This window comes from Helianthus annuus, chromosome 15, assembly GCF_002127325.2.
Source record: "Helianthus annuus cultivar XRQ/B chromosome 15, HanXRQr2.0-SUNRISE, whole genome shotgun sequence".
Lineage (NCBI taxonomy): Eukaryota > Viridiplantae > Streptophyta > Magnoliopsida > Asterales > Asteraceae > Helianthus > Helianthus annuus.
In genome coordinates this window covers 121,303,463-121,375,551 of record NC_035447.2, presented here as the reverse complement: position 1 = coordinate 121,375,551, position 72,089 = coordinate 121,303,463, and the positions used below count along the sequence as shown (strand labels likewise).

At 35.2% G+C, this 72,089-nt stretch overlaps 4 protein-coding genes, 1 long non-coding RNA gene and 1 pseudogene across 18 annotated transcripts; 4 read left to right on the top strand and 2 right to left on the bottom strand.

Moving 5' to 3' along the window:
- The first annotated feature begins 17,408 nt into the window (after positions 1-17,408).
- On the top strand, positions 17,409-19,524 carry LOC110910261 (zinc finger BED domain-containing protein RICESLEEPER 2-like). The gene is made up of 2 exons (XM_022154955.2): positions 17,409-19,076; positions 19,167-19,524. The coding sequence occupies exons 1-2, from the start codon at positions 17,439-17,441 to the stop codon at positions 19,515-19,517; spliced, it is 1,989 nt and encodes a 662-aa protein (XP_022010647.2). The 5' UTR covers positions 17,409-17,438; the 3' UTR covers positions 19,518-19,524.
- Positions 19,525-35,407: 15,883 nt separating this feature from the next.
- On the top strand, positions 35,408-37,933 carry LOC110910260 (UDP-glycosyltransferase 83A1-like). Its single transcript, XM_022154954.2, has 2 exons — positions 35,408-35,963; positions 36,901-37,933. The coding sequence occupies exons 1-2, from the start codon at positions 35,462-35,464 to the stop codon at positions 37,827-37,829; spliced, it is 1,431 nt and encodes a 476-aa protein (XP_022010646.2). The 5' UTR covers positions 35,408-35,461; the 3' UTR covers positions 37,830-37,933.
- Positions 37,934-38,096: 163 nt separating this feature from the next.
- Positions 38,097-40,946, bottom strand: LOC110912374 (40S ribosomal protein S19-3). The gene is made up of 4 exons (XM_022157076.2): positions 40,791-40,946; positions 39,316-39,406; positions 39,024-39,207; positions 38,097-38,348 (listed from the first exon to the last, which is right to left on the bottom strand). Exons 1-4 carry the CDS (start codon positions 40,872-40,874, stop codon positions 38,276-38,278), a joined length of 432 nt encoding a protein of 143 aa, XP_022012768.1. The 5' UTR covers positions 40,875-40,946; the 3' UTR covers positions 38,097-38,275.
- A 1,270-nt stretch (positions 40,947-42,216) lies between these two features.
- Positions 42,217-45,404, top strand: LOC110914134 (phospholipase D zeta 2-like). Of its 14 annotated transcripts, XR_004880959.1 has the most exons (11): positions 42,217-42,545; positions 42,693-42,770; positions 42,865-43,021; positions 43,354-43,551; positions 43,637-43,742; positions 43,857-43,986; positions 44,064-44,129; positions 44,223-44,419; positions 44,506-44,709; positions 45,139-45,225; positions 45,312-45,404. XR_004880959.1 is itself a non-coding variant. In XM_035983912.1 (9 exons), the coding sequence occupies exons 2-6, from the start codon at positions 42,971-42,973 to the stop codon at positions 44,075-44,077; spliced, it is 495 nt and encodes a 164-aa protein (XP_035839805.1). In that variant the 5' UTR covers positions 42,241-42,770; positions 42,865-42,970; the 3' UTR covers positions 44,078-44,129; positions 44,223-44,709; positions 45,139-45,225; positions 45,312-45,404. The 14 variants fall into 14 exon arrangements, 2 of the variants coding, with proteins under 2 accessions (XP_035839805.1, XP_035839804.1); XR_004880952.1 differs by having other exon boundaries at positions 44,223-44,709; XR_004880953.1 differs by having other exon boundaries at positions 42,240-42,545; positions 42,850-43,021; positions 44,223-44,709.
- Positions 45,405-51,942: 6,538 nt separating this feature from the next.
- Positions 51,943-52,976, bottom strand: LOC110914133 (annotated as a pseudogene).
- Positions 52,977-60,684: 7,708 nt separating this feature from the next.
- On the top strand, positions 60,685-61,804 carry LOC118487247. The gene is made up of 2 exons (XR_004880950.1): positions 60,685-61,019; positions 61,508-61,804. It is a non-coding gene; the product is annotated as an uncharacterized LOC118487247 (long non-coding RNA).
- Positions 61,805-72,089: the final 10,285 nt, after the last annotated feature.

The window sequence follows — 72,089 nt, the reverse complement described above, 5'->3', positions numbered from 1 at the left end:
TTTTGTAAGGTATCCCTCTTCATCATTGTATCAGCATCCCTCTTTCAATGAAGTCGATTTTTAATTCGTTTTTAGGAAAGGAAATTTTACCTTGCTGATCCTCGAGTTGAAAGACTTCCGAGATGGATTGTGGTGTGATTTTGATAGCTTTACCCTTTAGAGAAGAGGTAATGGCTATGACAGTCTCACCTTGTTTATCAAGGGTTGCGTTGTTCCAAAACTCTCTTTGGGTTGCCAAGTAAATTGGTGCATCTGTTGTTAACAAAGTTTTATACTTTGATGCAGATATGATATCGATGATGGAGTCGAAAGCATCAGTGGTGCCAGGTTTTGTGAGGAGACCCAGAAAATTGTGAGATGGTTTGTGTGGGATTTCTGTGGGTTTAGCCTTTTGAGAGGCTTCTTTTGAAGATGATTTAGTGGTGGACTTTGCGGTAGACTTCGATTTGGTCATTTTGGAGATGATTGATCGAAGAGGATTGTGAAGAAAGTTGATGAAATGTGATGGAAACTGCTTTGAGAAGAGAATTTTTAAGAATTCAATTCGATAGTGAAACCTTGTTTAGGGTTTTGAAAAGGGATTTTATGGAGAAAAAGTGAATGCTGACGTGGCAGCAGTTACAAAAGGTCTGACCACTATGTATTGTCCACGTGCCATCCCCTGGTGAAGCGAAGGACAGTACTTTTGTGAAAACTACTGGTGAAGACAGTGGTTGCAACTGTAATGAAGGCAGTGGATGATTTTTATTATCAGTGGATAGCATATCAGTGGATACAACACTGATTTTGAACAACAGTGCTTATCAAAGGAATATGGGGACAGGGGATGACTTTCAGCAGTGGACAGACTTTTGAAGTAGAACAGACTTTTGAACTCATCAGTGGTTATGGCAGACTTTTAAGGATTTAATGAAAAATTCATTTTTAGCTATTTTTAAGGATGGATTTTTGATTTGCTGAAAACATTTTAATGCTTTTATTCATAGAAAAACAGGATTTTGCCTGTTATTCCATGTTTAGCATGCCAATCCTAGAGATTAAGCTTTCAAAGGTGGATGTGTCTAATGATTTGGTTAGCACATCTGCCAGCTGATCCTTAGTTGGAACATGATGCAGAGAAATCAAACCTTTTTCATAGCAATCCCTCACAAAGTGATGTCTGATGTCGATGTGTTTGGTGGTTGAATGAGAAACTGGATTTTTGATGATATTTTCTACTGCCTGACTGTCCAACATGAGTGGTGTCTTCAAGGCAGTGATACCAAAATCCAACAACTGATTTTGAAGCCAGAGCAGTTGGGCTGTACAGCTTGCAGCAGCTATATATTCTGCCTCAGCAGTGGATGTGGAAACAGCTGCTTGCTTTTTGCTTTGCCAAGACACTAAGCAATTGCTTAGGAATTGGCACCCTCCTGAAGTGGACTTCCTTGTTTTGTCACATCCAGCAAAGTCACTATTTGAGAAACCTGAAAGCTCAATTTTACCATCAGTTGGATACCAGATACCAAGTGTGGGAGCACCTTTTAGGTATCTGAATATCCTTTTTACAGCAATAAGGTTTGACTTTCTAGGGGCTGATTGGGATCTTGCACAGACACATATTGCAAACATGATATCTGGCCTAGATGCAGTTAGGTACAACAAAGACCCAATCATGCTTCTATATAAGGTCTGATCAACCAAATCATCCTTTTCATCAGACATGACTAGTTTATTGGTTGCAATGGGTGTACTGCATGGCTTACAATCATCCATATCAAATTTCTTTAAAAGTTCTTTGGCATATTTGCCTTGATGGATGAAAGTACCATTTTGCAGCTGCCTTACTTGGAGACCAAGAAAGCACTGGAGTTCACCTATTGCACTCATTTCAAACTCAGCTGCCATGAGTTGCCTGAAATCTTCACACATTTTATTACATGTGCTTCCAAAAATGATGTCATCCACATAAATTTGGACAATCATCAAATCCTTTCCTTTCCATTTTAAAAACAATGTTTTATCTATTCTTCCTCTTGTGAACCCAATGGAAAGTAGAAAGGTGGACAGAGTTTCATACCAGGCTCTTGTGCTTGTTTCAGGCCATACAAAGCTTTATTTAGCTTGTAGACATGATCTGGATTAAATGGATCCTCAAAACCTGGAGGTTGACAAACATATACCTCTTCTTGAATCTTACCATATAGGAATGCACATTTAATATCCATTTGGTACACCTTGATGTTGTGGTTGATAGCAAAGGCCAGAAATAGTCTGATTGCTTCAAGTCTTGCAACAGGGGCAAAAGTTTCATCATAGTCAATGCCCTCTTCTTGTCTGAAACCTTGAACCACAAGCCTGGCTTTATTCTTGACAACAATACCCCTTTCATCAGTTTTATTTTTGAAGACCCATTTTGTGCCAATAGGACTTACACCCTTTGGTAATGGAACAAGCTCCCATACTTGTTGTCTTCTAAACTATTGGAGCTCCTCTTGCGTGGCTTCTACCCAGCTGTTGTCTTTCAGTGCCTCTTGGTACTTGTCTGGCTGATGGAGTGATAGAAAACCAGCAAAAAGACAAATGTTTTGGGATTGACGTCTTGTGAGCACCCCTTCATTGATGTTGCCAATAATTTGATCTGGTGGATGAGATTTCAAGAAGATGAGCTCTCCTTGGTATGGAACAATGGCATTGAGTGGTGAGGGCTGCAGATGTGTATCATCTGAGCTAACCACTGCTGGTGACTTTGATGACCCAGTAGTAGCTTCAAAAGGTGGTGGCATAGGGGGTAAAGGTGTGGACACATGCTGACTTTGATCCACTATTTGAGGACTTTTATCAATAGTGCTTGATGATGTGGAAGCAGTGGTTAATGGGCTACTTTGGTCAACAACTGTTGAGGTAGCAGTGGTTGAGCTTTGACAGCTGTTTTTGACATCTGTTGCTCTTCCCATTGTGGCAGACTTTTGTTGAGGAGTGATGATCTCATACCCATAGTCTGGTGATGAATTTCCTGATGGACTTGCACTGTTAGTCTTGAGAGAAGTATTTTCAAAAGTGAATTTTTCAAGATCAAACAACTCTGCAGGGTTTGCTGGAATTTTCATTGATGAAAGTTCATTGAACTTTACATTCAAATTATCTTCCACTGCCTTGGTCCGTGTGTTAAACGCTTTGTAGGCCTTAGCAGTGGTTGAGTATCCCAGGTGGTATTCCATATCAATTTTGGCTGCAAACTTTGAGATAGAATCTTTTAAGTTTAAAATGAAACATGGGCAACCAAAAACTTTGAAATATGAGATTAATGGCTTTATTTTATACAGCAGTTCATAAGCAGTCTTTTGATGCCTAGTGTTGATTAAAACTCTGTTTTGAACATAACAAGCAGTGTTTACTGCCTCTGACCAAAAAGTTAATGGCAAACCTGAATCTGCAAACATGGTTCTGGCAGCCTCAATCAAAGTTCTGTTCTTTCTTTCAACAACCCCATTTTGTTCTGGTGTCCTTGGAATGCTGTACTGCCTCACAATTCCTTTTGACACACAGAAATCATCCAACTCCTTGTTCCTGAACTCTGTGCCATTATCACTTCTGAATATTTTTACTGGAAGGTCAAACTGCTTTTCAACCTGTTTCACAAAGTCTTGCAGTATGCCTGTAATCTCATCTTTTGAGTGTAAAAAGTAAGTTCATGTAAACCTAGAGAAGTCATCAACAATAACCAAACAATATCTCTTTTTCTTGAGACTCATGACTTTCACTGGGCCAAACAAATCCATATGAAGCATTTGCAAACATTTGGTTGTTTTGGACTCATCAATGGATTTGTAGGAGCTTTTATGTTGTTATCCTTTTAGGCAGGAAACACAATGCTCAGGACAGGTGAACAGTTTTTGAGGTAAACCCCTTACGAGCCCCTATTTTGAAATGGTAGTGATTGTCTTAAGATTTGTGTGCCCCAATCTTCTGTGCCAAAGTTCTGTCTCTTTGTTTGATGCAGCTGAGAACAGGCAGGCATCAGTTCTGGGACACTCTTTTGACATATCAACAACATAAACATTACCACTTTTTTGAGCAACAAGTTTAGTTTTACCATTTTTGATTATTGCTTCAATCTTTTCAACCATTTCTGGTCCAACAATCCTACAACACTCCTTTGTGAAGAATGATCCATACCCCTTATCACTCATTTGAGAAACACTCAGGAGGTTGAATTTTAGATTGTCTATAAGATTGACATTTTGAAATTTTACATTACCAGATTTCACTGTACCAGACCCCAGAACTTTCCCTTTACTATTATTACCAAAGGATATATCACCCCCTCCATGAATTGTGAAGTCTTGAAGAAGGGCTTTACATCCTGTCATGTGCCTGGAGCCTCCACTATCTACATACCAAAGACTATCTAAGTATGCAGAAGCTCCCTGCACATGAAGTAAAAGGATTAGTTCATTAAGGTCTCCAAAGCCAATAAGGCTTTGGATGGGGTCTCAACAGTGTCTGGGATGGTGGCAGATGCATGGACAGAGGTTAGCTCAGGGGTTTGAACATTTTTGGGAATGTTTTTCTCAAACCACTGTTGTGGGTCTTGGCCAATCACCTGTTGATAACCAAAAGGATGCATGTTCACTCTTGGTTTAGAGGGCTTTTTGTAAGCCTCATAAACATGTGGGATCCTTTGGTATGATGGTTGTCCCTTACCTCTCTTGAACTGATTGGCAGGGGGTGCATCAGTCACTTGAACATCTCTTTGAACAGATGTTTGATTCAGCTTGTAGGATCGTGTGTCTGACCCGAATGAGTTGATCAGAGGAGTTTTACTTTGTTTCAGGTGCGGAAAACAAGAAACAAAGGTAGAAACAGCTAAATCTTCACTTTAAACACTGATTGTATTGATCTGACACTGATTACAATCAAATCTCACACCGGCAGCACTTCGGTATGGAATGTATGAACTGTTCTATTGATTTCGCTCAAGGTACTTATTTATAGCACTCGTGATTTCGCTCGAAAGACATCAGACCTGTTGGAGCGGAATTAGAACATAGTGATTCCGCTCGAAAGTCTCCGAAGCCATTTCAAGCGGAATTAACAGTTTGGAGCGAAATCAGCTTTTACACATATAAAACTTGACATTTTCTCGTATAACGTGCCCTGATCTATTCTATCTAGTCTAAGACTCGATCAAGACGAAGTCGACAGATGTATGCACTAACAGACTCCCCCTCAGATGTTGACGAGTCTTACGTGTCGAGTCTTCGCATCTTCAGTCTTGATCAATCTTCGGGCTTCACTCTCTCTTTCTTCTCTTGCAAATCTTCAGACTCCCCCTTGCGATATGCTGGCATTCCTTTAGTTCATCAGCATCATCAGCTTCAGGATCTTTGTCTGGCTTTCTCAGGTTCATGATCGATGCCTGGTTTTCTTTCATCAGAGTCCTCAGGTATCGTAACCTGGCTCTCTGAAAAATAAGCTTCTCAGGATCAATCAACCTAGCTATCTCTTTGATTCCAAGATCGTCACCTGGCTCTATCTTCAAACCTGCATGATCTTTACCTCAAAATAAAATTTCACACTTTTAACAATTCAAAATATGCACTAACACTAACTCACCCTCAGATAACCCTCTTTGATGAACCACTTGTTGATAAAAAAAAACATTTGATTTCAATTACACACTCCCCCTCACAATAATGTCATCATGCTTAGCACTTGGAACTTTGAAAATCAGCTTTCCAACATCAGTTGTCGAAAATCTTTTTGTATTTTTCAAAAGTTTATGCTAAAACACCCCGAAAATCTTTTTGGATTTTGAAATGTAAAGAAATTAAAGACATCAATTGTAGAAATAAAGAAATGCAGAAGTGAAATATTTACAAACAATATTTTTGCGAGTTTGTGTAAGAGGATCATATCAGATTATGAGACAAGTCACGAACACCGTTAAGCTTGATTTCATTTTAAGCTCTAAACAATTCACCTAGATTGTCAGTATATTGGTCCACTTAAATTTTCACACTAAATTAAATTGCTTCGAGATACGAGATTAATGTCTTAATGACTTAAACTTATCTGTGTGTCCCACTACTTGAATATACTCCCATATCTTGATCCCAATATTCAGTCTTACAGGTGAGTATACCACAGATGATATCTGTCAGGGGTTAGGTGCGAAACCATGAGAGCTCAGGTCAGAACTTCCGTTCAGCAGAGAGATAACGGCTCGACTTTAGGTGAGTCCCCTTTAAAGGATCTTTTTTACAACAGCAATGACTATCAATTTTATTGTTTCATCGATTTGCTGAGGGCCGCGCTTTTTCAAGCATTTGCGGAAAGTATTATACGGGAACTAGGTCAGTATTTCCATACAGCAAAAGTCCCGGGATAATACCCCAGATATCACTGAGCATAAAGACCTAGTATCTCAGAAAGAGGGACCTTTCAAACAAGATTTCAGGGGTTACCTATATATCCAAGAAGTTGTTACCCACAAATTAAGCAAGATTGAAATTTAGGTTTATATCTCGTCACAATCTACTAAATGTGCAAAAACCTACTAGCATATCCGCAGTGAGATTGTTTATCACATTTTAACTTTCCATTTCTTTAGCATGTTGTGACAGTCCACTGATGTACTATCATTTCCTCTTTTCTCAACAAAACTCATTTTTTATTTTATCATGTTTTTGGCTTTTTCAAATTTTCTAATGTTTTTGTATTTTCTGAAATTTTCTACTCCCCCTAAAATGCAAACACATTTAAAAGGAAATTTGAAAAATATACTAAACTCTTGACCCACTTAGACAGAATTTGAAAACAAACTGTACAAATAAAGTGACAACTGATATCGAATCACATCAAATCGCCATCCACTAGGCATAAACAATCAGAACTCCCCCTTTCAACAAACTATTTTCTCATTTAGATTTCAAAACACTTAAGTTTGTTTTAATCAAAATGATTTTTCCGGAAAATGAGTTTGCTTTTACCACTTGTAAGCTCATTTGTAAGTACGGGGTATGGTTCATCATTTTGTTCATCAATCACTTGTATGAAGATTGCATCAAGTTCAACTCAATGACCTTGACGAATCCTTTGTACCACTTGTAAGAATATCCACAACTTTTAACCATATGTAGGAATAAACCTCTACACAAATCGTTTTACCCATCAAAATGCCGATTCATGTTTCGCACTTACCAACCTGGAAGCTCCGGCGTAGTCCTTCAACCTGTAAAAATTTCAACAAATTTCAAATCTTTTACAAAAACAATCTTTAAGAATAATGCCGATTCCTGATCCACGATATAAACTTGGGATCTCCGGCATAGTCAGATGTTTCAAGGGAAAAGGATTTCCACCCAAGTCTGACCCACCTTGGGTGTTGTAAGCTCTTTCAGCTCTTGCTCAGTCGGGTTAAAAGTTGCCTTTTTCGTTGCATAAAAATCTTTAATCCCTTTAACCTTCTTGTCAAGCATTTTCCCAAAGATTTTCTTAACATTCCTATTGAATGTTTTCTCGACATCAAACTCATTTTTCTCGGAGTAAAACTGGTCCGAGATCTCAACTTTACCAACTTTCTGTTTAATCTCTTCAAACTTCAGTGATGGAAATTCATCATCACTTACTGAAAATACAGAATTTTCTTTTACCTCACCTTGTGGCTCCTCTGGCTTTGTGGAACCAGAATCATCGCCAACTTTCTCATCACACTTCTTAACAACCCACACTTGGTTGTTCTTTGCATTCTTTTTGTAAAGATTCTTGTTAGAACACTCACCAACCTCATAAGTAGAGTTTTCAAAAACTTTGAATTTTTCAGTTGGTGGTTCAACATCAACAACTACTTCTTTTAGTTTTTTAGAAACTCCTTGTTTTCTCTTAGTATTTTTCGGACAGTTCCATGCAATGTGACCAGCTTTATTGCATTTGAAATAGGTTCGAGTCTCTCTTGGATGAAACATTCCAGTTCCATTTCTTTTCTTCTCAGCAAGAAACTCCTGATTTGATTGTCTCCAGAACGGTTTCTTCTGTTCTTCCTCAGCACTCCCACCTGAAACAAATTTTGTTTTTTTTTAGAATTTTTCTCATTTTTATAATTTTCTGGTGGAATAAAACCTAAACCTTTCTTTTTGTAGCTGCCATTATGGTTTGATTAATTTTTAAAACCAGAACCAGAATTGTAACCCTTTTTCTTGTTTAAACGTTGTTGAACTCTTGAAGTGTATTTTTTAGGTTTTCCAGTAAGATTTAAATCTTTTATTTCAGAAATATTAATTTCTGTCATTTTGAAAACCATCTTGATCATTTCAAAACGAACACTTCTTATTGGAAACTCTTTGTCAAAGTATAATTTGTCCGAATCATTCAAATTATATGCTACTTCGAATGTTTCATCATTCAAATTTGCTTTTGATAACAAAAATTCTTTACTATAAGACCGTTTAACCGACGAATTTTGACTGTTGACTGACGAACTTTGACTTCCAGACTCCGATTTTGACTCAGACTCCTCATAAGTATCCAACACCTGATCGACCACCTTTTTTATTAACTCGGACTCATGATCACTGTCAGACGATGTAAACGTGACGTCAATGTTTTCTGGTAAGTCATCAGTTGTGTCGGTTTTTAACTTTATATTGACTGCTTTTTCAAGTTGCTCCTCATTTGGTTTTCTAGGAGAATACCCTTCCCAGATCGAAGGCGGACACTTGTTATAGCTAACAGTCGGTTTCTTACCAGTATCCTTCTTCTTTGTCTTTTCATCCTTGAATGCTTCAAAACCTGCAACAGTTGGATAAATTCTATCAATGAGATAATCAGAACTAGAATAACTCTACAATAATCGTCTAATTCTCTCATTCTCAATCTTCTCTGTCTCCAACTCTTGCTTCCACTTAGCACTCTCTTCGATGTAGAAGTTGATAGCTTTCTGCTTCGACATCATCACAGCATTCATCATTGTCAAAGCATTCTCTCTCTCGGAGTTTGTCTTTTGAAGACCAGTCACTGTTCTGTTCAAAACATCATAAGACTCTTTCACATAGTTGAGATTGAACAGCAACTGTTCCTTCTTCTTCTCATACTCAGCTATCATCTCATCTTTTGCTGCACATTCCTTGCATTGTTCTAAACACTTTGTGCAAGGCTTGACGGCTTCAACGATCTTCTCAACTTCGATTGTTTTCACTACTTCAACCACTTTCTCTGTTTCAGTCACCTGCTCAGCCTCGACAGTCTCCTCAGCAGCAACATTTACTTCTTCATTTTGAACAATCTCATCCTTTTCAGCAACACTATCAGTCTTCATTTTCTTTTGTTCTTTTGCAGCTTGTTTTTCTTTCAGCTTCTCCAAGCGATCTGCAAAATAAAAATGAAAACTTTCAGGAGAGAGATGAGATTTTGCAATATTAATATGTTTTTCTTCCTCATCGTCACTACTGTCATCAATTGGTGACTGATCAAACTCGATTGATTTTTCAGACATATCATCCAAAGAACCAGAAACAGGTGGTGTTTAATCAAAGACAACTTCTTTTTCTGAACTAGCATCACTTTGTGAACTTTCATCTGCATTCAGTGAGCTTTCATCCGATACAACAGATTCTTCCTTCACATTCTTCACAGTCTCACCAATGGATCTCATCCATGTGGCAAACATATCAGGTTCTTTAACTATCTTTGCAATGAACGCTTTAAATTCTCCTTTTTCGTCTACAAACATATCCCAGCTAAAGCCTTCAGGTAGTCTTTCATCATCCTGATTGACTAAACAGACTTTGCTTTCAGATGATATGTATTCGTACCAGTTAAAATCCACCAAACACGCTCTCTTTGAATCCTCGATTTTTCTACCATGAGCCACCTGCGGTTCTTGCAGTTGTTGTTGACCAACTTGTTGATAAATGGCTTTCCGGTAGTAGTCGTCTTTTCCGAACGGATTCTGAGCTCCACTAGCTTCCCTATTCTTGCACTCTCTCTTCAAATGACCTTTCTCCCTGCATCGAAAACAAGTAACTTTAGATTTATCAAAACCTAAAGTAGAAACATGTGCATCGAGAAAGTCATTTCTCCCAGTAATAAGCTTGAACTTTTCAGCTCGTCTAAGAACACTAGCAAGACACCATTTGATGTCCATAAGCTCCATTTCTTCGGCGTCTATCTGATCATAATCCTCCTTTGTGAGCATAGGATTTCCGATCCGCCCTGCAACCAATCCTTCATAAGAGAGTAACACAGAACCAAGCAATGCCATGTGATCTTTTGCGGTTTCTTCAGAAAAACTTTGACCCTCTGGAAGATTCAAAGCAATATTACACTGGATCACATAACCATTTCCCGTCTTTGTGCTTTGAGAATGGAAGCTTGATGTAGTATCTTTAGGATTGACACTCGGGTATGAAGAGAAACCACTGCTGCTCTTGGGACTTTGATCGGCTTTTTCCGAAGAATCTCCAGCACTAAACGCAGTTTGGATTTTCGGGCTTCTTTCAGTTTCCGGAATACTACCTTTGTAGTACATCTTTACATCCTGTTGACCACTTGGACTGTTCATCCTCGCGATCTTTTGTTGTTCCAGATCCTGACTCTCAATTTTCTCAATGAACTGAGAAATTGTCACCCCGGTATTTTTCATAATCATCAAATATGTACCCCACTCTTTCTGCGGTAACGCGTCTGCTAATTTGTCTACCCACTCTTCCCGATCTTTTGTAATACTTAGCATTGACATGGATCGCACCAAGTGGCAGTAACGTTCAATTAACTTCTTTGTGTCTTCACCTGGTAGACTGCTGAACAGATCAAACTCTTTCTTGAGCAGTGCTTTCTTACTCTTGATCATATTCTCACTACCCTCAAACTTGACACGAAGAGCATCCCAAATCGATTTCGATGTTTTGTCATGCTGAAGCAGTATGAAGATGTCTTCTTTGATGGTTTACTGTAATAGACTGATCATCATCTTCTCAGCTTTGTACATGTCTCGCTCTTTGTCAGAAAATTCTGATAGTTCTTTGATAACTTGCAAATCTGTTCTTGGTAGTACATATTTCTTCAAAATACATTCCCAAGACCTAAGATGATTTGCCTGGACCCAATTTTTGAATCAGTCTTTCCATCCGTAATATTCCTCGATACTCATCAGTTTCGGGGGCTTTTGTAATGTTCCGGTCTCGTTTTCCAAGTTCATATTCTGAGCAATGGAAGCCGGAGTAGTTGGTGATGAAGCGAACACGTTGTAGAACTCTTCACTCATGATTACGTATCACGTTTTTCAAAACAGTTACTTTTGAGCGAAATCACTAAACTGCAGCTTCAAGCGAAATAGCAAAACAACTCTCTGGAGCGGAATCACCAAAATAGAGTTTGAAGTGGAATCTGATAATTTGGTTTTCTGGAGCGAAATCAACAAGCAGTTTGGAGCGGAACCTCAGAATTGATTGTCCTGGAGCGGAATCAACAAGTTTGTTGAAGCGAAATTACCAGTTTAGCAGCCTGGAGCGAAATCAGCAAACTCCTGAAGCGGAATCAATACCAGATTTGAAGAGGAATCTCAGAAATTGTATCCTTGAGCGGAATCAGCAAGAACTTTGGAGCGAAATCACACTTTCTCAGGCGAAATCAGACAAGTTCCGTTCGAGAAGAATCAGTTCGGAGGTCAATTTTGTCCATTTTTAGTCTAAATTTTGGCCTCACACTTTCAAGGGTTTGTCTATGTTCAATTTTAAACAGTCTGTGAAAAATTGGTTCGATTTTGACCGTTAAATCTTCCTGAACTGATGAAAGAAGGTGTAGAAGTAAGAAATTTCAATGAAATAAAGCTGTCATATGCAGAACTCCTCCTCCTGAGCTCTGATACCAATTGTAGGATCGTGTGTCTGACCCGAATGAGTTGATCAAAGGAGTTTTACTTTGTTTCAGGTGCGGAAAACAAGAAACAAAGGTAGAAACAGCTAAATCTTCACTTTAAACACTGATTGTATTGATCTGACACTGTTTACAATCAAATCTCACACCGGCAGCACTTCGGTATGGAATGTATGAACTGTTCTACTGATTTCGCTCAAGGTACTTATTTATAGCACTCGTGATTTCGCTCGAAAGACATCAGACCTGTTGGAGCATAATTAGAACATAGTGATTCCGCTCGAAAGTCTCCGAAGCCATTTCAAGCGGAATTAACAGTTTGGAGCGAAATCAGCTTTTACACATATAAAACTTGACATTTTCTCGTATAACGTGCCCTGATCTATTCTATCTAGTCTAAGACTCGATACAAGACGAAGTCGACAGATGTATGCACTAACACAGTTGTTTTGTGACAGCTGTTTGGACTGGCACAAACAGTGGTTGCTTCTTTGTGAATTTGACAGATGATGTTGATGGACTCAAAGATGTTTTTGCAGTGTACTCATTCTTTTTTATATCAAAGTTCTTGAGATACACACACTTTTGAGTTTTGTGGTTATCTTTACCACAGATGGTGCAGCTTTCAGCAGGTACAATGACACTTGTTTTGTTTAGATCATATGCTTTTAGATGAAAACAGTCTTTTGTTAGATGATTCCTATTTTCACAAAAATCACAAAACAGGTTTTTAATCTTTTCTCTTTTCTTCCTTTTCTCAGATTCCTTAGCAACAGAGTTTTGAACCTCTGTTGGGATATCTTTGATAGGAATGACCTTTGCTTTTGGAGCTTTTACACCATCAGTGGTTGTGAAATCCATTGGTTTGAAATTTTCCAGGATGTCATACTCATCAGACCATGTGGGTTTAAACTGATATTTCTCCATCTCTTCAAAAGATGAGGATCCCACAGATCTTTCCAGAGTAATTTTGTTACCAAGTTTGTCAGTTATTTTAACCTCTTGGCTATTCTTGTTGGTTGGTATTATTTCAGTTGAACCAGCTTGTTTTTCAGCAGTGTTTACAAGATCATCATATTTTCTATGTCCTATACCAAACTTGACATTGCTTTCAAACTGTTTTGCAAGCATAACCTCATACCCTTTACAAGATTCCACCCATCTTTCACAGGTGATCTGGGTGGACTCCAACTCCTTTTTTCAAACTTGGTATTTTTCTACCATAGTTTGGAGTTGAGTTTTGGTTATGCTCTGCTCTTCTTTGAGACTGCTGATCTCTTTATCTTTTTTAGCCAATTTGTTTCTAAGTTCTTTTAATAACTTTTCAAATTTGACTTCATCAGACAAGACTTTATCCCTAAGGTTTTCATTTACCTCTTTAATGTTAGCAAATGCAATAATACATTTGTCTGAACACAGTTTTTCAAGAACTTGAGGTGATACCTTGGCAGCAACCATCATGGCACAATCACATTGATGATCACCTTCTCCATTAGCTCTAACTTCTTCCTCACCAGCTTTCTTCTTTTCCTCTTTCTCTTTGTCTTCTTTGGACCAGGGGTCAGACAGTGGTTCAATTAGGGTTTCTGAATTTTCTCCCAGCAGTAGTTCACCAGCAACTGCAGTAACCACTGCTTCAGCAAATTCATCCACTGTTTCAGCACTTAGTTGTTCACCTTCAGTTTCAACCCCTTCTGGTATTGACTTTAATGCCATCAAACAAACTTCATCATTAAAATTGTCATTAGAAGCATAGAGTGCAAAATTTTCATCACCAAGCTCATCAGGCAAGCTGCTCCAGTCAACAAAGCCTTGGGTAAAGAAACTTTGTTGGTCTGGTTGTACAACTGTTGGAGCAGCTTATTGAGGTGTAGCAGGTTGCACTTGTGCCTGAGGGACAGGGGCTTGAACATACTGAATTTGGGGAACAGTGGTTTGAACATAATGCGCAGGCACAGGGGTTGCAGTATAGTGAGCAGTGTTAACATGTGCTGCATGGGTATATTGGGTATATTGCACAGTGCTTTGATGTTGAGGTCTAGGGTTTGAGCTGGGATGAGTTATTATTGGACCAGTGGTTTGACTCCTGCATTCCCTAGCAAAATGACCTAGCCTATTGCACTTGTAACATTTTAGTTTTGATTTATCCAACCCCACCCTCAAATTCCCATGAAGTCCTGGGAATTTTCTCCCTGTTCTTTTGTAGAATTTGCTTGTTCTAACACTAAGCAAAGCCAATTGATGCAAGATGTCCATCTCTTCTAAGTCAGTGGGATCAAAGTGTTGCAAATCATTGAGTTCAAAGCACAAGTTATCTGACATCTGGTTTTCACAATTTGCAGTGAAAGCATAATTTGCAGAGTGAGAATCCGAGTTATTAAAATTTCCACCAGCAGTTATGTCAATAAAATGATCATAACTCTGATCCTTACCACTGCTACCAGATTCTCCCTGACCAAACAGAGCTGTGCTGCCAAATGAATAGTCATCAGCAACTTTACCAGACTCTTGCAACTTCCTTTTCTGGTTTAACTCCCTTTCATAGGTCAGGAGTCTACCATGGAGTTGGGTCAGGGTCAGATCTTTGAACTCAGCTGAATTTCTGGTGACAAAAGCAATTGTGTCCCACTTTTCGGGTAATGATCTAAGGAACCTGCTATTTTGAGTTGCATTTGGAAATGTAACTTTAACAAGCCTTAGTTCACTAATGAGACAGCTGAAACATTCAAATTGTTGGGTTAATGATTCACCCTTGATGTGACAAAATGTTTCATACTGCTGATTCAGAATTTCCCTGTTGTTTTCAATAACCTCTTCCGTTCCCCCAAATTGTTCCTTCAATGCATCCCATAATTCTTTGGCACTGTTACAATGTAACAGCCCTGCATAGATTTCATTTGGTAATGCAAATGCTATGAAGCTAAATGCTTTGGCATCGAGTTCGAACTTTTGAAAATCAGTTTAGTTTTCAGTTGGTTTAGGAACGAACTTCTTTGCATCCTCAGCACTTGGCACCATAGGAACATGAGGACCAAAAACAACAGACCTCCAACATCCACTATTCTGTTGAGCAAGGATGTGACCCATCCTTCTCTCCCAGATGTTGTATTCATTACATTTAAGCATGGGTGGTTTGAAAAGAGAGCCACTATTATTTTTATCATCTTGTGATTGTGACATCATCCTGGTTGTTTTACAGGCACTGATTAATCAACTTTAATGGTGATTAAACCTTGCTCTGTTTTTTCAACGAAACGAACAAACTATCAGTATCAACGATTACGAGCTGAACTATTTATGTCAAAATGATTGTTAAATCAAATTTGACTGTCCAAGCTCTGTAACCAATTGTTAGGATCTGAGATTGGTTTTGATTGTGTTTTACGTTTGAAAAAGATGAAGATGAATGATTTGTGCAGCGGAATTTAGATGGAAGCAAACTTTTCACAATCAAACAGGAGAAATGCTTTTAACATACAAGTTTAACATTGAACCGAATGATGAATTTATTTTCAACAACGATTACAATATGCAAGTATGCAACAAACTCCCCCTCAGCCCAAGCTCACAATATTTGTTCGTGCAGGAAGAAGATGGTGAAAGAGCTAATAGAATAGAACAGTACAGAGCACTGTTCTATTTATAGGCACGAGCAAACCACTGAAGCATCTAAGTTGACGTCACCTTGAAAGTGACATCTAACCTCCTAACAAACTCTAACCTCTGATCTATACAGCCTCTGCTATGCTAACTACTGATATTACAATACATTACATAAAGTAAACAAAACTACTGTTGCATCCTTCCACTGTTGTGAACCCAGCAGTACTTGTCATGATCAGTAGTGCTTGACTCAAGGCAGTAGATTGGGCAGCAGGGCTTTAGTTCTTCATCAGTCTTTGACTAGATCAGCAGTTGTAGGTTAGCAGTTCATATGATCAGTAGATATGAGGTCAGCAGATGTTGAAATCACTTTCAAGGGGAGAGACTTGTATGCATAACATCTGCTTATTCTGGATCCATTGACCTGATCCAGTTTTGGCTCTAATTATTTGTTCCTCTGATAGGGTTTAATTCCAACAGTTGTTTGCTATGTTTACACTAGGGATGAGTAAATCCCAATCCCGTCCCGATCCCGAAAATCCCAATCCCGAATTTCGCCAAAACTGGGTACCGATACCGATACCGAAATATGTCGGTACAGTGATGACTTGCCCTACCACCCTTAGCAACGATAGTACTATTGTTTGGACTCAGTACCTATTTATTCAGGGGTTGTTATGGATTACTTTCTTTACGTGCTCACTATGGTGAACAAGTATCGCGCATACTTGGTATGCGTTAGGTGTAGGGCTGGCAATTTATACACGAGACACGAATACACGACACGTACCTACACGACTTTAACAGGTAACAGGTAAGACCTTAACAGGTATCGTGTACTAAACAGGTAGACACGAAATAACCTGTTAATTTTCGTGTCTAAACAGGTTAGATACCTGTTTACCTGTTATGTACCCGTTAAGACATGTTAAGATTTTATTTTTAATTAAATAAAAAATATACCCTGTGAAATAGATGGAAATAATAGGTCACAGCGTGAATCATCTTTGACTTATCATATTCCTTCTTTAGTTCAAAAAAAAGCAAACCCTAATGACCTAATCTCTCTCAAGTCTCTCAAGTATCATCGCCGACATCGTTCAGATCCATCGCCGGTCACCATCGCCGGTCATCCACCATCGCCGGTCACCATCGCCGGTCACCATCTCAAGTCTTTCAAGTAAGTTCCCATGTTTTTTATTCTTCTTTGTGTTAATTTCCATCCAGTTTAGTATGTGTTTGATGAATCTTTATGATTTTAGTGTTTAAATGTTTAATATATGTTTCGTTTTTTGGTTTTTGACATCCACTTTGATGAATTTTATAACGTTCTTGATGAATTAGGCTTATGAATTTGTATTTCAGGCTTATATTTTAAGGTCAAATAGAAGTATATTAAAGGTCAAACATTGATCGCACCAGTGCAGAACACATACAATGGAAATTTCCAAACAATAAAATAAAAAATTAAAAAGAAATATTTACGTTTATGTTAAAAGAAATTTCCAAACACATACAATAAAATATAAGCCTGAAATAAAATAAACTATCAAATGTAACCAGAGATGTGCAATTAGTTTATGTTATGCTCGCATTGATATTTATGTTATGTTACTGTTATGTTTACAGTTTGTGTTGCTTTGATATTGTACACTATCAACTGATTAAGAGTTGCAGATTAACTGATAAAGATGGTTTAATCAACTGATTAAGATAGTTTATGTTTTGGAATTTGATGCAGCCCCTTGATTATTGTTTCTTGTATGCTTTCTAACAGATTAAGAAACTCAATATGAGTGAGTCTCAAAAGAAGGTGGGAAAGAAGAAGGATAAGAAGGATAAGAAGTCCAATGTATGTTTATCTAACTTTTATGGCTTTTAGTTCAAGTTTGGTATTATTTTTTGTGTAACTTTATTTGTTTTCTCTATTGTAGGTGGAGTCGGATTCTATCAAAGTTGATCTAGAAAATGACAGCTCAATGAATATGGATGTGGAAGATGATGAAGTTCACTCTGTGGAGGTAGATGATACAAACGATAGTGATGATAACAAATCAGGAGTAAAGAGACAACGAAAGGAAAGATCTATTGTGTGGCAATACTTCACTAAACTTAAAAAGAAAGCAGTCGGTGGAAAAGTTCCAAGCAAGTGCAACAAATGTAATCATATTATCATATATGATAGCAAGCAAGGTACGGGGAATCATTCGAAACACATAAAATCTTGCTATGGTTCTAGTTTTAAAGATGTTGGTCAAATGATTTTAAATAGTGACATGAAATTAAAGTCATCTACGTTTTCTCAAAGTACGTTCCGCGAGATGCTTGTAGCTGCTATCGTTATGCATGAGTTACCTTTGTCATTTGTTGATTATAAGGGGTTTAGAGATTTATTTAAGTATCTGCAACCTGATGTCAATATCATCTCTAGAAATACTGTAAAATTTGATTTACTGAAAATGTATAAGAGAGAAAAGGAAAAGGTCAAAGAAATGCTTATGGAATCACCTGGGAGGTTATGCCTAACTTCAGATTTGTGGACGTCTATTGCTACTGATGGGTATTTAGCAATTACAGTTCACTTTATGGATAAAGAATGGGTTTTGCAAAAAAGAGTTTTATCGTTTTCTTTCATGCCACCACCTCATACCGGTGTTGCTTTGTGTGAAAAAGTGTTTTCTATTTTAGTAGAGTGGGGCATAGAAAATAAAATATTTTCTATGACATTAGATAATGCTTCTTCTAATGACACTTTCATTGGGCTTTTAAGGGAACAACTAAATAAAAAATTACCACTTGTTTCTAGGGGTAATTTTTTTCACTTGAGATGTTGTGCACATATTTTGAATTTGATTGTGCAAGATGGGTTGAAGCAAATTGATGAGTGTATTTACAAAGTGAGAGAGAGTATCAAGTATGTTAAAGGGTCGCAACAAAGGAAGGAAAAGTTTATAGAGTGTGTTCAGTTGCTTTCTTTGAAAAGGAAAAAGGGGTTAAGGCAAGACGTTGTTACTAGGTGGAATTCTACCTTTTTAATGCTTGATAGTGCCCTTTTTTATCGACGCGCCTTTTGCCATTTAGAATTGAGTGATTCTAATTATAAGCATTGTCCGAATGCATTAGAGTGGGAAAAGATTGGAAAGATGTGTTCTTTTCTTGGAGTGTTTTATGGTATCACAAATGTTTTTTCGGGTACAAAATATCCAACTGCAAACTTGTATTACCCACATGTTTTTATGGCTTACTTGACTTTGAAAGAGGGTATGGGTTCAGAAGACGAGTATATGAGAAACATGGCTGACTTGATGATGACAAAGTTTCAGAAATATTGGTCTGATTTTAGTCTTACTTTAGCCATAGCTGTGGTGTTGGATCCTAGATACAAATTGCACTTTATCGAGTGGAGTTATTCACAAGTTTATGGGCGTGATAGCAAGGAATATGAATATGTTGATGAGGTTTTGCACTCTACTTTTCATGAATATGTCGAGTTAAATATGGATGGTAGTTCTTCTACAACTTCAAATGTCGCAAGTACTTCAGATGCTAGCAAAGGGGTTGACGAAACGGGAGATGATGATTCAACAAGTGTCTTTGGAGTTAGAGCTAGACTTAAGGTAATTTATTTGTTAATATGTATTATTTTAAATTGTTGTCTTTTAATCTTTTATGTATTCATTTACTAATTATTTATAATTCTTTTTTAGGATTTTGATCAGTTTCAAAGTAAAGATTTTCTAGCTAACAAAAAATCAGAATTGCAATTGTATTTGGATGAGTCAAGAGTTGATAGGAACTCGAACTTAGATGTTTTGACATTTTGGAAAGCCAATGAGTTTAGATATCCCACACTTGCAAGGATGGCAAGAGACTTTTTGACAATTCCGGTTTCTACCGTCGCATCGGAGTCCACATTTAGTGCAAGTGGAAGAGTTCTTAATGAGCATCGAAGCTCACTTGGTAAAGATACCGTTGAGGCTCTAATATGCACAAAGGATTGGTTATATGGAGATTATTGTAATGTCCCTTTTTCCTTGAGTTTTGTAAGGTTTTTATAACATAATATCACACTAATAGTATATGTTTGTTTGTATTTGTAGGTTCTAACGAAGTTAATTTAGATGAGCTGACTGAAGATATAATGTCACTTGATATTAGTGGAGAATCAAATGCTTCAAACTCGATGAACAATTCTAAGGTAACCACTCCAAATGCTTCGAGTAGTGTTGCTAAAAAACAATAAACAATCAAAGGTACTTACTCCAAATGTTTCAAGTAATGTTTGATAAATTAAAATTACTCAATTTATGTCCAATTATCAATGCTAAATATGAGTATAATTATGTGCAGGTTTGAATTGTTGGAATTAAAGATCTGAGAAGAGAACCATGGGAACTTTGAACTTGTTTTTAATGGATGTATTGAATTATTTAAGTCTTTTGTGATTTGCCGTTTATGGACTTTTGTTTTAAACTTGTTAAGTATTCGGTGTTTATGGATTATTTAAGCTGTTTGTGAACTTTTGACGAGTTTTGTTTCACTAAACAGGTTCTAAATATGTGATTATTTTAGTGTTCGTTAACAGGTATTAACAGGTAATTTTCGTGTATATCGTGTCGTGTTCGTGTCGTGTTCGTGTTTGAAAAAAAGGACACGAAATCTTATCGTGTCGTGTTCGTGTATGGCCTTTCGTGTATCGTGTCTTATCGTGTCGTGTCTTATCGGGTACGGGTATACACGATATGCCAGCCCTAGTTAGGTGTGTTATGATTTTATTGATATTTTTAGCCCATTTTACCTGCTATCCTTAGGTAATTTGCCCTGATGATTGAAATGAAATATAATTCAATTCATTTTACGCATTAGTCAAGTTTTAATAAAAACTAACGCTAAACACACACTTGGGCAAGTGCACCGCATAGTATAGCATTGGTAAGATACCGAGGTCGCCCAAAGACACAAGAGCTTTTAATACCGGTTTATCATCAACGTCTAATCAAGCTAAAATTTTTGGGAAAAGATTTTAAACATGAAAAAATAAAAACTAAAAATGCAGAAATAAAAATAAAATAAAAAACAGATAGACAAGATGAATCACTTGGATCTGACTCGCCTTTAATGTATCCTTTGATGATTTTCGCACTTTTGCACTTTTTAAGAGATTATCTTAGTTATAGTAGTAGGCCCCTCTTTTGAAGATGACGTTACCCTCAACCCAGTGGTTTGAGTCAGCAAGGATACAATCCTAAAGGGTCGGAATATTTAAAGATAATTAATTAAGTTATTAATGCGAAAAGTGGTAGGCCCCTCTTTTGAAGGTGACGTTACCCTCGGCTAAGTGGTTTGAGTCAGCAGGGATACAATCCTAAGTAGCCGGTTTAATGTATTAATAGTAGTTTACATATGAAGGGGTCAAGCCATTCGCACCCCCGCCATCCAATACCAGTGGGTATTGAAGGAGGTCCTAGTAAGCTTGACCCAGGTCCTTGCAGGATCTATACACTGAACAAGGCAAGAACCTTACTAAACCATTCCCTTAACCCCTGACCAGGTAGCTAACATATCTCTATATAGACCGTAGAGATATGAATGGTGTAAATATTTTACTTTACATAGACAGTAAAGTAATGCCAAGACACCACGGACAAATGATAAAGAAGTTTCACCTTCAACATAAGAAACTAGTTATTAAAGTCATTAATACAAACCCAAATAAAAAGTGCGAAAAGATTAAAAATCAAAAGTAATACATTAAAGACTTGTCTTCACCTAGTGATGTAAGAGACTTAGCCAAACATGGCCTTTGATTGACAAGAACTCTTACGATCAATCTTGGATCCCGAGACTACTACACACACTCTAAGGTGGATGATGGACGATGGTGGTGGATGTGGGTGTTGTAGTGGTGGTGGAGTGGTGGCAAAGTGGGAGAGTGATGGTTTGCCAAGGGATGCCTTTGAAGTGAGCCAAGCACCCCTATTTATAGCCTGAACAGAAGCCCGGCCACGGCCCCGTGTCCAGCGGACACGCCCCCGTGGCCATCTCTTTCTCTTCCTTCATTAATTGCTTTTGTCAGCATAGGGCTCCACATGGCCCGTGTTCGCTGGGCACGGCCCCGTGGGCAGAAGCGTATCTGTACTACCAAGATTATGCAAGATCCTGTGTATCTTAGCGTTGACCACACCCCGTACTGAGCTGGGCACGCCCCCGTGGTGGACGTAGAAGCTTCCATAGCTTTGTCTTTTCTGCAGACACCTGACCACGCCCCCGTGTCCAGCGGGCACGGCCTGTGGTCAGTCTTCCGTTTCTTGTTTTTGCTTTTGGGGATGCTATTGAGGGCCGGGCATGTCACGTTTATTCCTTTTCTTTGTATTTATGTTGGTTTTTGCTGCATATTTGTTCCTTTTGCTCGTTTAAGCTCATTTGGTCCTGTAAATTCAAAAGGAAGACAAAAACACACTTTTTCCAACATTAGTACTAAAAAAGGGTTAGTTTTATACCTCATTTGATGTAATTTATATGTTACATTTTGCACACATCAATACTCTACCTCGCAGTCATGTTGGTTAGCTTGTATCATTGTCGATAGCTTACTTGATTCGCCCCTTTACGTGTTACATGCCGGTTATTCGTAAACGCTTTACTACTATATTTATGCAAACTTGTGTACTCACCTTTACATTATTGTATTGACCTTTATTTTAACATATGTAACAGGTTGTTGGATTTACTGCTGGAAATGATCTAGGAGTCTAGAAACCCGCCTAAAATAAATTACAAGTTATGTCTTGTTTTGTTGCTTGAGAAACTACTGAATTTCGTAACGGTTTTATGAGGATATTTGTTTGATTGTATGGGAAATTGAACCTTATTAAATATTGTCATAATTAGTCGTTATGGATTCTCTTGAGCAATCTATTCGCATCATGCCACATCCCGATGATTCCGCCATCCATTTGGGGGTGTGACAGGTTGGTATCAGAGCCATAACTATAGGGAATTAGGTCGAATCATGCAAAACAGACCTAGTCTATAGTCTAAGTACCAAACAGTTGTAGCTTCGTACGAACATGCATGTTGTAGCTTCGTATGAACCCCCATGTTGTAGCTTCAATCTATGGGCTGTTGTGGGCACCCATAGATTGCCCAATTCAGTGGGCATGATGTGTACGGACCAAATTTAATCACGGTTATCGAGGAACGATCCTAACGGTCCTCAAAAACCTATAAATACCCCTTTGTTCTTAGCTTTCACTTGCACCTTCATTCATTTCTGTTTTGCTCTCTGGTTTCTAGAGGATCTTGAGCCTTTTTGAGAACCTCCTTTTGTCCATAGGACCTTTTGTAAGTCCCCTTTCGTGCTTAGTTTAATTGTTTAGCGGTTATAGCCGAAAGGTCAAACGTTTCGATAAACGCTTTGACTTTTAAATGGTTGAGCCATGGTTCGTAATGAACGTGGCTACGTGACCGTAATTAGGTAGGTGATTAACCCTCAAAAGGGCACCTCCTAATTACCACGTCTACTTAGTTTAATTGTCGGGTCAAATAAAAGTCAAACAGGTTAGGTTTTAAATAAAATTCATAACTATGAAATTAAAAGCCATAAAAATCAGTTTTCTCACTTAAATAACTTGGTAATTAATATAAGAACATGTTTAAGCATGTTCAATCCGACAATTCTAAGTATAGGCTCGGTTCGGAGCCGAAAGTCGCAAAAGTTGACTTTTGCTTTGACTTTCAGTTCTGACCCGATTTAGATTGGTTTAGATATGCCTTAGGATTCCTTTAGGACCATATTATAGGTTAGTATAACCCTCTGAGGTTATACAACTTGGATCCTTAGTTATCCTGTTCATTACATTTTCCGTTATATGCCTAATTATTGACCGTTATGCCCTTTTGACCCTAAAACGAGAATTTTAAAAATATGAGAGGACAATAATCTTTATTACTGATTTATAAACTTGTCCTTAAAATTTGACATCAGTTTGAGGTCTAGATTAGGAGTTATGCTCAATAGCGTAAATAGAAAGCTTTTTATTAATTAAACGGCGTAATTAGCATAAAGCCTATCTAAACCCAATTTTTGAAACCAAACTTTTTACCTACTGATATAAAATAATATTTTGGGATTTTTAAAGATTTTTATTTATTTTTAGGCTGAGCATAACATAGGGTTCTAGCTTTGATTCGGTAATTGCCGGTTTTGCCCTTTTGACTTATAAATTGAGTTTTACAAAACATTTTGACCCCAAACCTTTTGCTACTGATTTTATATGATAAATAAAATATTTTAAGCTTTCTGTAATGATAAAAATATCAACTTTTCTTTAAAAACCCGGAAATCGCTTAAAACCGTCATTTTACGCGTTTTAAGTGCATAGTATGTATAAAACTTATTTTAAATATATAGGACTTGATACCTACTGATATTTTTAGTAAATTTATATACTTTAACAGTAAACAAAAGTTTTAAACTCATATTTTCGGTTTTGACCTTTAAGCCCTATGTGAAATTACCAAAATGCCCCTTCGGTGCATAGTTTGGTTATAAATAATAAAATTTACATATAGGTAATATCCTACTGTTATAACTTATTAACTTAAGTATTTTTACTGATTATATCAGACCTGAAACTCAGATTAATATTTAAACTCTCTTATAACCTTTAAAATGACCAAAATACCCCTACGGAGCATAAATTGGTTTTAAATTCGTTTTGGGCATAACGGATGGTATCTTACTGATATCACAACATATTTAAGGCATATTAACTTAGGAAACCTGTATATGACTCTTATGGTTACCCGTTACGCATTTTTCACGTTCGGTACGGTTTATGTAACTAGTTGCATAAAATAACCGAAACGGGTCAAACCTTATCATTTTCACTTCAAAATCCAGAATGTGTTTAGTTTACCCATATTATAAAAGTCTCCAACTTGTCGGATCTAAATCACATTCTAATCCGGTCTACGCTTAATCTTGCATTTTGAACCGTAAACCTTTCCTTAAAACTAACCGGTCTAAGTTTCAACTTAAATAAGATCCGTTAGGAATCTAATAGGTTAATAAAACCTTTGTTCCAGATTGAGAGCCCCAGTAGAAGTACTTGTGCTTGCTGATTAGAATATACGGCTAAGTATAAATTTCATTGCTAGCTCAGGTAAATACTTTTAACTTATTTTCCCTTATACGGGCTTGGGATACGGTATTATAAAAATACCGCTTGGTCAGGTGTAGAAACCTTTTAATCGGAGATGATTAAATTGCATAATCCCGTTTTAATCTGTATTGCTTGATAACAAATAAGATTGGGGGTTAATGACCGTGTCCTGGATATCCTTGGCGCATTTTAAAAAGTGAATGGCCACAACGTAAGCACAAGGTGTAGGCAGAACACCTACTGTTGCATATGTAAAAGATATACTCACTCGTAAGGGTGTCTTCTTGTGAGATTTTATTTGTGGTGTGTCTATTAATCTTGACCGGCTTGTATAATCACCGGCCCTAAATGTTGGACAAACATGTAAATCGGATACAAGATTTTTATTAATAAAATTGTTCCCAAGTTATAAAAGAATTTTTGTGCCTTGTGCATTCAAATCAATTTTTTTAAACATTTTCAAAATGAGTAAGTTAAAGTGTATTTACCAGTGTAAACTGACGTATTTTCCAAAAAGGTTAAGTGACAGGTACTGTACGTAATTGGCTGGGAGCTCAGGGCGTTAATAAGGAATCTTGCCAGTTCTAGATGCCTAAAGTCTGTTGAACAGTTTTTCTTTTATTTGATCCGCCAGTGGATCTTTTACATACCGTTTGTAATACTTTGATATTCTCATTCGGTTTGTAATATAATTATCTTTTGCTTCTGTTGTGCATTAAATTGTGTTGTTTGACTATGATGATATCAACTACGTCACGATACTCCCCACCGGGCCCACCGGTAATACGTGGAAATATCGGGGTGTGACACTTATGAACTTCTGTTCCCGTACGCAGGCTGATCTGGCGCTACCTCCACTCCATCCAGACCGTGTTTAACTGTTAAGCACGCATTGTGAGTATACTCGAACCCTTTTTCTCTTAACACACTTTTGGGTGTTACATACGTTCTCTATCAAAACACAATGCACACAACACTTAAACTCTTTTAAAACGCTAACCGCTCTCACATGTTATACGTGAATAGTTGAATGGTTGTTTGCTATGTTTACGCAGTGATGACTTGCCCTACCACCCTGAGCAACGATAGTACTATAGTTTGGACTCAGCACCTGTTTATTCAGAGGTTGTTAAGGATTACTTACTTTACGTGCTCACTACGGTGAACACGTATCGCGCATACTCTACCTCGCAGTCATATTGGTTAGCTTGTATCATTGTCGATAGCTTACTTGATTCGCCCCTTTACGTGTTACATGCTGGTTATGCGTAAACGCTTTACTACTATATTTGTGCAAACTTGTGTACTCACCTATACATTATTGTATTGACCTTTATTTTAACGTATGTAACAGGTTGATGGATTTACTGCTAGAAATGATCTAGGAGTCTAGAAACCCGCCTAAAATAAATTGCAAGTTATGTCTTGTTTTGTTGCTTGAGAAACTACTGAATTTCGTAACGATTTTGTGAGGTTATTTGTTTTATTGTATGGGAAATTGAACCTTATTAAATGTTGTCATAATTAGTCATTATGGATTCTCTTGAGCAACTTATTCGCATCATGCCACATCCCGATGATTCCGCCATCGGTTGGGGTGTGACATATTCCGTTCGAAAAAAATGAACTGGGTTTTTTATTGCGTTTTTCTGAACTAAGTGTTTTATGGCGTTTTAGACTAGGTATTTTCATGACGTTTTTCTAAACTAGGTGTTTTTATGGCGTTTTAACTAGGTATTTTCATGACGTTTTTTAGAACTGAGTGTTATATGGCGTTTTCATCTGAGTTTTTCATGGTGTTTTTCTGAATTGGGTGTTTTATGGCGTTTTTAACCAGGTATTTTTATGGTGTTTTTCTGAACTGGGTGTTTTATGGCGTTTTCAACTGAGTATTTTCATGGCGCTTTTCTGAATTGGGTGTTTTTATGGCGTTTTATTTGAACACCCAGTTCATGTGAGTGGGTTTTTAACAATATTACCCTTAGTGTAATTTAGCATCAATGCCACATGTCAACACAAAAATCGTTCTCACATTTTTCACTGTTTTCCCTAAATCCTGACCCTATATATATATAGGTGACCGCTAAAATGAAAACCACCCCCAGTTGTAAGAACCGAGAGAACCACTTTTCAACCATTAGATCTTCAAAATGGATGGATGAGATTAAAAGTAATTAAACTAGTATTAAATACTTTTTTTCTTGTTATGTCTTTAATATTTTAATCCAAAAAGTTAGTTTAGTAAATTTACTCATTTTTGTCTTTTTGCCTTTATTGTTTTTTTATTACTTTTTTTGTATTATTATATTAGTTGTTTTTTTTAAATAGAATTTTTTTTATTAAAAACCATTTTAAATTCAGATTTTTTAACAAAACAATTTTTTTGCGTGCCGGTTTTTGCACGCCGTTTTTACGCCCGGCTTTTCCACGCGTCGTTTTTTTAACGGGCCGTTTTTTACGCCCCGTTTTAACACACCGTTTTTTACGTCCCGTTTTTTACGCCCCGGTTTTCCGCGACGTTTTTACGCCCGGTTTTACACGCCGGTTTTTTTACGCCCGGTTTTACGCCCCCGTATTCACGCCCAGTATTTACGCTTTGTTTTATCACCCGGTTTTTTACGAGCTGTTTTTTACGCCCTGTTTTTTCTCCCCGTATTTAAGGGTCGTTTTTTTACACACACGTTTTTAAACTTTTTTTACGGTTTTAAACTTTTTTTTCCGAAAACTTTTTTTACGGTTTAAACTTTCTTTTTACAAAAAACTTTTTTCAAAAAAACTTTTTTAGAATTTTTTTTACAAAAATTTTTAATAAAGAATAAAAATTTATACGAAAATTTATTTACGGTTTTAACATTTTATTCTACAAAAACTTTTTGTACACACACGTTTTTTAAACTTTTTTACGTTTTTTTTTACGAAAACGTTTTTTACGGTTTTAAACTTTTTTTTACAAAAACTTTTTTACCAAAATTTTTTTACAAAATTTTTTTTCATAATTTTTTTTTACAAAAGACAAAAATTTATACGGAAACATTTTTTACGGTTCTAACCTTTTTTTACACACGTTTTTAAAGTTTTTTACATTTTTTACGAAAACTTTTTTTACGGTTTTAAACTTTTTTTTTACAAAAACTTGTTTGCAATTTTTTTGTACAAAAACTTTTTTACAAAATAAAAAAAAAAGAAGAGAAAAATGTGAAGAGATAGAAATTAAAGAGAGAGAGATTGAAAAGACTTTAAAAAGAGACTTTAATGAGCAGAGAGAAATGATTTTATGGTTTTGATTAAATGACTATATTACCCTTTTGGTTATCATTATCTCATTGGTGGAGAGTGGTTCTCGCGGTTCTCGCAACTGGGGGTGGTTTTCATTTTAGCGGCACTATATATATATATATATATATATATATATATATATATATATATATATAGGCCGGTTAACGTACAATAGGGCTTATCGTACATTACGTACGCGATAACCACAGCCGTTAGATCTTCATCTCACATGCGATTTCATACCTCCATGCGAACTGTACGAACTGTGCGAATTCAATCTTCCACATGCGATTTTCTCCATCTACACACCCCATGCCATTTTTCACATTACCCCATGCTAGCCATTTTTTCACATGCGATATTCAATCTTCCACATGCGATTCTACACACCCCATGCCATTTTTCACATTACCCCATGCTGCCATTTTTCACATGCGATATTCAATCTTGCACATGCGATTTTGTCCATCTACACACCCCATGCCATTTTTCACACTACCCCATGCTAACCATTTTTTCACATGCGATATGTATTGAATTCGCACCAGATCCGCACCTGATCGAACGGATGGGATGATCGCGTACGTATCGTACGATAAGCGCATTTGTATTTTACACTTTACCTATATATATATATATATATATATATATATATATATATATATATATATATATATATATATATATATATATATGGGGCTGCTAGAATGAGAACCACCTCGAGTTGTAAGAACCGCGAGAACTACACCCCACGGGTGGGCGTTCACCATGATTTTTTTTTACAACTAGATGTGTGTATTATAAACACAGCCGTAAAAAAAAAATTAAACGCCGCGGCCGAGGGGGTAGTTTTTACACCACAAGTTTGGTGTTTTTAATTTTTTTTTCTTTTTTCTTTTTTTTCACCAAACTTGTGGTGTAAAAAACTACCCCCTCGGCCGCGGCGTTTAAAATTTTTTTTTTACGGTTGTGTTTATAATACACACATCTAGTTGTAAAAAAAAAAAATCATGGTGAACGCCCACCCGTGGGGTGTAGTTCTCGCGGTTCTTACAACTCGGAGTGGTTTTCATTCTAGCGGCTCCCTATATATATATATAGGTAGAGGATCATGTACAAAGTGAGACTTTTGTGAGAAGTGTAAGAAATAATTTAGGAATGACAAGTGTCCTTTATCTTAATTAATTCAAAAGGGTGTATTAGTAATTTTCCATAATTATCAATTAATTGATTTCCAAAGATAACTGCCAAAAACTGGCGATGAGATATATCAGGCGAATTCGAATTGTTCTATACATTTAATTGTTTACGGTAAGTTCTTGTTTTAGTGTTATATTTCCCCAGTCAATAGTGTTATATTATGTACAGGCCATCTTTAATCTCCTTTTCATAGTGTTTTATCCCCATCAATAGTGTTTTATTCTATATAGTGTCTTACAGTAAACAGATAGTGTTATATCTTTCTATAGTGTTTTATCATGTAATATACTGTTCCTTTCATAGTGTTTTATCCCCATAAATAGTGTTTTATTCTGTATAATGTCTTACAGTAAACAGATAATGTTATATCTTCCTATTGTGTTTTATCATGTAATATACTGTTCCTTTTCATAGTGTTTTATCCCCATCAACAGTGTTTTATTTATGTATAGTGTCTTACAGTAAACAGATAGTGTTATATCTTCCTATAGTGTTTTATCATGTAATATACTGTTCTTATAGTGTTATAAAAGTTGTTGTGAAGGAAATCGGAGAATTTATTCTGTACGAGGAATTCGCTGATTTTTAGGAGATTGGTGGGGGTTTTGAAACGGTTACCATAAATTCGCTGATTTTTATGAGATTGATGGGGGTTTTGAAACGGTTAACATATTTGAAACGTTGGAAAAGTCACTATTACCCTTCAATTTTACATAAGGTCCTTCTAATTAAAACACAATTTACATTTTTATACCCTATTGATCTCAACCATTAGATCATATATCGAATGGTTTAAAACACTTCTTACCCTTCTCACATTTTAGACACTTTTTACTATATCCCTACCCTATATATATATATATATATATATATATATATATATATATATATATATATAAGTATATGAAGAAAACCCCTATAATTGAGAAAACTTGGGAAACTTGGATTGTGGGGACAGGATTCATCCACATCATCTATTAAAAACACATGTATAAAGGGCAATTTGGTCAGTTTGTTCAACCTATCACCTCACTCTTCCCCATCCCATCTTTTTCTTTATGTCACATCTCTCTCTCTCTCTCTCATATATCTCTTTTCATCCAGCCATTTTGAAAATAATTCATTAGATATTAGAGAGAGAACTGATGTTTTAGAGTGAGAAACATCACCCTTTCATCAAAGCCACCATCGAAGCCACGAGATCTGAAGATCGAAGCCACCATGTGTTCATGTACTCATCCCTTTCTTTTAAAGCCACCAGATCTGAAGATCGAAGCCGCCATCGAAGCTCTCAAAGAAAAGTGGTAAGGTGTTGCTCTTATTACATCTTTGTTTCTGTTTTTAGAGAGAGAAAGCTAAATTTTTTAGAGAGAAACTATAATCTTCATCGTGTTCATCTTGACAACAAGAACACACGCACAAGTGTGTGAGAGAGAAACAAGTTTAAAGATCTTTCTTTTGTTATGTATGTATTTTGTTTAGATTTATACTCTTTATGATGTTTGATAGATTGAAAATCAAAGCTTAGTTTGTTTATTTCAATTTTTTAAAATCAAGACCAGGAAGAAATTTGTGTGTGCCTAATTTCTCTCTTCAAAGTACAATGATATTTCTTTTACGAAGATTAATGTTGAATTTTTAAACTCTTTGTTCATCGATTTGGAGTTCATGATTGTTTTTAGTTGGATTTTATTTGGGAGGGGGATATACTTTTTATGATCTCGTTTATTTTCCAAATAAAAAGCCATGTTTTTTTGCTGGCATAATTAGCTACGTATGTTACATTTCTGCCAGTTGCCTTCTAAACTGTTTGTCCAATATCTTGTAACATGTGTTACACTTCGAGGTAATATATGTTGTTACAGGGTGTTACACATATATACTTAACGTAATAGTGATTTTAAATGCGGAAATGTTTTTAGATGGACTTCACTTGTATAACACATTTCCATTACCTTTAGAAACTTCATAATTTATTCGGAATATCTCGTTTATTTTACAAACAAAAAAAGTTACTTATATGTAGTATCAACGTTACACATGTTACTTATAGTTACCCCCAACCCCTTTTTTGGACACAAAGGGGCTGCACATATGTAACACATGTTTGTAATGTGTGTTACACTAGATAGGTAACACATGTATAGCCACGTTACACATATTACATATAGTTGTTATATGTGTTACAGCAAAACTTTACACATGTACACATGTTACATAGCATTTTAATAAGTTTAACTACAGGAGATTAATAGTGATGTACTTGTTTTGTTCATACGTGAATGGATGTTTTGTGCTCAAGATGAAGATGGTTATCAAGAAGCGAAGCATAGTTAGATTTTTGTTAACTTATGATAGTTTTTGGATATTTTTATATATTTAAGTTCATATAAAACACTTATGTTAAGTTTAAGTTTGATTGTAATGTGTTTTTTATAATATATACAATCTATTTGTTCCTTTATTTTGTTACATATGTTACATTTTCTGTCAACCCATTGTTAAATATGTAACGACCAGCTAGGTGTGAACTTTGTTTTTCGATGTTACACACCTGGACAAAAGGGATGATGCGACCAACATTTTGTGTTAATCTGGTTTATAATTACTGTATATCCAGGTTACACATGTTACATAGAGTCGTTGCATATTCTATACCAGAGGATAACACATGTAAATCCAGGTTACACATGTTACATGTATGTGTAACTCATGTAACATACTTTTGCATACATGGTGTTACATGTCTTACATAAGTCGTAACATATTTATACTCATGATATACACGTTACACCCTTATGTTAGAGACTCTGGCCTACGACCTGAGATACACGTGTTAATGTGTTTTTTAACCTCTAAAATGTCTACTTTTCTACAGATAAAACTTTCGGTTTTATTGTTGACATGTATACACGTTACACCCTTAATATTGACAAGCAGTTCAATCCTCTTTTTGCCATGTATAAAACTTTTGGTGATCAAGCAAGTTTTTCAGTCAAAAAGGCGCAAAACAAAAGTGTGATCTTTTACATGTCTGGACTATGTAATAGAATCAATTATTTTGAAGTGTTTGCACCCTTATAAATTTCCCTTTTTCCATCTGTTTATGTGTTATATTAGGAAGCATCAGTTTTACTATTTTTTTTTCATTGTGTTATATCAGGAATCTACACGTAACACAAGTTATATTTGAAGTGTTTGCACCCTTATAAATTTTATTTTTCCATCTGTTTATGTGGTATATTAGAAAGTTAAACGCAACACAAGTTACATTTGACAATCGTAATACATGTTAATTTTTTAAATGGTGGGATTATGGCACAAATTACATATCAAGATCTTCTAACACCTTCATTTAGTTTTATTCCATAAATGATGTAATATTGTTAGATTGTACGACACTTTATATTCCTAATACATGCAACACTACTTTGAACATCTGTTACATGGATAACCATGTATCAGATGTTCAAAGTAGTGTTGCATGTATTAGCAAAGATCCCAAGTTACAGTCCAGTATTTTTAATCTACTAAAATAGTAGTAACATAACTAACACAAGTTACCTTCCACCTAATTATGCCCTGAACTTGAAGACTCCCCAAATTTTGACTTTTTATCTGCATCATTTCACAGGTAGGTTCTTTCTCTATGGCAGCAACTTTCTCTCTCTATAATCACCCTTCGATCGATGCTTCAAATGTAGAAGATCAAAGCCTGCTCCAAACGGTGTTCGTATGAATCGATTAGCCACTCCAACCATGATTATAACCTTCAATAAATTAATTTCAAAGAAACCCAAGAAAATTTCCTTTGATCTTCATCTTCGGTTGTATCAGAACTTGAAAAAGAAAGAGAAAATGGAAGGTGGGAAGAGAGAGAGAGGTGAGAGGTGAGAAGAGAGAGGTGATGTTGATAGAGAGGGGTTGGTGGTTTTTAATGGTGGATATTGTGTATGTAGATTGTATAGGGATATGCAACATTTTTTATTATATATCAAGTACTTGCTTGTAATGTTTATTGAGTAAAACACCCCTCAACCCACTTATCAACAACAACCTATTAAATTTAAATCAAAATCTCATCAAATAATATCAACCATTAGATCTTGTTGATCAATTGTCCTTATGTAGTTTACTAGGTTTTCTCAATACAAATAAGTTTTCTATATATCCTTCGCCTATATATATATATATATATATATATAGAGAGAGAGAGAGAGAGAGAGAGAGAGAGAGAGAGAGAAAGGTTAACATACTTCACAGCTTATCATACTTCACGTAGGAGACAATGGTAACCGTTGGATCAGGGATATAATCACGCATGGAACATATAATCACGCATGGGACCACATAATCACGCATGGGATTCAAAATCACGCACGTTATTTTGGTCAAAAAAATAATTACGCATGTTATATATTTCATGAAGTACGTTAATGTATGTTAAGGCGTGAAGTACATTATACTTTCTATATATATATGTGTGTGTGTGTGTGTAGTTATAATAATACTTATTATTTTAACCTAATAATAATAGTTATTTTCTTTACTTTTTAAGTTGGATAAGCTTGGTGTTAACAGGTACTGGTATTGAAAATACCGGTACAGTTTGGTCCGTTATCAGTACAATGTATATTAAAAACACAATCTAATGAATAGTGTATTTAATGTTATAATAATACTTATTATTTTAACCTAATAATAATAGTTATTTTCTTTACTTTTTAAGTTGGATAAGCTTGGTGTCAACTAGTACTGGTATCGAAAATACCGGTACAGTTTGGTCCGTTATCAGTACAAGAAGGTAAAAACCGGCACCAGCATGGTACAAAAAACGTCAAAAGTCGGTACCGGATTGAGTTTGAAAATCTTTTAGTTCGGGAAATTCGGTACTATTACCCGGTACCATTTGCTCATCCCTGATCACGGGTACCATACGAACAACAACGGTACCGTACAACTTTTTTGTTGATTTTCTTCAAATTTTAATGATTTTTTTTAGTTTCAGAGGTAGAGATGAGCTCGGCGCCAACCGATACCGAATCGGTACTGGTACCGAAAATACCGGTTACGGTACCGGTGTATGAAGGTAAAAACGGTAGTGAACCGGTATCAGGAACGCCAAAAGTCAGTACCGAATTGGTACTTAGGATCTTTCGGTTCAGGAAATTTGGTACCGGTACCCAGTACTATTTGCTCAGCTCTGACCACGGGTTTCATCTGAACAACATCATTACCATACAACTTTTTTTTATTTTCTTTCGGTTATTTTTTAGTGTTTTTTTTTTCTACATTTTCTTTTTATTCTTGCCAGCGGATCCGTGTGCAATGCGCTCGTAGTGATTTCTTTTTAGTGTTTTTTTTTTTCTACATTTTCTTTTTTTTCTACATTTTCTTTTATTTTTTAGTGTTTTTTTTTTTCTACATTTTCTTTTTTTAGTGTTTTTTTTTATTTTCTTTCGGTTATTTTTAGTGTTTTTTTTTCTACATAAGTTTGTCGCAATACGACGACAGTTTTTATAACTAGTTGGTTTAAAAATTAACGGGGCCACATTGTCATGACCGGACCCGTCCGGTGAAGCAAACTGGACAAGTCCTACTTATCACCTCCAACGGTTTCCTCGCGATTAGAATTTGGATCTGGTTTTGGACGGCACTCCAACCTCAACATTGGAGGTGCTCTTATACCTCTACGGTCATGTTAGAACAGATTCACATATATAATCATGAGATAAGTAAAACTTTGGTCACGTATCTACTTTACTTAACTAAACCTGTCGTATATTCATTCTATACGCCGATAATAATACGTACATAAATCGATACACATTATGATGTTTCGTATCACATTAAGGTTGAGACTTCCGACCGGGGGCGGAAATCGGACCTAAAAATTTCTATAAAACCGGGGGTCAAAAACGTATATGTCCAAAAATTTCTATACCAAAACTACATACTCTTCGCTACTGAGCGAAACCCCCCTCCCACCCCTTAAAAGCTTCGCCCATGGTTTTAAGTCATTATTGAGTGATGATTCCTGACATGCCTACGTATCATTTATTTCTAACATGACTACACATCCAAGAAAATGATTATGTTTGTGATTATATCTAGATAAAAAGCATGGAATCTTGTTATAAACTAGGCACAGAGAGGCCTGTGAAACAACATAGTCCACATCAAGAATGTCTTGTAGCCATTGTCATCTTCAATAATTTTTAAAGATTACAGATGTCAAGGAAAATGAAGCCTGCAGGCCAAAGTTTAGCTTAATGCATATGTTCTTTACTATAAGTAGGCAAATAATAATATGGAAACATGCAACCTAGACAACAATATCACTTGCTAAGATCTCTAAAATGGAAAATCAAAATAACAACACCGGAATAACACACGTCCTAGTTATACCTTACATAGCACAAGGTCATGTGATTCCTTTACTGGAGCTAGCACAGTGTTTGATCGTGCATGGAACGAAGGTCACATTTGTGAACACGGAGGTGAACCACAAACTCGTGACGAAGACATGGTTGGAAAGGGGCAGTTTTGGTCCTTTGATGCATATGGTCTCAATCCCAGATGGGATGGAACCATGGGAGGACAGAAATGACTTTGTTCGGTCATGTGAAGCCATGCACCAAGTCATGCCTGGAAAGCTGGAAGAGCTCATAGAAACGATTAACAAAACAGATGACGATAAGATCAGTTGTGTTATTGCGGATGCGGGCATGCCATGGGCCATACATGTTGCCGAGAAGTTGAGAATTCAACGAGTTATGTTCTGGTCTGCCCCTGCTGCAGCATTCTCTGCATTACTGAGCCTTCAGAAGTTGATTAATGATGGGATCATTGACAACGAAGGTAAGAAAACAAAGTAGTTTTGATTAAAGTAGTGTTGCATGAGAGCCGGGCTGAGCTTGAGCTTGGCACATTGACATTAGGCTAAGATCAAGCTCGGCTCAAAAGCTAAAGGCTCAACAAAACTCAATAACAGCTCGAGCCAAGCTCTTGTAAGCGCTTGTTATATATTTTGAACTCATTTTTTATGCTCAAACTTAATAACATATCAACTTGTTTGCAACCCTGTTAAATTAGTTAAATGCGTAAATTTCAACCCACTTATATGAAAACGAGTCAATTTAGGTAAATTTTATCCATAATGGGTTGGTTATGGAAAATTAGATAAAAATGAAACGGGTTGAATGGGTCAATAGTTGTGATTTGTGAATCAATAACCCTGTAATCAAACGGTTCATAAACGTTCGTTTATGTTCGTTTGTGCTCGCTTATTTACGTTTTTCTATGTCTGTTCATTTACGTTTGTTCGTATCTTTTAAAACTTAATTTATTAGTGATTAGTAATACTTTTGGCCCATCATGCATCAATCCAGACAGGTTTTAGTATTAAGCCTCGGGTAATCAATAGATGAACGAACAAGAACACGTCCCTTTTTTCGTTTGTTTCCTTTCATTTATGTTTCATTTAAAGATTAAATAACATACATAAACTCACACGACCACATTCATAATTCTTAACTAACGACCATGAAAAAAAAAAATTCATTCATTTAAGTGTTTGTGTCCATCCGTTCCCCGTTCATGTTTTCAGTGTGTTTACAGACTTACCTAACAACCAAAAGAGTGTGTGTACATCACCCCAACAAGACCTGTTTTGACCCACATAGAGTTTGCTCATTTTAACTAGTACCAACCCGCCCGTTTTATCACCTCTAGTTTTGGAACTATGATTCACCATTATCACTATATCAGCTTACTTATGGAACCGTGTTTCTTACAGGAGTTCCTTTACATCAGAACACATTTCAGCTGTCACCAACCATGCCATCCATGAGATCTACAGAGTTTGGATGGACCTGTATGGGCAGTGTACCGACAATAAAAGCCCTTTTTCAATTTGCACTAATAGCTGTCGAAGCCGCCAAAGCAGCACAGTGGCTACTTTGCAACTCAACAATCGCACTGGAGTCTGCAACATTCAACCTGTTTCCCAATCTGGTGGCAATCGGTCCTCTTTTGGCAAGTAACCGGCTAGCAAAGCAAGCAGGCCACTTCTGGAACGAAGACATGACTTGTCTCGAATGGCTTGATCAGCAACCAGCGTGCTCAGTCGTGTATGTGGCGTTTGGTAGCTTCACAATCTTCAACCAAACTCAGTTTCAAGAACTGGCACTTGGTCTTGAACTTACCAATAGGCCGTTCTTGTGGGTCGTGCGACCAGGGTTAACCAAGGAGACGTGTGATATGTACCCAGATGGGTATATGGACCGAATAGGCACTCGTGGGAAGATAGTGAGCTGGGCTCCTCAACAAGCAGTGCTAGCTCATCCTTCTATTGCTTGCTTCTTGAGCCACTGTGGCTGGAACTCTACTCTAGAAGGTGTGAGCCGTGGGGTGCCTTTTCTTTGTTGGCCTTATTTTGCTGATCAGTTGCTTAACCGGACGTACATTTGTGACGTCTGGATGAACGGGCTGGGGTTTGAAAAGGATGAAAATGGTGTTATCGGGAGACATGAAATCATGGGTAAAATAGATCAGCTGATCAACAATAGAGAGTTCAAAACAAGGGCGCTCGATCTCAAGGAAAAGGTTGCGGACAGTATTAGAGAAGATGGCCCATCGTGCAAGAACTTTAAACGCTTCGTTAAGTGGACGCAGGAGAAAGATGGTGATGGTGAGAACGTTACGAAGATACAATTGGGTCTGTAGGATAATAGGCCAAAGCTAATAAACTGTTTGTATTATGACCAGTTAAGAAAACCACTTGTTTTGGGTACCATTACTTTATAAACAATGTCCTTTTACAGACCTAATTTTCATACCGAACCCACCAATTTGTTTAGTTTTGGCAAGATATTGAATTTCATGACATGCTGCCGTGACCGATAAAACCTACGTCGGATGACTTTAAAAGAGCTTTTATAACCTTTACCGGCACAGTTTATAAACACTACAGAAAAAGATCTTTAAAATAGATTTCACATGAAGCCAACTTCTAAATTAACTCAAACATGAATACAGTGAATTAACTCATACAAGTACTGATATTCAAAACAGAAAGCCAAATCCACAAATGCACCAAACAAAAAACAACCAAAATTTGTTCCTTCATGCTAAATGTATAAGCTACATAACATAAAAAAATATGACTGGAATCAAACAGCAACAACAATTCGCCCAGCAACTTGATCAAGGTCCCGCCGACCACTTGAAGTGATTCTTCTCCCTCTGTAACAACACCAAACAAAAGTTTACGCATAAACACACGCATCATAAATAGATTTACTCTGTGTAATATTCATTTAAACATCGAGTAATCTCCAAACTTGAGCTAGTTTCACGAAACCAAAAAACTTCAAGAATGTGTGTGACCCGTTTGTGCATGTGTGTGACCGGTTTGTTATATATACTTTGATAAGCAGTCAATAGCGGTGCTATAGCGGTTAGCGGACCTCAGGGTGTGTATCGGTCCAAATAGCGGTGGCTTATAGCGGTTCCGCTATTAGCGGCGCTAAATATTGCTAAATACCGCTATAGCGGTGCTATAGCAATACTATAGCAATGCTATCGCGATGGCCTATAGCGGTTATAGCAGTAACGATGTTTGATTGTGTTAATTCTTAAATTAAATACTTCAAAGTTACTATTAGTATTTAATTTGCAACAGGTTTTTCATAATGGAATGATATTACTATGAATTTTGATATTACTATCAATATTTTTCATATATATATATATATATAAATACATAAATTATGCATGGTATAAAAATTACCGTTATATCACCGCTATAGTGCTATACCACCGCTATAACCTATATATCATATAGCGAACCTTGACCGCTATTCAATTTTGGACCGCTATAACTGCATAGATACTTTGACAAAACAAAAGGAGACTCACCCCTTGGGATCCATATCAATGATTTTCATTGTTTCCAGTTGTTGAAGGATATGACGAATGATACCACCGCTGCTTTTGCAGAAATGTGGTGGAGCACTACCGTTCCTCTTACGCCCACCATAGATTCTCTGGAACGCACCAACACCAATACCACCCCTCAGATAAATTTTCCTAGCAATAGAAGCTGCACAACAACAAAAGCAGTATAAGTATGCAAAATTTTTTCAATAATAGTGTCGGTATAAACATACTCAACATAGTTTGAACTTTAAATGACATGCACAAAACTTACCAGCTCGAATATAATACCAGTCAGGGTCATAGGGGGCAAGTTCCTTAAAAGTAGCAGTCTTCACAATATCAGTCCATTCAGGAAGCTCCATCTAGGCAAAATACAATCACGGATTAAAAAAAAGAATCGAGTTTCGAGGCGTTTTCCCTTCGCCTCACGAGGCGTAAGCCTCGAGGCAAACCGAGGCGTAAGCCCAAGGCGGAATTGAAAAATAAATATACAAAACTAGGTATCTTATAAAACATAAAATACAGAACTTTCCTAGTGTAAATAGACTTGGGAGAATAGTTTTGGGTTGAATATGATAAAAGTTTAATGTTTAAGGGTGTTTATGTAAGTTTTTGTAAATGAAATAAATAAAGGTGTAGTTATTTTCTTCAGTAACCCTAATAAGTTACATCACTCTTTTGTCGCCGTCATCAACACCTCTGTTCTACCCTATTTTTTCTTGATTGCGCATAGCTACAAGCATCGTACGTCTTTGTCCAGCCCAAAAAACCCTAATTTATCCCGTCTAAAAACCGTACGCCTCTGATTTACCGTTCCGCCTCGAAACGAAACGTACGCCTCGTACCACTGAGGCGTACGTATAATAACTGGCACTGAGGTGCCGCCTCATGTACGATTTATCACCGATTCCGCCTCGAGGGGCACCTCAAAACGGACGCCTCGAGCGTTTTTTTAAACTATAAATACAATTAACATAATGATCCAGTTATAACCTTAAAACTTAAAAAAAACATGACATACATCAAATCATAAAATGAAAAATTAAAACAGGTAACTTAACTGCTGTGTTCTTTATAATACAAACATTAAAAACTTGACATAAAAAAACCAAGAACTGCAACAGTGCAAGACTATGACACACTAAAAAAACCAAAATCATATCTTCTTTTTCTTGAATATTTTTAATATATATATATATATATATATATATATATATATATATATATATTTTCAAGTTAAATTTATTTAACCACATTCAACAATTTCTGGTTGTGATAGTGAGATACAACTTTTATGCTCTTTCCCCTAACAGCAAGCATAAATCATAAAGGTATGAATATAAGTCAGATTATGTTTAAACCACCAAATATTAACTTCATAATTCACTATGCATATTAATTTTGTAATATCAAAATAAAAATTATCCATTGAACAGCTAAATCGCCATAAAACGATACAAATAAAAGCTAAACTTCACCAAACAAAATTTAATTATATCACAAACATAACAAACAAGAATGAATCAAACAAGTATGTACTCATTGAAGTATATTGAAGTATACAGTTCTAAGTTAACAAACTCAAAATACAATAATCTGTTCAATCACTAGCTAAAGTTCAGCAAACACGAATCGCAATTAAAAGCAAACACATAAGCAATTACAGAACTGATTTCAGATTAATAGATTCAAAAAAAAGGCTGGTAAAATTAGAAAAAATTGAAATGAAAATGTGATCGATTATACCTTTCCAGATCGTTTGAGGTGAGCGGCGTAACCCTTAACGAATTCATGAGGGGAAACATCCTTCACAGTTCTCGCCGTCGCCATTGTAGCTGCTGCGTTGGCACTTTCGACCTGTATACAAAGATATATAAGCTAGGGTTTCTTCCGAAGTTTTGATTTTGGTATTTATAGGTGGTCACTTTGGGCCGTATGGGCCGGGACTAGTGTTATTGTAAGTATTGGGCCTACCATACCAAATAACCATATGACTATATTAGGCCAACAAACCTAAATGAACATTTTCTAAATTCTGATTTTGTTAAAGGTAATGTTGGTTAATTACATTTTTGGAAGTAAGCCGGTCTTAAGATTCTATCATCCAGCCAAAGCTAATAACAACTGGACCGAGAACTCCTAGTCGTTTGGTACGTTAACCATAAACTAACAGCATTTTATCTTAAATTTTTGTTATACATTAGTTTATGAAATATATGAATCTAAATGTAATTTTTATATGTAATAATAAGGTTAACAAAAATGGAAAAAGGGTGTGGAAATGCGTTGAAAATAATAGACGTGGAAGGAAAACGTGTTGCACGTCCAAATGATGTTGAAGAAAGTGATAAGTATGAATTCACACGCAAAGGAGAATATCGTATGGTATGGCATTTCTGTTATCTAATGATTCATATTAATGTTATAACATTTATACTGTTGATCAACTTGATGATTCTTATATGGATGCAGCGATTACCTATAGAAGTTGTAAAGAGAGCCAGACTAACAAATAAGGAGCATCAGATGAATGTGAGGATGAATGTGAGGAATATGAAGGGGAAAACCATCGTGAAGAATGTTGGCAGAAGAATGGAGAAGTGTTAGTTATGTGATTGAAAGTTGGCCGTTTTTCATGAAAGCGAATGACCTTAATACGGGTGACATATTGCATTTCACTTATGTAACTTCATAAAATATGCTCGACTTAACACATGTGGATGCGGTGAATGCGGCATAACAGGTAAGGTTAGACGTTGATGGTGTAGGTTTATGTGTAAATGCAGTAATGACTGTTGTGGTACTGGTATGATATATTTTTGTGGGCATGTTAGTAGTGTTTATGATGTTTTTTTTTGTTGGTTGGCAGTGTAAGGTTAAAGACATTTATCAATAGATCATGAGGATGTATACCATAATTTTGTGTATAAGCATTAGTGGTATCATTCATTAATGGTTAAAGACAATTATCAGTATATTTACTTTGGACCATTTCTTTTTTTAACAATGCGATGTTTATTTTTAATTTAATATTTCAATTTTAGAGAATATCTATATCTCTAATAAAGCAAACCATGGGGACACATGTCACCCTATGGTTTAAGCCAAATAAGCATCCACCTAAGCATACATGTGGCATAGCTCATAGGGGAGGACATGTGGCATAACTTATAGGGGAGGATTGATTTGGCTTCTCACATACGCTATTCTATACTCTCTCTCTCATTCTTTCCAAATCGTTCAAAGCATTATCCAAAACCTTGCTCCTTACCTTTTCAATGGTGATTCCTGCTCCTTACCCTTTCAATCGATCCTGTGCACAAACCCTAATTTTGATATCTATTTTTCTAGTCATTTCACTCCGAATCTCAACGAAGACATCAATCATTCATCATCGCAAACCCTAATCGCATCAAAAATCATTGAGCATGAGCATATTCTGGTGTAAGTTATTGATTATTGGTATAAAACATCTCATCAATTTCATCATTCGTCCACCAGGTGATTGTTTACATTATCCCCTTTTGAATTTCGCTCAATCCTTTTCTTCATCGATTCTGAAGTGTTGATTTGTTGAGTTTTGCCCTTTCGTTGATCATCTATCGTATCTATCTTGACATTTGGTTTTTTTTATTTCCATTATTTCAGTTTTCAGCGTTTGTTCATCATTCAATGGACTTTTGTGTTGCAAGGGTTGATTTGTGGTTTATGTCAGACTGATTTGAGGTTTGATTTGTTTTCTTGGCAGATTGTGTTACATATTTTGGATTTGGATTAATTTTACTGTTTTTTTTAATTATTTTAGAGTTGTTGGTTGCAGGAGTCTTAGGAATTAGGATTTTGTTTCGGTACCTATTTTCAAATCGACCGAATATGCCTATGAAACGCTCAAAATGTAGGTTGTTTGGTATCAAAGTTGAAGATGGATGGCTAAGCTTTTAAACAATTGTGTGGCGGCAGTATGGAGTTGGTATAAGGTATGATTTCTCAAGGTTGTTCCCCTTTGTTGGTAGCCTATGTTGTTAATCTATATCAAAGTAAATTTGTATAACGTTTGTTTCAATTCTCATGTTGAATAGTTTTTTAGGGTTTTTTTTTTTCTTCTATTTGTGAAAAAATAAGTTATAATACGATTGCAGGGCTCACTAGGTCAAACAGAGGTTGTGATTTTAATCTATATCAAAGTATATATGTTAACACACTAATAGTTTGTAAAATAAAATATAGTGGATACAAAAAATTGTTTGCGGTTGCTTTATCAGACCCGACCCATTTTGAACTTTGGCTTAAAGAAGTAACGAATAAACAGGGGCGTCTAGATGATGGTGGGGCTGCAACAGTGAAAGCTATAATGCATTGGCAGTACCGAACCATTTCCAGAGGACACAACTCGATACTACACAATCTCAATGCACTTCTTGGCCCTAAAACAGAAGATTATATATTATTTTATGGCCTCAGGACGTATGGCAGACTTGGTGATGATGATCCCATTGTTACAAGTCAGGTAATGAAATGTTTTTGTGTTGTTAGGTAATTAATTTATGAAGTGAGAATGAAATGATAATATCTTATGTTTTATTATTTTTCAGGTAGGTGTATGTGCATAGTAAAGTGATGATTGTGGATGACCGTATCACGTTAATTGGATCATCCAACATAAATGACAGGAGTTTGCTTGGGCATAGGGGTTCTGAGGTGCAATTTTAGATTTGCATTTTACGGTCATAGTGGTTTTTTTAACAATTCAAAATAAACAATGTTATATTGAATAAAAAAAACTCTTTTTGCTAAGACAAATTTTTGCATCAGATTGGGGTTCATATTGAAGATAGAGAATTTACCGAATCAACGATGAATGGAGAATCTTGGAGTGCCGGGAAATTCGCTAATAGTCTCCGGCTTTCTCTATGGTCTGAACATCTTGGTCTTCATGGTGGAGGTTAGTGCCATTTTACCTACTTAAAAAAGGTAATAAACACCTTTTTTTTTCCATCAAGCCTCTTCATTTTGTTTCAGATAAGTTGTATTAGAGACCATGTGGCTGAAAGCACATACAAAGATTTGTGGTTAGCAACTGCAAAGGTAAAAAATCATGGAACAAAAGCACATTATAATTTCTTTGTTTATTTTTTTTTTTTCATTTGATCTTCAAGTGATAATGTTAATGTTTGGCAGGAAAACTCCCAAATTTGATCTTCAAGTGATAATGTTAATGCAATTGGGGGATGTTTGGCGAGTAGGCCAACTTGGTCAACCGCGTCAGGCGCGGTCAACGCTGTTCAAATGGTCTATTTTAAATAGTGTCTTGGTAGCTACAAAATGAATAATCAATCAACATTGAAGTTGTCATATACTCATATACGTTACTGAAAGTAGAGAGTTACATGCTCACTGTGGATACACACATATATGGTTGATATAAGATGATTTTAGGGTGATATTATTATTGTATTTGTAGGTGGCTTTTGGTCTATAAATTAGGATTCGGGGTGCCCGGTGCGATGTGTGCGTTGTCGGCGTCGTCTTGGTTTCTTGTGATCGGAGAATTTATTTACATTTTTTGTGGTTGGTGTCCTTATTCATGGAAAGGGTTTACAGTTGCTGCATTTAAAGATTTGGTTCATGTTGTGAAGCTTTCAATATCATCTGGTGTTATGGTCTGGTAAGTAGTGAATAATATTGATGATTAATTATTCCATTTGAATTGTCATATTGACTTTGAAGTCAAACTTCTTGCTTCAGAAATTCAGTTTTGATACTTCTTTTAAACATGAAAACTGAAAAAGAAATATATCTTTGTATTATTTACATTAGAGGTTCCAGTTAGTCATCATAATGTTTTTAGAGTTATTTTTTAAGCCTCAATTTGATGTTGAAAGGAAGACAGTTTGACCCTAAAAATCAAATTCAATTTCTATATGATGTTGAGTACAGACCTGATGAACAAATACTTTTGACTTTCGTGGTCAAAACTTTTTCTTTCAAATACATATTTTGATCCTTATAACGAATCGGTTTGACCACCAAAGTTAAATTTTGTTTAAACCTAAAAACATAACCACCCTCTTTCTTCATTGTTCCCTTTTGTCAGCTTAGATCTATGGTACAACGCAGTGCTGGTCTTACTTGCTGGATACATGGCGAATGCAGAAGTTGCCATTTATGCCTTTTCCATATGGTACATACCTCACTTTTTATCTTTTTAAAAATTAATATATACATATAATTATTTAATATCCAAGAGTTAATTTTGAAATTTTGCAGCTTGAACATCAATGCATGGGAGTTTATGATAAGCCTCGACTTCTTAGGCGATGCATGGTAATAAAAAGACCCGTAAATGTGGATATGTATGGTTGAACATGTTAGTTCTTAATTGAACAGTTTGACAGTACACCCGACCTGGCATGTTTGGTCCCATATTATTTTCAGTATTGCTTTAGTAATTGAACATTATGAATTGTGAGTAAGGACAAAAAATGTATATTCCACGAATCTGTCTACAAAGAAGTTTTTTTCCGGGATTTGAATAATTTCTTCTTTTTTTGTCTTCCAATGTATGTGTTTTTACATAGTATTATATTTTGAACCTAAATAATCAGTTTTTGGTTGAAACCCGCGTTTCACGCGGGCAATAACCTAGTTTATGTATATATACAGATTAATTTAAATTTCTCAATTAGATATTAGTTAGGCAAATCTTTTATTTTTATTATTATATAGTACACCATAATTTACATGGTAATCAATTTATTATATATTATTTTAAATGTTTTTTTTAGAAATCAATCAATTACATATTAGTTATATTAGTTAGGCAAATATTTTATTTTTGATTAGTATAGAATACGCCATAATTTTTTTTATTAACCTTCACAATCTTCTAACAAGGTACTATATATCTAATATCAATGTTTCCGAAAATAACCATAAATATAATCAATGTTTTTTCATTTAATTCATCATCTCCTAATATAACAATTCTAATGAATCAACTTACTAAATTAAAACTTCTTTATATATATGTGAAACTTTTTCTTCTTCACATATCAGAAACGAAATTATTTCTTTGAAGCTGTTTTGAGAAGGTCTAGTTCCATATTTTGAGTCTGAACTTCGAGTAATCTATTATTTTATTACTTCATAATTTTTTTTGTGCAATTTATATATAATAAATATATTTATTTGAAATTTTGTAGATGTCAATGGATGAATTCATCACAAAAACACATTTCAGAAACATTGGTGACGTTTGGGAAATCATGAAGGTTCTTCTTAATCTATATAATAGATTTGTACCAAATTATTTAATATAAATTCATTTTGTTATTATTTTAATTTTTTTTACAGCCTTGATCTGTTGGGATAGTTGGTACTATTAAGGCTATAATTAAGCATTTTAATTGGTACTTTATGGAGGGTCCTAAATGTTTAACAAAGGCGGATCCATATTTTATAGCATGTGGACATAGAGGACCATTTGTTTTATGTGTGCAGAAATAAAGATTGCGATGAAACGATTATATATCCGGTTGCAAGGTATTATGAACTTAACTTTATCTATTTTAAATTGGTCGAATATATTATAAGTTACTAAACTTTATAATTTTTATCATTATAACTAGTTATTTTCCGCCCGCGCGTTGCGGCGGGACCCAATGACTACAAAAGGCGTGTAAGCAACGGCAAACAGATACCGAATATCAAACCATAAATAAAATGGCGTGGTAAGAATAGTCACTCCGTCATAAAAAAACGATTTTAAATAACCTAATATATAATAATAGGACCCACACGTCCTACACGTTGGAAATTCGGTTGTTTTCAGTTCAGTTATTACGGTGCTAACACGTTAAAATATGGATGAGCTCGGTACCGGTAACGGCAGCGAAAGTACCGATCTGGAAAATTATCGAAATTAGATACCGGCACCGAAAATGCTCGGTACAATACGGTATGGTATTTGAAGGTAAAAATCAATAAATACAGGTATGGTGCTAGACCGGTGTCAAACCTAAAGTAACGATTCTGAAAACGCCAAAAGGTGGATACCAAATTGGTACCGAAAATGATTTGGTACTGATACGATACCGGTTCGTTTACAGGATTTGATACGATTTGCTCATCAATATTCTAAATATCCAAGTTAATTTTACATGCTACAATTCATTTATTACAGAAGAAAACAAAAAAGAAAGCAAAATAAGTTGTTGTGTACATAAAACCTCATTCAAACGAAAAACAGTTTACTTACTGTGTGTATGAAAAGTAATCTAAACGGTGCAATTACTTGCATTGCTGCGTTGCTACAGGATTTGTGAGCTCGGTACCAACCGGTACCGAAAATACCGTTACTGAAATCCCTATAAGTGGGTACCGGTACCGAATATACCTAGTATGGTACGGTTCGGTACCGGACGGTACTGGTACGACACCGGTATTTGAGGGTAAGAACCGGTGAATACCTGTGCAGAACCGGTACCGAAAATACACCGGTTTGGTAAATTTAAGACCAATACCTATACCCGATACCATTTGCTCATCTCTTAATTCTAATTTTAAATAATTCTAATTCTAATTTTAATTTAATAATAATATTACACTGTTCATTCAGTTTTAAAATTATCATATATGAATTATTAATATCTTTTATTTATATATTTATTTTTATGTAGTTTAACCAGATATAAGATAAAAGTTGAAGTGGAAGACATTAGTGATGATGTTTCAATAATATTATTTCATCCTTTGGCTAATGAAATTATTGAAAAAGTTGTTCTTAAATCTGCGGATCAATTGCTTGAAAAAAACACAACACCTGTATGAATAAATAGTATTTACTTGACCTATATATATTTGTGAATTAATTTTTCATTTTTCTTCTATTAATTAAATCCTATTATTTCATGATTTACATAATTTTTTTGAAGTTAGATTTTCCGTGGATTTAAACAAGTTGATTGGAAAGATGTTTGCTTTTAAAATTGAGATAACAAGTGATAATCTGACTAATTTTTAATGAAGTATATGTTGTTACAAACATGACTGATGATGAGTCAATTATTAATGAGCTCAAAAAAAAGATGAAGATTACTGAGGTCTTTTTTTATAACAATTAAATGATTCATATCAATACGTTAATATTTATAGTTTATAACATTCTATTATTAGTCACTTACTTTTTACATTTGTCGCAGGAAACATTCATTAATATGTCATAAGTCTAACTCCTATCGCAAGCGCTAAGAATGATGATGCGAATACCAGTTGTGATAACAATAAAATAAACAAGCGTAAACTGGTTGACTTCTACAACTCTTCAACTCCAAGTAACGACAAGGATTTGGAGAAAGTTAGCAAGAAAGGATTGAGCTTCCTATCTCTAAGAATTGAAATTAGTTTTTATGTTTTTTTACATCTTAAACATTGGTTTTTTGATTATTTCTGTTTGTTGAGTTTATTGTTTGATCTTTATCTTGTTTTGATATCTATGAATAACTCTATTAATTTTAAAGCAAATTATTTTGTTTTTATTTAAGTTAATCATCCTCGCACTTGACATTTAAGACTTTTATCAACTTGGTCAAAGTACTCTGTTTAACATAAATCGATGAATCTTTATAAAAGAAAAACTAAAACCAAATACATATGATTTCAAAAAAAAACCGTTGATTATGATTTCTTTATTAATGTATTTCGTTGAAAATTCAAGTAATAACATATTCTAATATAATTTAAAAAAAAAACATAAATCAATAAAACATTTTGTACGGGTTTAGAGAACATTCTTATATTGAGATCTCATTATCAAATAAAAAGGAATTAGCTTTACATGAAAACTTTGAATACATATTAAGGAAAAGTTGGAATACTTATGAAACCGAACTCAAAATTTGTTGTGGGGAAGGGAAAAAGGATAATAAAGATGTTCAAAGTGTTGTTTATGTATTTTTGTTTATTGTAAATTAATTTTTCCTAACAAGGGAAGTTTTCGGGTGATAGCCTAGTATATATATATTAAAACTAAAATTTTGTTTGGGTTCGCTTAGGCTCACGAGCCTAGACGAGCTTTGTGTTTCAGGCTCTTGCTCGGGCTCGAAAACTAAACGAGCTCTATTTCAGACTCAGTCTTAGTCTCGTTAAGGCCCAACGTGTTCGAGCTTTTGGCCAAACCAATAACTAGTAGCCTCGAGCCTCTGGCCACCTACGTTTAACGCCAAGTGCTAATGACTAATGAGGCTGGTGGGTTGGATATCTGTGAAAATCTTCCTCGCGATCACCATTCTTTCTTCTCGTCTATACTCGTTTAAGGGCATGTTTGGCTAAACTTTTTGAAACAACTTATTGACTCATTGGCTTTTTGAAAAGTAATAAGCTTCAAAATGATATTTGGCAATGAGAGTGTATTGAAAGTAGTAAATTCTCTGAACCTTCACAATTAAAAGAAAATTGGGCAATTGATATTCCACGAAATAAACAAATTCTAGGTTTTGTTCCTAAAATGATGTTTGGCAATGAGGTTCAGAGAATTTACTACCTTCAGTTAAGCTTCAAAATGATGTTTAGAAATGAGGGTATATGTAAGGGGAAAAAGTCAATAAGTCACTCTATACTACTTTTCTAAAAAAACCAAGTAAATAAGTTGATTCAAAAAGCTTAGCCAAACATACACATAATACCTATCATCTCTGTTCTTAACCAAATTAAGGGGGTGTTTGGCCAAGCTTTTATTTTTTTTGGCTTATGCTTATATTTTAAATTAGCTTATGCTTATTTTCTTTCATTTGATAAGCCATTTTTAAGTATTTGGATTAGCTTATATTCTACAAACTAGCCTAAGACCCCGCGAGTTTCGCGGGTGGCTTAACACACAAATATATAACTTAAAATTGTTGAAATAATCATTTGAAAGAAAAAAAACGTTCAAGTAAGGAAATCTATCTCTCTACCCGCGGGTACGTAATGTATCAAACGAAGTTAGATTCAATCTATCTTTAAAAAATTAAACTAAAAATAAGGTAATACATCTAAAGTTTGTTGAGTTTCGAATAAAATTACACATACTATTGACATTCTAAACTTTGATATTATTTTTTAATACATATCTAACAAAATGCTTAAAGCAAAGCCTCACAAATACAAACAAAATATAGCTTAACACAAACATATAATATCTACTGGCATTGAACATATAAAAACTCATGGTTAAATGTAATAAAGATCACGCGAGTTTCGTGGGTGGCTTAACACAAACATATAGTAATATCTACTGGTATTGAGATGAACTTTGTAGTGAAAGAACTTTTCAATATAAACGTATAACAATGATACTGAAATAAAAAATATAGATAAATGAGTAGCCCAAGCCCACTATTTCAAAAGGCCGACCCAAGGCCCACTACGACAAAACCCGTTTGGATTAGATTCAAACTTGAGCCCTCTTGTTATCACCAAGAATATGATATTAATCGATGATGTACCTTACTAAGTAGCATTGCATGTGTTCTCGGCTAATTCTTTTTTAACTCTTGTAAATTAAAAACATAATTTTTACATGAAGATTAAATAGGTAAATTTGGATTAATATCTAAGGGGCTGTTTAGTAGCCTCTGAATGGTCATTAAGAGGCTACCTCTTTAATGGAACTATTAAGAATTTTACTAATGAGAAGGTAGAAGAATGTAAGATGTGATGATTTACCATTCAGAGGTTACCTCTTAACCATTCAGACTTGAGGTTACCTCTTATTCATTCAGAGGTTTTAAACCATTAAGAGGTAGCATCTGAATGGTCATTAAGAGGCTACCAAACAGCCCCTAAATGCACAAATTGAACCATTACCAAAATTCCTCTTTAATGCACTTCGATTGCAAAAAATGTTGTATTTTTTAGGATCCATCTACACCACTTAAAGACATATCGGTTGCAGTAGTCCTTATCATTGCATAATAAAGCTTTCACCTGTCATTCATATGGCAAAAACATCTACATCAAGAAGTTAACAATCTAGATTAACTAATTACGGTAATTCGATATTGAAATAAAATAAACTTAGCAGGTAATTTAGAAATTTGATAACTCAGGAGCCGGATCCCATGATCCAAAACAGTTCAATAAAAATTAGCATTAAAGATACTGCAACACTAAAGTTCATAATCGTAGTGAATTATATAAATTAAGTCTAAAACTAATAATCACACGATTTACATCACTAAATTAGTGTTTTATCATAGATTGACCAGTGGAAAGAATACCTAAATTTGCCACTATCAACCATCAAATTATATGTACTTAGATAATATAAATTTTACTTGCTATCAATAACAAATAGAAGAAATTACCTCAACACTTGCCATTGGAATTCAATTGGTGGATACAAATGATGAGAAAACAAAACAAAGAGTGTGAGGTGAGTGGAATAAGATGGATTTGAGAACTATTTATAGTACTTCATGGTGTATAATAAAACTTTTCGAAATAAAATATTAGATAAAGTAATAAATACTAAAATCTGCAAGTTATGCCTGCAAATTTGCATTTGGAATAAATGGGTCAAAGGGCAAAATAAAGCTTCTGAGCCGCATCAGGGGTGACAAATTCGAAATGTCCATAACCTCCAAATTTGCATTTGGAATAAATGGGTCAAAGGGCTGCCCACAAGCTTATGGTTCCTGTGGTGCCAAGTACGAATAAGAAAGAAACTAAACCCACTGCCGTGTCTAGAGTAGGTATCATCTTAATATGTTCCAAAGAAGGATATAGCAACACTGATGTGCTTAGAAGTTGTGTAGATATAACTCATAAAAGGCATTTTTTTCTATAATGAGCTCTTCTAAACTTAGAAGATAGAACAGATCCCAACCATGAAGATATGAACAGACCAACAAAAAAAATATGAAAGTCATGAAGGTCAGACCTTGATAAAAAAAATATGTGTATCCATACTCTAATGTATCAAATCCCACCAGTATTTACATTGCTAACTTTTAATAGACCAATCAAAGCAAGAAGCTATACATAATAATTCACAAAATAATTTCTAGAGTTAGTAGAACTTAGGCTAATAGGCTTCTCGTTTCCGGTCAGTGACATCAGCCACAACTGCTCAAGATAAGTTAAGTAGGGGGACATTGAGATGAACTTTCTGTCTCGCCTTTATATACGGTATGAAACATATGTTTGTCATCCTCATAATAACTTTACCTGCCAAAACAAACAAACTGGATAATAAATACGTCTCAACAACCAACTCATAACTCCCGACCCAATTTGTATATCCATTTCTTCGAGAAAAAAAAAACCATTTCAAGAACTTTATGCACATCTTTATTAGCCCGCATTGACTTCAGAACCTTAACCACCAGTTCTTTCTTGGGGGACAATCTGAACTTAGATACCACCTCCTTCATTAACTCTTCAATGTTTTTCGTGTGTCTAGCGGCAGAGTAGACCGATTACATAACCGAAACTGTCTAAATCCGGCACACATCCTGCACCACCCATGGACCGTAACACCTGAATCGCTTCCACATACTGATCAACTTTGCATAGTGATGAAATAAGATAGTTGTATACACCACCGTCTGGTTCGTATCCAATTGAATGCATCTGCATTAGCATGCTGGCAACAGTATGATCGAATTCCTTTCTTTGATGAATCCATACACTGGAGAGAAGCAGGTGAGTTTGAGGATCAGGAGTACAGCCCGACCTAAGAGTGCGTTGCAAGATTGCTAAGGATAAAGGTAGAGGATCGGGGCCTTGCAGGGTGAAAGAAAGGAGGTAAACGTATGCGCGCTGAGGGTGATTGCGAGGCCTAAGAGGGATAAAACGTTGTAAGATCTCGTCAATGATTTTGGATCTATGTTCGTGGTGAAAGTTTGAGAGGAATGTTCGGCAATTTGACAACTTTTGGCTTCGATGGCAGATTTAATTGATTGTTCAAGTAACTGTTGTGATGAAATTGTATGTATAGGGTATGAAAAACGAACGAAAGCGCAGGAAAACGAACAGATTGGTTTACATAGCTTTGCCACTGACACGGCCATTACTTGATTACTATAGCCTGCAGATATAAATCATATGATCAAGCTTCCATTATGCATTCTACTTCAAAATGAACATCAACAAAATATCAAATACCTCAACATGTGTGTATTCTAGGGCTGGCAAAACAGGCCTAATCATGTTAAACAGGCCAGAGACACGGTGCATTATAACAACAATTTCATCAAACCATTTGAGCAGAGATAAGAAGCCAAACAATCACTTCATTATAATATTATAATATTGAATATATACAAAGAACACCACATACTAATTTATAGAAAATTGTTGAATACAAAAATTAAACAAAGCTACCTTGTGGTTAAATGAGCCAATGATTACCGGTACATGAGCCGGTTTTGATGATGAAGCATAACATGATATCGTTGCAATTGCTTAATTTTGTTCAGGCTATAAACAATATAGCACACAAAGCAATAAGCCAAAGAGTCACAGACATTATGGAGGCGCAAAAGAGCATAATCTGTAACAGTAACACTCACAAATCAATAAAGGCTTGATTTCTATTCGCTCCAACATTACACGTAGTGTTCATAACTTTACCAAACGACTTCCAGAGTTCAATTAATTCTTCTTCAGTTCATCAGTTCATATTACATTACTTATAAATGATCCGACTTATAACTGTGTATTCGACCTCTACTTTCTTGTATTCTAGTTGGCACCAAAAACCTAGATTGACATTATTCAGCGCTTCTAAATGCTAAGACCAATTACTACGTACTTTCAGATTTGCAACCCCGCCCATAGTAGATAACACCTCCCTGTCATTCCTATTTTTATCAACTCAAGTCACCCTAAATATTTAACCTATAAATACAACCCTGATGTAATTGTAATTCACCACCTCCAAAGAAATAAAATAAACTCGCTAGTGCAGTCATAGATGTAGGTCAAACCACGTAAATTCTTGTGTCGTTTTTATTTCAGCTTTTGAGTGTTTAGGTGTATTTTTGGGTGCCGAGGATCATCAGCAACTGCTATGATCATTTTACAACCCACTGCCGTTGCCATTCCAAGTTGATTGTGTCAACCTGCTGGTCAATGAAAGTCAACAGCAGCCGCTGTTTGACCAGGTCACCAGAAGCTGATTACAATCAGCAAAAATCAGAGTTTACCAGATTCAGTCAGGTTTGACCAAAAATTCAAACAGAAAAGTAAACTGAATTGAACAGTCGTTATAACCGATCCTAACAGACACATGATAAATAAGAATGACAAAGACGGATTTAAAACCTTAATACGCAATAGCAAGCCTTCATGAAACTAACCAATAGATCATTTTGTCCTATTCATATCGCCAATCAAACTAACACGAATATAATTCGGACCATTTGTAAATCAGTATACCAGTCCTTAATATGAATATATATCGATCTAGCAACTCGATACCAATCCTAACTGATATACATCAGTTCATCAAATTAGTATTAATAGTAAGTAATATATATTGTAACTAACATACATTAATCCATCAAATTCAAACTTCAAAATCTTCAAATCCATAGACGAAATTGCCATGAGACCTTTTTCCAAGCATCTACAACTTCGATCGTCACTATAAGTCTATATCATATACCATAAGAACAACATAATCCAATCTGGTCACAATTATCTTTAATTAGTGTTAGGAATAGAACTGTTAGCTATCCATCATTCTTGCTCTTCCACCAAAAGAACTCAAGGCTGCCTAAGTGCCTAGTGGAATCTAGGGATCCAGATTGTAAGTGAATCGGGTCAAACCCTATTGAGATATGCGAGAAAAATTAAACGTCGGGACAATATTTGGGGAAGCGCCAAAAGACATCTAATATTTATTAATAACATGTCACATGTCCCAAACCTATTGTCATTTAATAGATATAATAGATATGCAGAACATCAGTTATGATTTAAATAACAACTCAAATCTGGATTTCAATTAACTTGACTATATGTGTCGAAAGAACAACTCACATCATAAACCACAATAACTAATAACTAATTTCATGTTTTAATGAGACATGATATATATCCACATTGAGTTTGAGGTGATCAGATTACAGATTGGAACGAATACTAACATACCAGATTGATGTCTTCTACGATGGTTTGTTGAATGTCGATTTTTGAAAAAAAAAACCCTAAACGATTAACAAAGGAATGAAGAATCAAGATTTTAAAGACATGAAACACAAATCAACATAAGAAGCTTACATAAATCAGGTTACGGATTAAGAAAAAAAACTTACAGGGTACTTTTGATCGTAGAGAGATGAGATCTAGGGTTCTTTCAATTGAGGTTGTAAAGTTCATCTCGTGATGGAGCCTTTTCAATCCTCCTGATATGGTGTTCATATATTGATATGTCTCCAACCGTTGCCTGTCCGCCATAATTGCTGTAGTCCAAAGCATGAATCACTTCTGTCATAGCTATGTTTTCGATCCGTAAGTTATCATGTTTTGTTTCAAAATTACATGTTCATGGCATTCCATTCGAGTCTGGACCAATGTAATTAACCAATGTCATAAATGTATACTTTACATTACATTACATGTAATTTAAGCTGTATAGAAAATCTTTTTGAAAGTGTATCTACTTCAATGTGATTTGTGTCTAATTCATAACACCAAATTTGCAGTTGTATTGTAGTGACATGATTCGAAAATTGAAATCAATAAACATGGAGTGTCATGAGCTTCCGAGCCATTGTTTGTGAAAAATTGAAATCATAGTTGTAGAGTCAAATCATACCCAACATGGAGAAGGAATGCAAGACTATTTATGTATTTGAGAGCGATCTGAACCCTAGAAACAGACGGCTTCCTGCTGTAGTAAACATAATTCATCCTATTATCATGTCTGTACACACATTAATACCCGGAACCGCTACCAGTGATCTGATTGCTTCGATAGGACAAAATATTATAATAAGCAATCGTCGACTATACCTTGTAAGCCTTGTAATTAAATTTAGCACAATGATCTCAGTTACTTTACCCCCATTTTCTTTGTAAGCCTTGTAGTTAAATTAAGCAATCGTCGACTATACCTTGTGAGTTTGACATTCACTTTACCCCCATTTTCTTTGTGTTTCAGTTACTTTTGTTAATTTTCTTTATATCCTATTGCACATTTATCTTCAAAAATTTAGCATAAAATACAGAGTATTGAGTTCAAGTGATGCATAAAACACAAACTTTAAAAAAAAACTATAAAAATATAGTTGGATTAAACAGATTAGCAAAACCACCAGGTCAGTTAAACTGGAACATAGCCCATTTGGCTAAATGTGGTCGAGGGTCCGACCTGAAAACGTTTAGACCCAAACCCAAACCCGCAAGTTTTGTGTTAAGTTCATGTCAAGTCGGAAATTCACACCCCTAAATTATGGACCCAGTCATAAGTAAATGGGTCAAAATTTCCACCTCTATATTATTGTTTAATATTCTAGGTTAGGATCTTACCATGAAACAAAAGAGGTGTCCTCGTTCAAATGGGTTGTGATCTCCTCCCTTCAACAAAACAGCAACAAAAGCAAAACAAAATCGAAACCTTAAAAAGAATGAAATAAGGACACTGTTAGAAAAATAGAAAAAGTCAAAATCCGGTGTAACCCAATGCGTATAAGTTGTATCTAGCTCAAATCAAGAACACCCAAATAACCTAATATCAGTGTTATTTAAATACAAATTAAAATGGACACAACAATCAAAATAACTCTAGAGGGCTTACTTTCAGCAGGTTTATGGAAATGCACATAAGACTTTTGCATCCCATCATTGATCATCTCAACTTTGTAATCACTCATTATTCTAGACATAAAGTTGAAATAAAAGAAACGTTTCATCACATATAAGATGCGAGTTGCAACCAATATGCAATCTGACCCGTTGCAGCTGACCAGAACTCCATGTGGCGATCTACCCACGAAATGTCACCTGCAAGCTAACCAAGAATCCAAGCGATAGTCTGACCCGTTAACAACAATGCAACCTGCAATATGAGCTAATAATCACCCTTTACAAATAAAAATAAAAACATGTTATAGGATGGCAATTGCAATCGACAAATAGCTTCATTGGGGGTTGCCAGCATAAAGGAAAAGCTCCAAATTAAACACGCTAGAGAAAGCTAGAAACGTGGCTTTCCTGCAAAAAAAACCTGGTAACCCCATTTATATATGTATAAGAAATTATCTTAACAAAGGTTTATTTATAATATATAAATATAGAAAACGTGAAACAATAGCAAAAACTCATGAATCGAAAACGCAATAACAATAACCCTAAACACCAATAAAGATTTCATTTAGAAACTTACCTTGTTTCTTTCAATATGAAATTGATGTATATGAAATCGACATATGAAAGCGCCAAAGTAGAAATCGCCGATTGGACTCCGGCTGAGATTTAGGGGTGATGTTTCAATTAGGGTTTTGATAGTATTTTGTTAATGAAATTGGCTAAGGAAAAAAGGCGGATGATGAACATACATAACTCAAAATCACGTAAAATCTCAAACACGATCAGTTACTTTAGAAGAACAAACACGGACAAACATCATCAATCACAATTCGAGAGGATCGAGAAGAACATACCTGGTAGTTGGTGCATGCGACTGAGATTTAGGGCAATCGAATACATTAAATTAGGTTCCACAACAGATTTTAATCTTGGCGAACTACATCAAAAGAAAACTTCAATGTTAAATCAAGTAGTTAATCAAACACTGACCTTCTTGTTCCGGGCAAAAGCTCTACCACCTGAACAGAAATTGGTGATGAACAGATAGAAGAGAGGAATAGAGGCTGAGGAAAATAAGAGACTAAGAGGGACACAAATCTATCACATATGCGCATAAAGAGTTACTTTAAATACTTTATTTGGCGGACATGTGCAAAAACATTACCTGATAACCTTATACTGAAGCGGATGAATGCCAAGAATATATAATATGACTTCTCTGTTGCATTAATAGAGCATATCTTGAATATCTTCAAAAGAGGGGATATAGCCCTGAATCCAAGAAGACTTCCCATGACCATCAATACCAAAAACAGCAGATCCTGCGAATTCAACAGTTAACATTATATATAATCACAAAACTTGCAGAATCTAATTAGGGCTTCAAAGTTCGAATAACCCAAAAACAAAACTTCAAATCCAAACAAATCAACACAAGTTCAAGAACCCAAAAACAAATCCAAACACAAATATCAGTAAACATCAATAATTCTTCGGAAAAAATGTCAATTCGACACAAAATCAAAACCCGAATGAACATGTAAATAGGAATTGAAGAATTGTCCACCTTGTGCGAAGAAACAGGTCTACTTTCTCCTTCTCAACATCATCATGATCATCATCATCCACCTTGGGGAATGTCAGTTTATTCAAGCAATAGTACGGATACATGACAAAAAATTACAGAGACGAAGAAGCAACAGATGAAACAAACGACCCAGAGGAATGATTGAGAGATGAATCAGCAAGGATTGATTGCCCAGTTCATTCTACTTGAATAATAAATATTCTTATAGGGTTTATAAAAATTAAAAACAGAACCTGCGTGCCTCTCGCATACAAATCGGTAATCCAGTAATCCTCCATTGGATCAACTAATACACAAGAACATATAAAGTTAGGGTTTTTGATCTTAACAATAAACCCCAAAATTGAGACAATCGTACAAAAAAAAAAAAAACATGAAAATAAATGAAATCTAAATAAAACATATAAAAATCAAAGATTAACATACACAATTACAGGATGAATTAGACAAATAGATTGATCCAGAAACAAAAAAATACCGATGGAAGAACAAATCACTCCAGCAAAACGCAGCAGGGGAATGCGATTAGGGTTTATGAATGCAAAATAAGATACAGAGGAAAGGTTCTCTTCTTCGTTATGGAAAGTCCGATTAGATTGAAGGTTGATTGAGAAGCGGTGAAGAAAGAGAGCGTGTATTCAATTTGCCGCTCAAAGGGAGAACTGAAGAGACAATCAGATGCCACGTGGAAAGCAATGGGTTAAGATTATGACAAGTGGCTAAAAATTATTTTGTTTTATTAGAAGTAGTAGATTGATAATTAATAATTAATCTTTAGTTGTTTGTTAAGTTATTTTGTATTATATGAAGGGGTATAATATCATTGTGTGTAACGAGTAAAAATTCATTTTCTTCAAATAAACTTACTTATTCAAATAAGCTAAAAAACCATATTCCTATAAATTTCTTGTAATGGATAAAAATATCTTCTTCAAATAAGCTTATTCATCCCTTTATCTATTTCTTTCATCATCATATGCTTCTATACAATTACGATATTAATTTGTTTCTTTTCCTTCTAAATGTTGACTCAACTTATTCAGTTATTCTATAGACATGACCCACTTGAAAATTTTAGCAGACGAGAATTCTATTGTGATTTCTGAGATTTTTAGATCAATTTTGGAGATCCAGTTCATGGGTATTTGTTTTCTTGATTATAAGCCTAACAGTTTTAGTAGATTGGTGTATTTATGCTTGAAAGTTGACTTTTTTAGGGATTAATTTGAAATTTGAATGATATAGTCAGTCAAAGATTACAATGATTTTATTGAAATGCCCATATGAAAAGATTTGTGGGTGTTTGGTTTTTTGAAGTTAGGGTTATTTTGATTCAGATATGTAAACCCTATTGAAAAGGTTAGCAGATAATGTATTCTAAGGTGGCCTGGTTGAAATAAGCGCGCCTCATGCTTGAGGCGTTAGAGACGGTGGTGGCAGCGCTTCAGAGGGGGTGAGGAAGGCGTTTACAGCACCCTGAGGCACGCTGAGTCGAAAGTTTGTGTCTGGTGACTTTGGTCAAACAATTCTTGGGTCTAGTCAAACGATATTACGTTTAATTTTACCGTCTTGGATTAGTGTTAGCACAGTAGCACCTAATACTTAACCTGACAGCTGACAGCGTGCTGGTTTCAAGTTGACCCAATAGTTGTTCTATTTGTGGTTAACTCATGTTGCTGTGTTACAAGTATAATTTTGTGCTTTATGAGTTGACCTAATTGTTCTATTAGTGACTGCCTAACATATGTGAAGCTTTAACCTCGTGCCTCAGTATTTGGCACCTAAAAACCTTGGAGCACCTTGCACTTTTTAAAACCAAGTTAGGTGATTTGTTGACTAATGTTAAATCGGTTGATCGACTCAGAGATTCATTGGTCTTCTTGCAATACTTATATAACATATGTGCTGTTGTTTGAATCAAAGTTTTGAACTTTTCATGGTGCACATTGAGGATTTATACTTTATATTGATGGTCATAGTTCAAACGTCAAAATCCAAGATTCTATTTGTGTAGCTTCTAGGTTATCTAATTGAGTTGTTGAACGTTTTTTAGCCACCGAATCAAAGATTTTGGGTGTTTGGATACTGAAAAGATCTATCTATTGAAATTGGATTATGTTTTCAGTGCAAGATTCGTTGGAGATTGAGTTATGTTTGATTAATGGATCGGATATCGGTCTCAAGAGCTTCCTAGTGTCTGCAAGTGTTGCATCATTGAAGGAAAGAAAATAGTAGCTAAAAGGCCCTCAAATTTCATTAAATCTAAAGGGTTTAAGAAAATATATTTTTTTTTATCAGTTACAAAGGAGCCAGCAACTTGATATGCATCTCGTTTGATAGTTGATACGATCTCCGTTAGGGCTGTTCAAATAGCTCAGGGTTTTATTAGTGACTTGATCAAAGAAATTTTTGTATGATTATTGTAGAGAAAGATAATGCTCCAAGAACCGTAAAATATCTAAAACTTATTAGTGGCCGGAACATATTGGAAACTAACAGAACAGTAGATGAATGCAGGAGTTGTTTGTGTGATGTACCAAGTGGCGTTACAACCATGCATATCGTTGTTAGTCAACCGCCTCAGGAAAAAGGTTAGTTTTGTCTTCAAAACTTGTTGTACCTGTTATTCATTGTTCTTGTCGCCGATCATATTCATTTGCTTGATATAAAAATGTTGCAAGATTAATTTACAATGGCTGTTTGCAAATTGTAACGAGTTTTGATACTTATCACTAATAATGAGCGTTTTTTTATTTTAGCTTTGTTACATTCATATTCGATTAGCAGTATACAAATTCTAATTGGAATTAATACCAATTCTTTCAAATTCCAAGTTTTTTTTTTTTTTTTTTTTTTTTTTTTAATTTCTGAATTTCAGTTCTTTCAACAACATTCTGTGAACCAAACACTCTAACGGAATTCTAAATCTTATTTGTGAAATTCATGGTACAATACAAATTTTATGAGAAAATATGCTCTCTTTTTAATATACCCTTTAAAAGCTAAGCTAGTGCTTCTCCAAATTCGCTGAAGGCTGCAACGATATGTTCACTTGAGATGATTGTATTCTTGGCTTTAGGCGTTCGAGTTACTGGTTAAAGCATGACAAGTGTATAAGTTTGTGGAGGGAATAATGAAACGTATACAAGTATGTTAAGGATGATATTTTGAAACCGGACTGATCATTTGAACCTCGGTTCACTGGTTCAACCGATTGGACTGGACTAAAAGGCAGGATGATTATTTATTGTTGTTGTATCATCTATAAAGTTATTTAGTTTACTTGGTTACCACTTACCTACAAGTAACCTGCCAGTAATGAATTTTTCTGTTTTCGAAAGCTAGTTATATTAAGAGAAAATATTAAATATTCACACTTATCAGTTCAACACAAAGATGGCTCTGTAGAAGCTCTTTGTTTATAGTTATTTTATTCCTAGTATCCTTTAAAAAAGCTTCATATCCTTTATAAAAAAACCTTTAAAATAATCATGCTTCGTGTTCGTTATGTGTCATCAATTTTAGCCACACAAATTCTCAGCTCGGCTGCTATTAGTATCGCTATGAGTAGGGATTAGCTCGGTACCGGTACTGAAAATACTCAGTACGGTTTGGTACCAGTACCGGTACGAACCGGTATTTGAAGGTAAAAACTGGTATTTACCGGTACCGAAAATGCAAAATGTCAGTATGGAACCAGTTCGGGAAATTCGATACCGGTACTCGGTACCATTTGCTCATCCCTAGCTATGAGTTCGGCGTGAATTAATAATGTTACAGTCAGGGATTTTCTTTGTCGACCAAACTACCTGACTAAAATCATGTTTAATGTTGAAGAGATAAATACCCAACATCAGCATACACAACTATCTGGGACTTGTCATTTTTTCTGGTAGAAAAGATACAAGCCTCGTGAACTACAAATGTACTAGAATTTGTTCTGTTCTAATGTCTTTGTGTTGGGTTTGAATTGTCTCTCGCTAGCATATGTACTAAGAATGCAAGGTTTGTAAAACCACTAAGGGGCTATTTAGCAACTTCTGAATGGTTAAGTGCTGAACCATTAAGAAGTCTAAATCATTAAAAGGCAGTATAATATTTAACTGTTTAGAGACAAATGTCTGACCAATTCAGACTAGAGGTCTTAACCATTCAGACTTAGTATAATGCTTAACCATTCAGAGGCAAATGTCTTAACCATTCAGATATGTGCTCGCGAAACAAACAGTCTGAACCATTAAGTGCTGAACCAGTAAGATGTTTGAACCATTAAGAGGTTAACAAACAACCCCTAAGTTATTATAGTGAATACATGTATTAACCAAAGAAAAATACATTTCTCAATTTTTTTACCGTTTTTTATTTTATCCCACCGCTACATAACAAAACATCATAATATTCGTCTTTATTTTGAAACCAATAATTTCAAATTTAAACATGGTGACAAACATTTCAAAGTGCACCCACTGTTACATAAAAAGGTTATTTTTATATAATTGATGTTGAAATAACAAAAAGTTTCAACTTTTTAATTTCTATTATTATTACCTAAAAGATATATTCAGAAAATAATGATGAATTTGTTGGTCCACTATTCATACTTCAACATGCAAAGAGATAGGGGACCTCATGGAAAAGTGTGGTGAATGTATCTAAACCAAACCCTTTAGATTATATGGAATCCAAGGTGTGTGAATACAAATTATATGCACATGTATGTGTGAGAGAGAAGAAAAGAGATGATTAAATAAAATTATTTTCAAAAAAAATAAAAAAAAATTAAGAAAAAGATAAGAAGCAATATCCTAAAATAAAAATGTCATGATCAAAATTTATAATTTTTAATATAAAATATCTAAATCTCAATCATATCTTTTACTTTTATGATCATATTTTTTTTTCTACTATTGTTACACAAAATATCAAAGATAGGGGTTGTTTTCAATTTTTGAATCGTTAAGTGCTGAACCAGTAAGAGGTCTGAACCATTAAGTGTTGAACCAGCAAGAGGTCTGAACCATTAAGAGCCAGTATAATGTTTAACCCTTCAGAGGTAAATGTGTGACCAATTCAGATTAGAGGTCTTAACCATTCAGACTTTGTATAATACTTAACCATTTAGAGGCAAAAGTCTGAAACATTCAGACATCTGCTCACGAAACAAACAGTCTGAACCATTAAGTGTTGAACCTGTAAGAGATCTGAACCATTAAGACCCTCATTAAGACCCTCATTAAGAGGGAAACAAACAACCCCATACACACATATATAGTAGACATTATATAAAAACTTCTAGTTCTTTTTTAAGGCTTTAAAAACATCAATCCAAACAACTATATAAGTTGTTTCCTTGTAAATCCAAACATAGATTCATCAATAGTCTTTTCTCTTTAAATGTTTGTTATGCAACTCTTTACTAATAAAACTCTCTCTTAAACCTCTCAAGTTTCATTCACAGCATCACCATCATGTATTTTCCTTTCGTCTAATATTTTGATAACAAATCAGTCTTGATCCAACGTGCTTCTTATCATACAAAATATACCAACAAGACTAATTACAATAATCTAAAAGGGGTTAAGTTAAGACACTTAAACTCAACCAATTGATACCTATGTATTTATGATCTAATCTAATCATGTGTCATTCTAAGGTAACAAAAGCACACCCCTTCAAACGATACTATAAGACCATGTGTAGTGGTACACATGAATAATGCCCTCACCCTTGGACGTTTTGCGTCATGTGGCAGTCCAGTCAGCAATGGGGCATTTTGGGGCGTTTTTCATAAATGAGTGTAATGGGGATGTGGACATTATGGAGCATTATGTTAAAAGGGGTGTAATAGAATTAAATAAAAAAACATCAGAAAATGTTATTGGACAAAAACCATCAAATACCGGTGATTGGCTAAAACCACTGAAGCAAGGCGTGGAGAAAAGAACGTCAAAAGCATTTTTTTTAAATGCCCAGGGGGCGGTCTAGGGGCGTTTTGGGGCGTTTTTTTTAGGAAAAACGCCAAAAAACCCCACTACGGTGATCTAAGTTCAAATTTAAGTATTTAACATCACTCAAAACTCAAACAAAATGCTTTTGTGTTGGTTTCTTTTTGGCGTGAATGATCCTCCTCTCTCAACTCCTGTTTTTAATAGTTTTTGTGAGAGTCATCAAAATGTTGTTTTTTTTCAATAGTTTTAATATTTAGTTAATCTCAATGAAGAGTCAAGAGAGTAAATAACTAATAACATCCATACATATTATTATTCCTTCGATAAATTATCAAGAATGCTTTTATAAACAATTTAAGGATTTAAAAAATATAGTCACGGGACGTTTGAAATAAAATATATAGTCTAGGGACTATTTTTGTAACTTATATAATATATTCGATGAAATCTATGAGGAATTTAATATTGGAAATAAAAAAACAGAAAATGAGAAATGGTCGGTTTTTAAGTCTCAACGAACGTGGAATCCAATCCAGGGGTTAAGGGAGAGTTTGGTGAACAATTTATCGTCTTTCCAATTTCTCACGATATTTAAGTTGGTTTATCGTGTTCACAAATTATCATTGTTGTGAGGCTAGCATGTGTTCTTTTATCTATTTATCAAGAGTTAGGATTTTCAATCTTTTTTCCTTTTTAAAATCCTATTTACGCTATAGGAGGGGAAATCCTTTACAAGATTATGTATGAATTGTGTAAGAGAAGTTTAGTTATTCATCTCCTAAGATTAACGGTAGAAAATTAGACGGTGACAATTTTGTACATATAAGATTTAAATAATTGAAGAAACAAATGAAGACGGGTATTTTGGTCCTTTCTCACTTTAACTTTTTCTTCTTTAATTTTTAAACGGCTATAACCTTTTCATACATTAATACCTTTTTTTAATGACATCGTATTAACGAGCATTTCATTCTCATTCGAGCAACCTATTTTTATAGTTTTCTTAGAAAATTTTACATGATTTTGAATACCCATTACGTGATTTTGAATACACATTACGTGATTTCATTATAGTATGTGAAACCACACTAATTGATTACGTAGTTAGGTAACAATAATTGACTATGTATTATTACGTGACTACGTGATTTTAAATACTCATTTCGTGATTTCATTATAACATTTTATGTGAAACCACATTGAGCGATTACGTAAAAACAAAAGCATGTAATACATAATATTTTATATGGAATACCTTTTTTTTAAAGTAAACTTCAATAAAACAAGCTACCGACCCAAACGGGCGAGAAGCCAAACAGACAAAGGCATCTCATATGGAATACCTAATATTTCAGGCCTAATCACGTATTAGGGATAAACTATATACAAACATTAGCAAAATCAGCCTTTGATAACCACATAATACCGTAAATTAGATATTTAATCATATATATAAAGCATAAACAATCAAGTTCTTACTATTGAATGTGTAATCTATTAATGGATTTATATTGAATGTGTAATCACGTAACGGTTTATGTTGAATGTGTGATCACGTAATGGATCTTTAAAATCACGTAGTCATGTGCTGGGTATTCAAAATCACGTAATGGAGTAATGGGTATTCAAGATCCTGTAATTTTTTAAAAGAAAATTATAGCAACCGACTGCTCGATTTAAAGAAAATGAAATGCTCGTTATTACAGTGTAATCTTTTTTAAATATTAACGTATGACAAAGTTATAGTCATTTGAAAATCAAGGGGGTGGGAAGTTGTTCAATTAGAAAGGACCAAATTACCCTTCATGCCAATGACACTTGTCCTCATCCTTCTCGCGTATGCTTCGTACAAGAAAGTTTTTCGACAACTGATGTTGGAAAGCTGATTTTCAAAATTCTAAGTGCTAAACATGATGAACAAGTGGTTTGAGAAAGTTTGATTGAAGTAAAATCTGATCTTAAAAAGATTAAATGGTTCATTAAGTTGAAACCAAATTTAAAATGTTTTGAGTGAGTGGTTTTTACCAGTAAGGTTTTCTTATTGAGTTAAGTAAAAACTTATGGTTTTTGAGAAAATGTGTGCAGGAGGTGAGCTGAACAGAGTTAAAGCTAGGATGCAATCTCAAGGTGATAGCTAATTCCAGACAGCGATCCCAGCATGATGAAAGGGGGAGTCTGAAGAGGTTAGAGCCAAAGAGAAGATCCTGATACATGCTAAGAAAGAAAGGAGACCGATCAAGATTGAAGAGTTGTCATGTTGAAGACTCTCACTGAAGATTCCGTCAACATTCAAGGGGGAGTCTGTTGGTGCAGTTGTCTGTCGACTTCATCTTCGTTCGAGTCTTAGGTTAGAACTGATAGATTAGTGCACGTAAAACGAGAAATGGGATTTTATAGGTAATTCAGCTTGAAATGACACATGGTCATTTCAAGCGAAATCAAGCTTCTAATTCCGCTTGAAAGTAAATAGTGGTAATTTCGCTTGAACATGTAATTCCGCTTGAGACTGTTTCAAGCGGAATCACATGCCTATAAATAGTCCTTTCAAGCGATATCAGTAGTAATGTTCTTGTTTCCGACGCCGAAGTGATGTCGAAGTGTCTCCAAGTCTGTAAACGTGTTCTAATCAATACAAGAGACAGTTAATAGTGATTCTGGTGTTATACAAGCTAAACAAAGACTGAATCAATGAATTCCGCCTCTGATTCAGTCTAAGATATCTTCTGATCGACTCATTAAGGTCGTTTCACGATCCTACATAAGTCCTTAATCTGCAGAGCATAATCATTCCACACAGTACACCGCAGTCCGCAAAACATTACCTCTACATGAAAAGAATATTCATATGACGATATATTAAAGACTAATTTATGACCATTTCTTTACAAATCTCTAATATCAAAACAACATTGAATGAATAAAAATAGAAAATCAAAGGAAAATTATGACATTTATTAAAGTAGTAAATGAGCCATAAATTAACTACCATATTCACTAAGAATAAACTGTAGACCTCATTTATTACCATGATTCAGCATTACATACAAACACTATAGATCTCATTTATTACCATTACCATGATCCCACATTAAATACCAACATTCTTCATCTTATTTATTAACATCATTAAATACAAATAATGATCAGTACATGACTGCACATGTAAACAACAACTTACTCCAAGTCTTCAATATCGAAATTCATCTTCTTAATCTCATTTGGAGGTCGATCAAAGATTTCAAGATCTCCACAATAAATCACAGATCCAGCAACATCTATATGATCACATTATACAAGAATATGAGTAAAACTCTCTAATATTATACAAGCAAGACATGATTACAAAATATACACTACCAACACTCAAAGCGTTTAACGCCTCTCCTTGAATAATATCTTCATAAGCTCTGAAGTTGAAACCATACTCAACACCTTGCCAATCTCTCACAGGAGTAACAGTTGTGCATCTATAAAAGTTGATTTTATAAGGCTGCACTACTACTTTATATAAATCTTTATTCTCACCAACACCAAATTTCGACAGAATCACAACAGCATCTTCTTGAAGCTGTCCATCAAAAACAGGTATCAGATGACTCTTAATATCTGCTTGAATCTTAGCACCCTGAAGAACATTTAAAGAAATTACCTTCTTAGCATACACCACTACATTCTCTAATAAAACGGAAAACCAGATATACAAATTAACCTTTCATCAATGAAGATGAGATCCATCTTGTAACCCTGATTCCATTTTCGAATAATTCTCGCTTTCATGTTCCACATATCTTTCCCAAGATTCAAATCGTTAACAAAACTAAGATTGTTACTCTCAACTGATATTGACATGCTTCTAATTCGGAATTCGAATTGTGATTAAATTTCAAATTTCAAAATCAGAGAAGATGAAAGCGTGCTGTAATATGAAGAGGGAAATGAGAAGAAAAGCCTTATATAAGAAGGATGATTCACAAGAGTTTCTTGATAATATGCATTAATTGCTAATTACTTATTCTCATGCATTTTTGAATTTGAATTTCCCGGTAATTAGCCTTAAACATCTGCTGATATAAAAGCATTACGGAAGATAACAACAATTGCAGCTAGGTATTAAAGTAAAGTCACATATAAATGAGCAAATGTTTACCCTGGCAGATGTTTAGACCGTATTTTAAAGTGATTTATATATTAGACTTTATAATATAATAATGACATAAGAAAAGCATTGTTGGACAGCCTCTCCTGCTGACACATCAGTTTTTCTTATATCATTGGAATTTCTTCTTTTGTAGAAAGTATAGATTGTAAAAGCATAAATTTTACACTAACAAAACACAAATGTGTTCTTAAACCACAAAAAAAAAAAAAGTCGACACATTTCTTTTTAGGTTGTATGTTTCAAATAAATTACTCGGCTAGGGAAGCATTGACAAAAGAAAAAAAAAAAAAACTATCAAACTTATAAAAGCAAATTAGGTCAATCCACAGTGTTTACATGTTTGATTGAAACTTGGTCGAACTTTTTTTAGGCTGACCCTAAATAATTTTTTTTATAGTAGATTCGCATTATTGTGATGAGAAGTCACATCTTGAAAATAATATATGCCGATGCCATGGAATTGTTTCACTTTCTAATAACAGTTCTTTTATACAGAAAGCAATAAACAATAGAGGAAATTTGTAAATTTTAAATACACAATTACAATACAGCTATTTTAAATTATGTTTTTTTTAACTACGAAAATTCTATGATTATAGAACACGGGCTAGCAAACTGTAAAACCCAAAAGTATATGTAACAAACAAACTAAAGAAAAGTCTAAACGGAAGCAAAAAAGAACAACATTACTTTATAATATCTCTTATATTGAAATCCTTCCACCTCTCCTATACTAAATCCTTCAGTTTTGCTCTTTCTTTGATCCACAAAAACGATAATTCTTTTATTCCATCCACAGTATTTGTTACCGATCATTCCCTTCTATTGAATTCCACATCATTCCTAGACTTTCAAATTTGCCATAATGTTGTCATAACGATAGCCTTGATTATTTTCTTTCATTCCTTCGATCCATTATATGCATCTATTCGTTCGAACATATCTTCACATGAGGCGATATCTTCTTGTATCGGCAATTTTAACCAAACCATGTTGTTCCACCAAATTGCCCGAGTCGTCAAACAATTTATTAGTAGATGTTCCACCGACTCCTCCTCTTTTTTACACCTTGAGCACAACTGATCTTCCATCTGTATTCCTCTTCGAGCTAGTTCCACTTTTACAAATATACGTCTTTTTGTTGCTCTCCATACAAAGAGATTTACTTTTGGAGGTACCCATTTATTCCAAGGTTTCATGGAATATCGCTATTATGTGAGATTAAATATATTATTAATATAATATTTAATCTTTTAGCCACTATAATCATTTATATTATATAGATCAAAATATATTAATAACCTATTAATAATTAGTTGGTAATTGTTGATGGACCATATTACCCTTGTTAACTAATTAGGTTTCCTCTTGGGTGTATATATAAGGAGATTATTAGAGAGTTTAAGGGTTAGACAATTACACAATTCACACAACCCTCATAACATCATTCTCGGCTCTCTCTCCCAACCGATTCGCTCCCTAGTCTCGGTTCATCACCATCATAATCTTACACCCTAAGGAGGAACCAGATCATCCTGACAAGTATGTCGAACTCGATCGCTGCATCTCTGACTGGATTCTCTGCTAGCCTGTCTGCTGTAATAGGTATTATTTACATGTTTTCCATTATATTTAAACAGAACTGATCAACATGTGGTATCAGAGCATATGTTGATAAATCAAACCTGTTTTCGTATCCATCATTCTGGGATCATAATCTGGAAAACAGAAAAGTCTTACAGCCTTAATAAATCACGGTTGGTTTCGGTTCTCATTATGCCGAAATCATTGTTTTGAGTAAAGAGTGGTTTATCATGTCACTCGAAATCACTAATGGGTAAATTAATATCCGAAATCTGTTAATAAAAGTAATAAAATTCAGGTTTCGGATCCAGATTATGTTTTTATTTTTTAGGGTTCATCACTTGTTCTAAGAAAAACTCGAAAATTCCTTAACTTTTGGAATATAATTTAGATTAGTGGGTGTTTTTTACTGTTTTGATCTTAATTTTATCTATTAAAGTTTTCGAAAACTGTTAAAGAGATAATCAGTTATTATTTTCGAAATCTTTTGATAATTTAGATCAGCAATAAAACAGGAAACACTATCCCACAATCCCTAAAATTTCGAGTTTTCAATTATCATCACAAAACTGCTGTTAACAGGGATTCGAGACCATCAGACTGCGAATCGAGACCATCAGATCTCGACTCGAGACCACAAGGTCTCGACTCAAAATCATAAGGGCTCTCAAATCTTTACAACTCGAGACAAGGGTCTCGACTCGAGACCATAAGGTCACAACTCAAGACCATAAGGTTGCGACTCGAGACCATAAAGCTACAACTCGAGATCAAGATTGCGACTCGAGACCATAAGGTTGCGACTCGAGACCATAAGGCTACAACTCGAGACTAAGGTTGCGACTCGAGACCTCATAACTAACTCAAGATCTCAAAACTCAGTCGAGACCTAACTCGAGACCATGACTCGAGACCTCATTACCTTAGGCTGTTTAATGTGAACTAAATTTCAGCTCGGGGCTCCGCCCCGAACCCCGTGCGCTAACAGGTGGTTTGCTATTAAATGCTTGCTTTTGTTAACACTTAATTAACTAATCAGAATCAGATTACTTTTACAAAACCAAAATAGCTTAACTTGAATGAGCTTCTGTCACACCCCAATTTTACCACGTGTCACCAGTGGGCCCGGTGGGGAGTACGTGACGTAGTTGATATCATCATAGTCAAACCACACAATTTAAATGCACGGCGGAAGCAAAACATAAATATATTACAAATCCGATATGAAGTAATATCCAAGTATTACAAACGGAAGGTAAAAGATCCACAGGCGGATCGGAAATAAAATAAAACATTGTTCAACAGACTTCAGGCATCTAAGCTTGCGAGACTTCTATTTGATGCTAGGAGGGACCAGCCTATTACGCGTAGTACCTGCACTTAGTCTTTGGGAAAATACGTCAGTTTACACTGGTAAATACAATTTAACTGACTCATTTTGAAAATGGTTTAAAAATTGATTTGAGTGCAAACGGCACAAAACTTTTTAATTACTTGGGATAATTATTTGCTTATAATCTTGTAAAAGAATTACATGTTTGTTATGCGTTCAGTTGCCCGGGTCGTACCGGGTTAAAGATTAATAGACACACCACTTAATATAATTCCGCCGCGAGACTTCTCTCGTCCGACGATTATACTTTATTGAAATGCACTATGGGTGTACGCCTACACCCGTGTGCTAAGGTCGTGGCCATTCTTTGAATGATGCCAAGGATATCCGGGACATGGTCATTAAACCCCCAAAGGCGTTAAACAAACAAAACAGCATTTTTAAACGGGTTAATTTGACAACACTTAACCACCGACCGGTTAAGGTCAATTTCCCGACCAAGCGGTATTTTATATACCGTACCCCAAGCCCGTATAAGGGAAAATAAGTTAAACGTATTTACCTGAGCTAAATATAAATTTAATCCCAGCCGTATACCACCAAGCAAGTATAGATAGCTTTTACTGGGCTCCTAAAT

Coding starts and splice junctions, on each gene's coding strand:
- LOC110910260 (XM_022154954.2), top strand. CDS start 35,462: ATGGAAAATCAAAATAACAACACCGGAATAACACACGTCCTAGTTATA. Junction 35,964..36,900: donor TGGGATCATTGACAACGAAG/GTAAGAAAACAA, acceptor TGTTTCTTACAG/GAGTTCCTTTACATCAGAAC.
- LOC110912374 (XM_022157076.2), bottom strand. CDS start 40,874: ATGGCGACGGCGAGAACTGTGAAGGATGTTTCCCCTCATGAATTCGTT. Junction 39,407..40,790: donor ACCTCAAACGATCTGGAAAG/GTATAATCGATC, acceptor TATTTTGCCTAG/ATGGAGCTTCCTGAATGGAC. Junction 39,208..39,315: donor CTGGTATTATATTCGAGCTG/GTAAGTTTTGTG, acceptor GTTGTTGTGCAG/CTTCTATTGCTAGGAAAATT.
- LOC110910261 (XM_022154955.2), top strand. CDS start 17,439: ATGAATATGGATGTGGAAGATGATGAAGTTCACTCTGTGGAGGTAGAT. Junction 19,077..19,166: donor GAGTTAGAGCTAGACTTAAG/GTAATTTATTTG, acceptor ATTCTTTTTTAG/GATTTTGATCAGTTTCAAAG.
- LOC110914134 (XM_035983912.1), top strand. CDS start 42,971: ATGGCTAAGCTTTTAAACAATTGTGTGGCGGCAGTATGGAGTTGGTAT. Junction 43,552..43,640: donor ATCCCATTGTTACAAGTCAG/GTAATGAAATGT, acceptor TTTTTCAGGTAG/GTGTATGTGCATAGTAAAGT. Junction 43,743..43,856: donor TTGGGCATAGGGGTTCTGAG/GTGCAATTTTAG, acceptor TTTTTGCATCAG/ATTGGGGTTCATATTGAAGA.